This window comes from Culex quinquefasciatus, chromosome 2 (assembly GCF_015732765.1).
Source record: "Culex quinquefasciatus strain JHB chromosome 2, VPISU_Cqui_1.0_pri_paternal, whole genome shotgun sequence".
NCBI classification, from domain to species: Eukaryota; Metazoa; Arthropoda; class Insecta; order Diptera; family Culicidae; genus Culex; species Culex quinquefasciatus.
In genome coordinates, this window is record NC_051862.1 from 214,199,350 (window position 1) to 214,262,467 (window position 63,118).

The window sequence follows — 63,118 nt, forward strand, 5'->3', positions numbered from 1 at the left end:
ATTTAATAATCACCCCCACCCATCTCAACGTCGAACTTAAATGTCCTCACAGTACCCCTCAATAATGATCCCCGGAGCAATCTCCTGGTGGACGTAGTTGTTCCTGTTCTCGTCAAACGGTGACACCGAATGGCTACGCGATGGTCCAGCTCGAGCTCCATCTTCGTCGGTTGGCTCAGCCGACTCCTTGAACATCATCGCATCGTGGGACAGCGAATGTTTGCGTTGCAACGCGGTGGCTCCTGCCGCGGAATCGTTCGCCTGGATGCCCTGGCAAGACTTGGGTCTATTGCTCTGGTAGACCACGTTTCCTTCCGAGCGGTTGAACTTTTCAAACGAATTTCCGTTGTTGTTGTTGTTGTTGTTGTTGAAGTCGTCAAAGTCAAAGTTCGACACGGACATCCGGCTGTCGTTCGGAGTGCGCTTCATCGACGCCCGGTTGTAGTTGGTCTTGCGGAGCATCCCTTGGAAGTTGAACGGCGGTTCGTCGTCCGAATTGTCGTTCTGAAATTGAGGCTCGTCAAGGTCTCTGAATAATTCGTCAATTACACTAACCTCGTCCACGGTGTTCTTCTTGCCAATCATTTGCATCTCGCGAATGGGATTGATCTTGGTCGGGGTCACCTTGGTTTCGTAGCCATAGTCCGATCTGACGGCCGCCGGTTGCGGGGCTGGCCGCTTCTTGTAGCTCTTGTTGATTTCACGATCGCTGGGGGGAGACGGTTCCTTCTCCAATGAGTCTCCTGGAGCCCGTGGCGCTTGGCGTTTCTTGTACACGGCAACCTTTGGCAGCACTTCGTCCGACCCTGGGGCACTGAACTTGTTACGGATGTCGTCGATGCTTTGGCGAGCGTACGGAACCGGTGTATACACGGAGGACATTTTGACCGGGGAAGCGATCGGGGAGGAACGACGAGGTTGGTAGTCGACGGTTCTTCCTGGGGATAATCTGGAACAACGGATTGATTAGAAGAAGTAATTAACAAATCAACTTGGTCTCACCTCTTGATCGGAAGACTCGGATCCCGGTGGAACGGCTCGTTCGCGATCCCATTGTCTTCCGAGTTGCGCTGGACCGCTTTGGTAATCTCCGACGAGACGTTCTTCCTGCGGCGCAGCGGAGCGTCCCAGTCTTCGGTGTCGGAGTCGTTACCGGTATACATGTACGAAACAGACGACGGGTCGCACATGTAGGTCGTGTCGAAGAACGGAATCTCGTCCATTCGGAAGCGCAGCTTCCAAACCGAAGGCTTTACCGGACCCAGCAGGGCACGGTTCTTCTGCGACGCGTCAATCTTCTCCGTCATGATGCAGTTGCTGCAGGTGGTGGTGCCCGCCACGAAGCGTTGGTTGTAGATGTGGACCTGTAAGAGTTTGGTTAGTCGAATGATTGCAGTGAAGACTGCAATGAGTACCTGTTGGCTAAAGTTGACCAGATCCTGGTAGCGTGCCGCACGGTACATCAACAGAATCTGGTACATCGACTTCTTCCGCCAGCGGTACGCAAACGGCTTCATGAACTCGGCCGTTTCGTCGTCCAATTTTCCGGTGCGATCGTTGATCAGCGGCCGGTACTTCTTTCGAGCCATGTGGCCCCGGAATGCGGTCTGGATCTTGGTAGCGGCCTGTTCCGGATTGTCCTGGATTTGGCGCTTGCGAACTGAGAGAAGATGTGCAATTAACATCTGAGGATTCAGTATAAACCTACGATCTTACTAGACTCTCGATGGATGCTCTTCAGCTTGGACGCAATGACCCGCTTAGCCAGGAACGCTCGCATCATGGACTGCACCTTGATGATCTTCTTGACTTGCGTCTCGTACAGATGCGACAGATACTCCACGTTGTAATACTTCAAAAACACCTTGGTCTTCCCAATAACCCAACCCTCCAACTTTAAGCGAATCAACAGCAGTCGGCAGTTATCCCGCGTCAAGTCAACATTCTCGTCAAAGTCAAACGCCAAGAACTGGTACCGCCGAATGAACTCTTGGAACGGAATCCGGTGCGAGAAGCCCTTCTGGCGAGCCTTGGCCGTGTCCAAAACCGCCATCGCACGAACCTGCTGCCGTATCATCTCCTTGGACAGGCCGTTCGCTTGATACTCCAGATCGGACCGAATGCAGCGCACAAAGTGCGTTCCTCCGCTGTTCGGTCCGATCGCCAACGAGCGGATCAACTCCAGACTGGTCGCACGGTACACATTAGCGATCGTACGCATCTTGTGCACCTGCGAGTACTGACCTCGGGACAGCGTGTTCATCATCTTTTTGACCTTGCACTTTTCCGCAACGAGCGCCGCTCCCCAGCGCTTCTTCTTGTTCGACTTTTGCGTGTGAACTCCCAGCGTTTCTTCGGCGGCCATCGTCAAATTTCCCGTTTTCGAAAGAGGGTTCGAAAACAAGATCTTCACCATGTCCTCCGTGGAGTTTCTCAGCGTTTCGATCATCTCCGGTGGGATAAAGTCCCGATTCTTGTCGGCCATATCCCTGGCGTCGTAGGTTATCCGTCCAGTGTAATGAGCCACACTGAACTCACTGGCGCTGGCCCGCTTGATGAACGGACTGTTGTTGGTGTGAACGGAGTCGATGATGTAGTTTTGACCATGCCGACCTCGACTGGCGTCGTCAATGAAGCTGAAGATACCCTTAGGTTTGTTCATCAGATGATCTACAGCTAGTTTGTTATCGTAGAAATGCAGTTGGACAACTGGGATTTGTTCTTCTTCCTATTAGAATTTCAAAACATTGAGTTCAAGTCTGGAATCTCCGATTAGATTAGTTTCAAACCTGTTCGAGCATCTCATAAACGAAGTTACGTTGATTGTACAGATACTGCATCTGCTCGTTGAGCGAGTTCACCACCAGCTGATCAATGTGATTCCGGTGGAAGCACTCAAATCCAAAGTGATCAGTGATGGTGATGGAGTGGTTGTCACCGCTGAAAATGATAATTTTCAAGAACTTGGTCTCAAACATTTCAAACACCACTTACAATATAGCCCTTCCAAACGACATCTTATGATTAATGGTATTAACCAGCCAATCCACCAGCCGGGTGTAGATCGTAGCCGCCAGCACATCCCTCGCGTCACGTGCCTCGTCCGCCGAGTGGCGTCTCCTCTCCGCAGAACCTCTAATGATGACGCAATAGTTCAGCAGCGCCCACTGGAACTTTTTCTCGTCCAGCTTCAACAAGTTGGCCACCTTGCCAACCACTTCGTAATCCTCCAGCTCGGTAACCCCGTCGTTGTCCCGGAAGCGAACCTCTCCCAGCAGCAGAACGGACGCCAACGTCCTGTAGAACGTTTCGACCAGTTCGGGCGAGATTTCTAGTCCGAGCAGTAACTGCTCGAAATCGTGGAATGCCGTTACGTTGCCCTGGATGTCGTCCCGAACGTACTTGAGCTTGGTTCCCGCGGTAGACTCCGGGATACGCAGGTAACGGTAGTTACGGCCACGTTCCAGCGAGAAGTCACGCAGCCGTTGCTCGGCCTCCATCGCGTCGTAGAAGTAGTAGAATATATGAAAGTTGGATTGGTTCCTGTCCGGGGTGGGAGAGAGAAACGCTTGGTAACGGTTTGATCTAGTACGTTGGTAACGGTGTGGTTCGAGTCTTGACTTTTAGCTTCGAAAACTGCTCGACTAAGAGGAACTTACATGTTGGTGGATGAGATTCGAAGTTTTTCGAGCAGATAGACCCAGAAAATGGCACCGGATAGCTTCCCCGTTGATCCGAACGTCATCTGCGTCTGCACGATTGCCCGGGTAGAGTCCGAGTTCAGCGGAGTTCCGGCGTTTACCAACGCCGACAGAACCTTGTACCCGGACTGGATCTTCTGGGCTACTCCGGAGTTGCCCTCACCCAGATAAGCCAGGTGCTTCATGCACAGCTTGGCGTTCGTGGTCTTGCCGGAGTAGCTCTCACCGGACATGATGATGTGCTGCGGTTCTTCGTGGTGCAACATGTCCTGGTAGGCGCTATCGGCGATGGCGAAGATGTGCGGCGAGTTGTCCGACCGGGATTTGCAGTTGTACTTTGAGTGGAACTGTAGGAAGAATCAATCAATAAGGGGCTTCTAGAAATCATAGCTCAACTCACCCCTCTCGGCAAATCCGGCATCTCCGTGTTCGGGTTCATCGATAGCAGCACATCGCCCACGAACGTGTAGGTCGATCCACTCTTGTACCGCTGGATCAGCTCGTCCAAGATTGTCTCCTCAGAGAGGGTCTCGAGCGCGGCAAGATCTTCAACGTGCATCTTTTCCGTCTTGTTATCCGGTCCCTTAAGTGCCCCCTTCATGAACTTCATTTCGTCCTTGTGGATCAGCAGCACATCTTGAACCGATTCGGCGAGCATTCGCAGCTCTTGACCGATCTATAACGGAATTTGAGAGGTAGAACTCTCACTTTGAATCTTCAGATGTACCAACAACTTACATGGTAATCATTCTCGGGCAGTTCCGTCAGGAACGGATGCTCGATGATCTCCATCGAAAAGGGTCGATGGTCCGGATTCTTCTCCAGACACTCGTTGATAAAGTCGTTGTAGTTCTGGGTCCAGTTGGCCGGTCGATACAACGTCGGCGGTGGATTACGCACGATCTGGAACATGATCCGCGTTGGGTGCATCTCGTGAAACGGAGGCTTGCCATCGCCCAGTTCGATCGCCGTAATTCCCAGCGCCCACACGTCCGAACGGTTGTCGTAGACTTCGTTGTCTGGAGATGATAGACCAATTTCAATTCTGTGAAAAGTTGTTAAAAAAGATACCTACCATTCTTTCCGCTGGTGATGATCTCCGGGGCCATCCAGCACGGTGATCCGATGCAAGTGCCCCGCTTTCCCAGCGTTGACTTTATATCCCTCGAAAGACCAAAATCGCACAGCTTAACCTCACCGTCCCTGGTCAGCAGGATGTTGTGACCCCGAACATCGCGATGGATTATGTGGTTCTCGTGCAGGTAGATCAGCGCCTTAGCCGTTTCCCGCAAGATGTACGCGATCTGCTCCTCGCTAACTCGCCGATTGGTGACCTGTATCTTGCGGATCACGTCCACCACCGGACCATTTTCGCAGTACTGAGGGAAAATCGATATTTTCAACAGTTCCACCTAATTATACCACAAAGTCTTACCTCCAGCACAAACCAGATCTCGTCGGCCTCTCCGGGAACCTTCTTCCGGTAGACACCGTAAAACTCCAGCAGATTCGGATGCTTCGAGTAATCACGCAGAATCCGGAACTCTTCCTGGATCACCGACTTGAGATCCGCCTCGTACTTTTGAATCTTGATCGCCACCGTCTTGTTGCTGGCCTTGGTGTCCACCGCCTTGTACACCCTGGCGCACACTCCAGCCCCAAGCAGTTCGCCGAGCTCATAGCGATTCTCCGGATCGGGCAGCGAATCGATTCTAAAGTGGGACATCCTGGTATCGTCCTACGGTGTCACTCGCGTTCCATGCAACACTTGCCGCTACTAATTGGCTCCAGCGATGATATCTGCAACAAGACAAAAGACATGCTGCTGTAGCTTCCGGTGACTCAATTAAATTAATTATTTCGCCCAGATCAACCACAACCAAACAGATTTTCACGCTCCATCAGCGAGCATTTCCACGGAAAAGGTCGTGACTCGCGAGGGCTGTAATCGATGATGCCCTTTTTCCAACCCTTTACCCATGTAATGACACACTTTGGGACAAAGAATCTCCCCAGCTCAAATCCGTCCACTGGGATCGGATCGTGCGAATGCCATTTTCATCCCAGCTGAAGTTGTGGTCAATCAAAGCTAATTGCTCAACACCCAACTGGGGCTGCAAACATTCGTCACGTGTTTGCCTTGTACGAGCCGCGATGCGTAACTTGAGATGCCACTCTGCTGGCTGTGGGGACTGCGCGAGAAGGTATTCCGAGGTTAACCACGAACTGTTTAATCAATAATTGGATTGGCGCGAGCGCGCGCACAGGTCGAGGTGGAATTCTTGGGCTGTTTTTGCGGGGATATCTGTTGGGGATCGAAGTGGATTCGATCGATTGGTAGAGAAGTTTTTTAGTGGCGAAAATGGGTGTTTTGTCTGTGGTTTAGGTGTTTGCGAAGTATAGTGCATATCTTAACGGTATTTTTTTGCATGAATTGTTTATGATGTTGATAATGTCATTTTAGTTTATTTATTTTTAAGAAAACTTGTATTGAGAAAAAGATAACCAAAATCACAGATAAATCATTCAATATAAAAGTACGGATTGAATATTTTATAATTATCTAAATTACATAAGCATTAAACGTCAGTTAAAACTCAGTTCTTTTTTCAATTTGTTTATTACCATACAAAAAAAAAATCAAAAGCTTTAAATAAAATTACGAGAGAGGTTTTTGGTTCAGAAAAAAACAGGTTTTGGATTTGGATGACCTCTACTGAATTCTATGTTTTAAGTGTTCTTACGGATCATATTGTTAAAATAAGTGATTATCACTATTTAAAGCAAATTTGATTGCCGGTTACTAACTTCTAGAAATATGTCGACTCCATCTTCGAGTCCGGCTCTAGGTCTTCAAAAAGTGCCCTGATTTGATCATAAACGCCTCAATATTTTTTTGACATTTTTTTTAAAGTAGAGTGTGAGAATATTCCTGAAAAAGGTACTATAATGGTACCTTTCTGGAGTGCATCGGATTACATCGGTTGAATAAGAACAGCTGTTTATGTTTAGTTTTTGTACATTATTTTAATATTGTGTTTTGGTTTATTATTCTTTTATTATTGACAACACAATTGATGCTATGAAATGCTCTAAAAAGCACTGTAATAATTAAGACTATTGTCTCCAAATTCAGACTGTAGTTCCGATTCACTCTAGTTACTGGTACACATGATTTTCTCTATTTTTTTAAATAATTTTAATAGAATAAAAAACACTCATCTAAAATCATTTTTAAATATTATTTTTTTTATTTCCCAAAACACAGATTCCCAAAAAAGTGTCCACGTGGTTTAAGGATGGTCCCATTGGCGTAAAATGTGATTAATAATACTTGTTTTTAATGAAATGTTGAAATATAGTTTTTTAATTCAATTTTTATTAATTTCTCTTCTCTTATCCCGAAATTTTTGGCAAGCTTGCCTCACTGACAAAAATAATCAATTCACCGGTTATTTCGAAGAAACATAAATAAACAAACGATATTTTCACGAATATTATCTTTATTTGTGTTAGTTATTTTGAATAAAATTATTTTTGATTTTTTAAACATACATTTGTTACGGTTTTTTTTTAGAAAGTTTCGTTTTTTTAGAAAAAAAACTAGATTTTTTAAGCTTCAATTTAACCGATATTTGTAAATAACGAAAAAGTTGTTCATACTTTCGATTTCCAAGTAATTTTTCAATTGAAAAAAAGAAACTAAGGCAAATCCACCAAGTTAAAAATGTCCAGAATTGTATGGAACAATTTCAATATTTTTTTTTGCAAGTCCAATAAACCCAATTTTCTGTTTTTGCTTTTTGGGTGTTTTTTATACCCTTGACTCAAGGCGGTTTCAAAAACACCCAAAAAGCAAAAACTGGAAATTTGATTTATTGGTCCATTCCAAAAAAATCCAGAATTGCAGTCCAGACTCAAAGACTTCGCAAAAATTTTACTATAGAGAATCTTATGTTTTGTCGTTGAGTTCAAATATGGCCCAAACTCTAATCTAATCTAATCTAATCAGACCCTAGCGCAGCCAATCTTTCGAAGGGATCCTGGAGAGTGCCTTAGGTTAGATGACGCCTAGCACTCTTCTTGTCATTTATTAACATTTGTAGTGTGCCATTGCATCGGAATGCATTGAAACAACACAAGCGTTAAAGCGGCCAGGCCTACTGCGTAAAGCCGTATCGCAGAGATGACTCGTAATTGGGTTGAGTTTGAGCACTGAGTGTTCGAACAACAACACAATTCTGAATCGACAGGGGAGGAAGAAGCGTGGGGACACACCACCATACGCTCCGAGATTTCGGTTGTATTCGTTGGGAGCACCATGCTAAGAAGGTTTGGTACTCCGGGACCCTCTGGGATGGGACATTGTATTTCCATGAATGCCCTGGACACTATTTGCCGTGGTTATAGCGCCACAACTCGCTCTCTGTAACAGTATTCCTAATTCCAGTCCAAGTTCACCAAGTCGTCATGGCCTAGTGGTTAGCACTTTTGCTTACCAATCCAATGGACGGAGGATCGAACCCCGCCTCGAGCGACTTTGATTTTTCGTTCATATTCATCATTTCAAATTTATGTGTTCTTAACTTTCTCGTTGGGAGCAGATGGGCATCGAACCCAGAACCATTCGCATACAAAGCGAACACCGTAACCAGTCAGCCACGGCCGCTCCTTGAGTTCAAATATGGCCCAAACTCTGCATTTAATTTATAGTAGAATATGCAATCTCATAGTGCGGTGATGTATTGGGAACGGTGTGTTTTTTACCGTCAGTTAGCGTGACTATGGGTCCAAAAACGATGCACCACTCGTAATTTCATAATAACAAAAACTATTTAAATAACATCGAAAATCTTTTATCGTAGAATTGTTTTCAAATAGTTTACTAACATTTTTCCAAAATATGGTGTAATTTGATGGACTCTACCTTAAATGGCAATCGCTTGAAAATGGACCCAATCTCACCCCTTAGAGGGGGTGACATTGGGTCAAATAAAACTTAAATGCTGCTAAAATATAAAGATATGGTAAAAACAAGTCATCCAACAGTGTTTCTTGTTCGAGGGAATCGTATTGACGTGCTAAAACGTTTGAAGTAGAGATTTTCAAACATTTGTGTACTTTTGGATCAATTCCAATAAAAATTTTAAAAACTAGATTTTTCGACAGGTGATTTTTGACCAAAAACGAACTTCAACTTTTGACAGCTGCTAAAATGGCAGAATTTGTTCTAGGAACGAGATTTTTCAGCAAAGTCATCTTTAGGTGTCCCTTGCACAACCTTTTAACAGAATTTAGTTTCATTGAGAATTACCTGAGAAATGGTAAAATCCGTAAAAATACACTGATCCAATCTCACCCCCCAGACCCAATGTCACCCCCACTGACGGTATGTGTGTGTGTGTGTGTGTGTGTATGCAACCAACTAAACGGGACCACGCGGTCGCTTCTTACAAATTGAGTTGTTTCCATGTATTTTTAGATCTACATTCTATACATGCAAATAACTCGCATAGGCATTTGGAAGGTGTTAGCTCTGCCGAGCTTCGGTGACCCATTTCTACGCTGGCTTGGCGAGCGCGAGGTACTTCAGCATTATCGACAAGCCCCGCCCTGAAGAACGTTTGGACCAATCGGATTCAAACGTTATTTAGAACTTCCGAACCCTTGTCAAATGGACAAGGACCCAGCGCGTATATAGTTGATAGTAACAGTATTCCTAATTTCAGTCATAGCTCACCAAGTCGCGAAGGCATAGTGGTTAGCATTTTTGCTAACCAATCCAAAGGACGGGGGATCGAACCTCGACTCGAGCGACTTTGATTTTTTTCATTAATGTTCAGAGTTTCAAGATTTATATTTCCTATGCTTTCTCGTTGGGAGCAGATGGGAATCGAACCCAGGACCATTCGCTTACAAAGCGAACACCGTGACCAGTCAGCCACGGCCGCTCCTTATGTCACCCCCACTGACGGTATATAAAAAAAATCGGCGAGTATGATAGTTGGCATAATGAAAGAAGGGCTCATTCCCAACATTTTGAGGATCCAAGAGCAATCTTTGAAGATTTTTTTTTTTGCTTTTATAAGATGTTTCTTCAGAAAAGCCGATGAAAATCGATGTAAAATATTTTCTTTGCATAATTTGTTATGAAAATATAGCAGCAGATTAAAATGTAAGCATAAAACACTGCTAAACTTAGAGAATTTCATAAAAAAGCTATTTAATACCCAAAAGATTCTCAAAAAAAATTCAATCCTCTGCCATATAAAACTGTCATTTCATCGCCATCGTGCTAACTTGTCGAACGTGCATTTTGGACCAAATTGAGTTAAGAACGTCATTTTGTGCAGCTCACAATGCCTCATCTTTTGACCTTCACAGATCCCCAAAATTCGATATCAACGAAAATTTTTGTCACTTTACATATAAAAGAAGTTTCAATCCTGTCGTGCTATCTTGTCACTCCCAGAAAATTGATGTAAGTGCGACAAAGGGCAAAGGGATTTCAGGTCAGGATGCGTTTGACGCACGTACAAGTTAGAGTACCGTAAACATGTTTAATTGTAACTCGGGACTCCAGCAACCAACTTCAACAAAACTTCGGGACAATGCACAGAATGGTCGGCCAAACAAAACGTGTTTGTTATTGTTTACATTGCGTGCTTTCGTTTTTGTTTATAAAACGCGTTTTTCTCGGAACGTCAAAATGGCGGGTGCGACATGATAGCACGACGACGTCGATTTAAAAACGTTTTAGAATCAATCAAATTATAGAGAATAGTTTCCAGGACAAATTTCAAAAAAGAGGTATCACAATTTCATCCAAATAATGTTTAGTTTTCATTTTTCAATAATATATTATCATCGTAAGGGAATTAAATTCCGAAATTTTAGAGAAAGAAACTTTATATATATTTAACAAAATTTGGTAATCTCTGCTTATATTGATCCAAAATAGATACTTATAGGGAAATCGATCAGGAAGCTTTTCTCTACAATCTCATTGATTCTAAAATGCCTTTAAATTTCATAGTGTAATTTGTCGGAGGATTGCAAAAATAAATTTGGGAGCCTATTAGATGGTAAATAGAATTTGAAGGATTTGTTCGATTCGATTTGTTAAGTCAAAACAACCCAATATATGAAATGAAATGATTATCCGAAGCATTAATTAATACCTTCGTATCCTGATAATTTACAGTATTCTTAGAAAGTTGTTGGATGTAACATTTGCTTATACTTTCACTTACGGGTTTTATTTGTTTATTTATGGATAGTTTTTAAATTAATCCCACTGAAAATGAACTTCCCGAATTTCTCAACCAATTTACGCAATTCCACCGTGATAATCCTTCCGCGCGCTACATTTCAAGCATTTTCCACCACAAACCTCTTCCGTAGAACTTCCTTCTTCCGCGAAAAAGACAAACCCAATTTCACTTGGAGTTTTGCAGATCACGTAACGTTCCCCACCTTCCATCGGATGAGGAAGTAAAATGTCAGTCCCGGCCTTGGTTGTTAGGCCGTTAAGTCATTCCAGGTGTAGGAGTCGTCTCCATGCCATAAGTACAAACAACACACCAAACCAAGCCTACTCCGGTGGAATCGCTGGCGGCGGTTGGACTCGCAATCCAAAGGTCGTCAGTTCAAACACTGGGGTGGAAGGTTCCTTGGAGTAAAAAGAGGTTTGGGTGCTCTCCCCATTCAAGCCTTCGGACTCCTAGGTTCGAGCAGAAACTTGCAATAGAGACCACAAAAGACCCGGGGGTCGTTAATGTGGATGGTTTGATTTTTTGTAACGTTCCCCGTCTTCAGCTACCGACAGCCGACAGTCGATTTCTAGTTGAACATTAGTTGATTGGATTTCTGTAACTTGGCGGGTTCTAATCCTGTTACTGGTCGATCGATTTTTCGCACTTTGGAGGTTGGTTTGGACTCTTGCCAGACTGGCGCCACCTTCTTCCTAAGGGGATGAATACTTTGTTGTAATTTTTGACCGTTGGAATAACTTCAAATTACTTGAAGAGTCGGTTGCATTTCACAGGTCAACGTAATTGAATTTTTCACTTATTGAGTTTGTTTGGTTTAATTAAATTACTTCCGTCTGAATTAACTGAACTTTGCCAAAAAGCCCACTCACTTCTGCTCGTTTGCTAGATTTGTTCCGATGAGTTGCCGTAATCCAATCGATGCTTTGATGTGGTAATCTTCGTTTAAATTTTCCTCACATAATCTCGTCACATCACACGGGTGAAGCTGGAAAATTTAGCACAGCAAAATTTCCACTCTTTGGAAAAAAAAAACCTGTCCGCACACGCAAACACTTTCCCGCTATTCTTCCGATCCGAACCGCCCAACTAGAAAACCGCAACTGAAAGTTTTCCCCCGGCAGTGCTCGCCAGGAAAACTGAATTTTCCCGAACGGTGGAGGTGAAACCTTGCAAGTTTTTCCGTTAATTGAATTGTATCCCGAACAGGGCCGTCGGGCCGGTCGATGGCCGAACTTGTCTGGCTGACACACGATTGGGACCGAAATTTGAGTCGGATTGGTGTTGGATATCCATTGGAGGATATTGTTATTTGATAAACATTTTCTGTTAATTTTCCATGATCAACATTATAATTGATGATATTCAGCGCATATTCAGAGAAAAGTGACAATTTGCCACAAATAAAAATACACTCAACCCCGGGTGGTTGGTCACTTTTTCGTTTGACACTTTTTTAGTTTGTACCCCGTTGGTTGGTCAAAGTCAAACTAAAAAGTGACGAACTGTCACTTTTTACACGGCGCTCACGCACACTATCAAAACAAACGTTTAGTAGTGCGTGTGAACTCCGTGTAAGAAGGGTGTCAAACTAAAAAGTGACCCCGTTCGTTTGACAACAGTTGGTGTCAAACCAACGGGGTTTGAGTGTAAATGGAAATTTAAAAAAATACTTGAGGGTTAGTAACGAGCCTTGTCAGACATGTCATGAGGTAACAGGCAACTTTTAACGTAAGTTAGCACATGTGCTATTTCCAGTGGATGGCAAAACACGTGAAGCCAAGTGAAGTCACAGGCATTAGACCAGGTTTGCATAGGTGAAGGTCGCCCTTCTCGTAATAGGCTTAACTTAAGCTTAACACTACACAAATGCTGATTAAATTTTCCAAGGACAATCACCGTCCAGTTTGTCGGATCTATGGCTTTACAGTGTAATTCTAACCTTTTGAGAGCAAAATCGTTTCTAATCAACTTTCAACCTGGGAAAGTGACAAACAAACAGCTGTCCAGTCGTAGAGAGAGAAACAGTCTCGAAAAGTCAGTTACCGTAAAATTCCTTCCTGCTAAAACGAACGAAACGCTTCGGAACTCTCCACAGCACAGATAGTTGAAACATTATCTCTATCATCATAAAATTCTCACAAAAAAAACTAAAAAGGAAACGGCTCCTAAACGGCTCCAATCAGGCGAGTAATTCGATGATCAGATTATTGTCCATTTGCTTCTGGACTGTCTCCTTTTGGCACACAATTGCAGCACATGGGTATTGTTCACTTTTTTTTTGTTTGGTGCCACGATGTGATATTGTAATCCTATTTTCGCCTCGGTGTCGGCCTATTTGAAGGCCGGAGAATATAAACGGACGGCAATCATTCGGAACGGGTGCAGTAGTGTTTGGAGGGTCGGACAAGGATCGGGAGGAGATAGTTGACTTGATTGAAAAGAAAATGAATAGTTTTGTTGGTGATTCCTTTTTTGTGAAGAGATGAAGAGAACGACTTGTCCACGATATCATCTGTTTCGTTTAAAATATCGTTGGAAGAGTTAATAAAAACATAAAAGATCACAAAGATCGCACAATATCAAAGTTTCTAATGTTATGAAAAACAATAAAATTTACCGAAATGTAATTTCCTTTTTTTACATTCTTCATGCAAATTTTCCGTTTTTTCTCCCCCACTTCAAAATCTGGCCGAAAAATCAGGGGGCCATTTTTTTCGAAAAACTTCAAAATTTCAATGGATAATTAAATGCAATAATCTGAAATCTATTTAAATGCATTCTTAGTTGAATTATTTTTTAAGTTTATGATGTTTGGTATTTTTTTACGCTCAAATTTTTGTTTTCGCCAATTTTTACATTTTTTGAAAACTAATGATTGAAAAAAACTGAACCAGTGTAAAATACGTTTTAAAGCAATTTTTCATTCAAATGTTGAAACTATGGCTTGTTACAGTGGACTCTCTTGTTGTCATTATTGAAGAGACCTTGAGAGCGGGAGATATCAAATTATAGAACGAAAAATCAAAGCAATCTATTTAAAGGGACTAAAAAAATTTATTGACAGCTGGAGCAATAACTATTAAGTCCACTGTATTTCGATTTTTTTTTTAAATTCTTTATTCACAAGAAAGGTCATTTCAGAACCTTTCTAAAAATATATGATATGGCAGGTTTCCATGCAAAAAGCACCCTTTTTTGTAAATTGTTAAATGTATATGCAGCAGTTTTTTAAGCATAACATTTGATGTAATTTACAAAATCTTATAAATATCAATAGGACCCCAAGACGAATCGAATGAGGCCAAAACGGTCAAAATCGGCTCAGTTAGTGACGAGATATTTCAGTGACATTGATTCGGTACGCATGTCTACATACAGCCAAACGAACAGACATTTGCTCTGCTGGTGATTCTGAGTCAATATGTAAAAATGACGGTAGGTCTACACGGAGAAAAAAGAGTTCTCAAAATCGTGAACAAGCGTTCATGAAATTCGGAACCACGAACAAAGTGTTCAAATTTCATGGTACGTTTTTCAAAATCGTACCATGGAATTTGAACACTTTGTTCGTGGTTCCGAATTTCATGAACGCTTGTTCACGATTTTGGGAACTCTTTTTTCTCCGTGTAGGAGGTCTTATTAATTAGTTCAATTTTTGAACTTTTCTTAGTAAGGTGAGGAGAGCAAAACGATAAAAAATACTTCAGATATTTTTAATGACGATGGCATGACTGCTTTTTTTTTCAAAAAAAGCTTCTTAAATTTTCCCAGTTTATTGAACCAAATGTTTTATATTTAGAAACTTGAAGAAACTCAAAATCAGCACTACATTCCTGATATTTTAAAATGATGCATCATATTTCACAGTGTTATTTCTAAATTTCAAATTGAAAAACAATTTTAAAAAAGAGGAGTTTTAAAAATAATTAAACTGCAGGGTTTGTTTAAACATTTATAACAAATATTTTCATAAATTCATTAAAATTACGCAATTATTTGACTCTAACATATCTGCTGTATCGGTTAATAAATTTGAAAAGTATGTTTTAAAATATTTGAATTTGAATGTAATAATCAACCTTTGTATTTTTTTTTCATTTAAATGATACTTTGTCCGTTTATTTCCAAACAAAATATTCAAAAATCAGTATCTAGAGAAGAGATTTTCTGATCGATATGGTTTTTTTTTAATTTGTAGGTTATGATTAGAATTTTCCAGGAAAAAATAAATACACGAAAAAAAATTCCCTCCTTATTGCAAATACTTTAATTCCAAAAAATATTTTTTATTTTCATTTGGCATTTTCCAGGGACATCTTTTCAGGCATCTTTTGCACCAGAAATTAGTATGGTGCAAAATCTGGAACCTGAGGCATTAATGTTTGAAAAAGTAAGACCTTTGGAAAAAAAATCTAAAATATTGTCAAACAAAATTTTAAAAGCCATTTCTAATTGTATAATAAAATGAAAAAATGACTACACAAGTATTCTGAAAAACTTAATCGATTTCAAGTCATAAGTATTTTTAGATATTAAACAATTGTTTTCTTTTCATTTTAAAATAAATATTTCATGTAAGAAAAGGCACCCATATTTTTTGAATGCAGTGAAATTTCTTTAAACTTTTATTTTTTTAACTTTGTTTGTGAACTACTGGTTGCAGAAATATAGCTTCTAGTTTTCTAGTCGCAATTTCTCGGAAAGTATTGGTTCGATTTTCAATGTGAATTAAATAAAGTTGTGTGAAATTTGATATTTCTTGCTCTTTCCGAATAAACTAATTATAAAATTTCACTAATCAAGAGAAGAATTTTGAATAGACTAAAAATATTTATTTAATACATTTTTAATGTTGGGCTTGATTATTTTTTTATTTAATATAATTTTATTACAAAGAGGCAAAAAACACAATACTTTGATTTTTTAACTTTGATAACTACACCAAGAGTTGAAAAATGAAGGGTAATTAGATGCCATTGAGAAAACTCAGCTTTCCCAAAATTGAAACTTAAGTAGACTGTAGTCCAAAACAACATCGAATCAGATCAAAAAAAATTGTTAGATTTATTTCAGCATTACATTAATTTTTGTTTGCTGAGGTACTTTTCCTTCATAGTTTTTTTAAACAATAAAAAAAGCATCCATAAAGTATGTCACGCTCTAGGGGGAGAGAGGGGTCTGAGCAAGTGTGACATTGCATGTTATAAGTTTAGGAAAAGCGTGACAAATAGGGGGTTAATTTTGGCTGATTTTAGCGTGACGTATTTTATAAATGAAGCCTAAATTTAACTTGAAAACGGTGGAATTAATGAAATAAAGTAATTTTAAATTTCATTCTGCATCTTCATTCATTTTTTAACTTTGTTTGGAAATGTTCTAATTATGATCATTACAATTTTGGAGAAGACACCAAATTGATCTGAAAATTCGTGCTCAAGGTACAGATTTTAGATTGTTTACAAGCCCATATTGTATGTTCAGCCCTCAAATTTGATGATGTTTTGTATGGATGAACTCATGATGAAAAATGACTTTTTAACGTAAGTCAAGTTTGAAAAAAATCGTAACTAAGCATCCTAACAAAAAAAAATTAAGTGCTAGAGAATTACAAAAATGTTTATTACGAAAAATGCAAGATTTTTCATTTATTTTTTATAACATAATTCGATAAAGTTGGTTCATTATATCGAAAAAATGCAAAGCAACATTTATGTGGATAAATCAAATTGTTATCGTGTTATTGATGTTTGCAGATTTTAAAATCAAATTCTGACCGGAGCCATCAATGGTACCACGTGGACACCTTAGGGGGGTTTGCGGTTGTCCAAAAAAGATTTTTTTTTGTATGGATAATTGCCCACAAAGGGGGGAATTCTGAGATTTTCAAAAAAGTTTTCACTTGGTTAATTGATGGTCTCTTCATTAATAAAGCCGTTATTTATCCTTTTTGAATCTACATATTTTTAAAGCATTTCAAGGACGGTCCAAAGGTGTTCAAACATTCTTCTTTGTCCTATATTTAAGAATTTTCTCAAAAATAAAACAAACACGACCACATATTTTTTCATACTTGTCACAACTCGTCATTAATTTATTCAATCACTACATGAATCATTTTGTAATCTGCGCTCTCAATAACTTCCCCTCCAACGATAGAGAGCACACGTTCTTGCGCACCCCATGCGACAACCAATTATAATTTATGGTAATTTATTAAATTATTAGTTATCGTTTCATGTAAGTGTGTGTGCGTATAACTCAGCATGTACAGCAGGTTAGAATCGATCAATTTGTCATCATAACCATCGATGATGACAGTGATCAGCTTGGTTGGTCTCACTTAAAAACTAATCGCAAAAACGTTTCTTCTTCTTCTTTTTGTATATTTACAGGTACGCGGGCAGAACAAATAAATAAAAACTAATAAAACTAATTAACTTAAGTCACGGGGGGGTTCGAGGGGACTCCGCGATTGGAGTTTTTCTTCGTTCGCTAGTAAATGTACAGCAATTACGATTAGCTACACGATTAGTAGTCGGTCGGTGGATTCGAACTCGATCCCCACAAATACTCTATCAATGTTATATTATTTAAGTAATACTGCTGCGATAGAACACACGCCGTTGGTTTGTTGGCCAATATGGATGTTTGTTGTGAGATATTTTATCCAAACACTAATTAATGTCACTTGAACGCTTAAGAAGGGGTTTCTAACATGCACCTCTCGTATACAATCACTTCTTTTTCTGCCTTGGCAAGGTGCAAGTAAAGACTTGAGCATTCCAAGCACGCGGTTGCAATTAAATATTTTTTCTTTATCTCAGCCTAAGAGTTTTGCCATTTTGCCTTAGAGAAGCTGAATTTCGTAACCGTAACTTGCGATAAGCGTCGTCTTTTTCTTAAGGTCCTTCTAGTTGCACACGCTGATCCACTCCTCGACCTCGCAGTCGTCGCACTCGACGTAGCAGCACCAGTGGAATTTGCAGTTGCACCGGTCGACGCGCTTCTCCCGGACCAGGTTGTAGCCCCGGCCGCAGCACATCGAGGCGCAACCCTCGCTGCCGGTGCTGGTGCGGTTGCAGCGCCGTCCAACGGTTCCTGAAGGGGTGAAAGTATTCGTTAGAGTTAATCAAATACATCATGAAGACACTCTTTCTTACCCGGTATATCCGACACCTGGTCCCGCTCGCAAAAGTTGGGCGATCTTTGGTAGTAGAACAGTGCGTTCTCCATCCGCTTGTTGCCGGCGCGACCTCCCATCGGCACCACCAGCGACTGCTGTCCCATCATGAGCTGCTTGTCCCGCTTGCTGTCACCACCGCGGTTACTGCCGCCATTACTCTCCCCACCGGACGACGACCCCGACAAGCCCTGATGCTTGGTTCGCCTCGGCGGACGTGCATTTTTGACGTGCTTCCGTTTCTTTGGTTTGTGGTACACGATCATTGGCGGACCGTTGCCCAGGTTGGACTGATCTACGAGGACCGCCCTTCGGTACTGCTGCTTCAGCACCTTGCCGACCACCCGGAAGTCCGGCGCCGACTTCCAGCACGTCTTCAGCTGGCAACTGCCGGACATTCCGTGGCACTTGCAGCGGACCTGCATGTTGTTGGACACGGCCTGGAATGAGGAGTTGAAGTCAGTATACCTGAAAAAGGGTTCAAAGAAACCTCTTACCCTCCGCCCGGCATGGTTATTGTGCAGGTTGATCTGCGACTGGATGTCACCGCCCTTTTCCCGCGTGTCCAGGAACAGCTCGGAGAACTCCACCCCGAAGGCCATGTTGTGCGAACATCCGCCCCACTTCCACCGGCTGGCCTGTTTCGTCTTCAGCTTCTTCAGGCTGTCGTCCACCAGGATCGAGTTCTCGTTGATGGCGTCCAGAAAGCGCAGCTTTTCCTTCTCCAGGCTTTCCCGCAGCGACTTGGACATGCCCTTCCGGTTGACGGCCGGATCGCAGCCGCAGCTGATCAGGCGACCTTGGGCGCAAGCTCGGGCCACACTGTGCGTCACCCCGGCGGAGGCGATCGCGTACGCGAACGCACTCTCGCGGTATCCTGCAGAAGAGTGCAGGATTAGTAATATCGGTCACGTCACGGGGGTCTAGTTGGCAACCCGCGGAGTGATAGTTAATTAAACAATTTATTAACAGCATTATTTATTGGAAGTTTGTTTGCGGTCACGATCGCTACCGCTGCCGACCAAACGTACAATGATCATCACGGATCGAATAAAGTGTAGTTGATGATCGCCAAGTAGAAAGGAAAATCGATGAATATTATTTGCTTTTCCCCCCGTTGCCCTGAACCTCAGAGGAACAACCGGGGAGGACAGGTTGTGGTGATCTACGACCGATCAGATCCCACAACTCTGGCAGGAGTCTCGCAGAGTCGTCGTCGTCGCAGAGTGTCGTCAAACGGGGTCCCTGTCAGCGAATGGGAAATCTCGATCGTGCAGCTTCGATCCATCGACGACGGCCAGAACCGAAAACAATCAGCCAATAAATTTTGCAGCATTTGTATGGAAATTAAATTGAAAAGAAGAGGTTCTTTCTCTCGTTCGTCTGTGTAAAGGGCTGTGGTGATTTTTGAATTATTTATTATATTCGAGAGGAAGCTGATGCTGCCTCAGAAGTTGCTGTTATTGATAAGATTGTTGTTTGTGGCTGTCAGAATTGGACACACTTTAGAGGCAAGAACCGGGTTGAAGAAACTGGAACTGGGATAATCGCATAATTTGGTATGATGTTTGTCGTTGAGTTTTGAATACATTTTTTAACTTATATGTTAGAAAAAAATCGTTAGTTTCAGGTTTGTTTTGTATGCTTAAAAAAGTGCACTATTGAATATTAAAAATAATTAAACCATCTCAATATCATAAGCATTTTCAATAAAACATTATTCGGATGCATTTTGGACTTATTGAATGTATTTAGGAGCCATCGCTGTACCTATTTTGGACCCACAATCTGATTGGTTGAAATTTTGATAACTTGAACTGCGGCGTGTGGCGGCAGCACGCACACTTAAGAAAATTGTTAAACTAAAGGGCCTATCCAAGATTATAAATGAAGATATATTTATTTCAGATTAAAAAAAAAGATTTATGAAAAATATTTCAAAAGATTTCGAAATGTTCATTACCGAAATTTTGATAAAGTGTTTTGGAGTTATAGCCAATTTTTTTTTTAATATTTCACGAAAAAAAGCTACTCTAAATCAGTCATGCAATTTGAACGGAACCCGTTCTGCGTTCGTTCTCTTTCTTCAAAATGAACTGAACCCACAGCGCAGGAGCCATTGCTTTTCGTTCCAAAAACAGAACTTCACTTTTTCGTGCCGTTCTCTTCAAAGTTTGGAACGCGTTCTGTGAACCGCCTGTAGCCAAAGGCTCTCTATGGCAACTGTTGAACTTAAATAAACATTCAGTAGATTGATTTACACAGAGCTTAGTTAGCTCGGTGGTAACATGCAAGTACAGTATTCAAAGGAAGTGAGTTTGAATCTCAAGTATTTGAAATATTTTTTTTTGTGTGGTTGGGTACCAACTTTTTGACGACGATTGAAATTAAATTGTTTATACAAACCAAGGGAAACTCCAGCTGGGAGGCTAGGGAGACTAAATGAAACGGTTCAAATGCAAAAGGACCCCAACTAAAATGGAGACGAAATCTTATTGCCACCGTGATTTAAAAAAAATCCATGCTTTTCAAGTTAAGGAAAAAAGAGATTCGAACTCACTGCCTCTAATTACTAAACCGAATTGTTACCACTAAGCTAGCAGTACTGACATGTGAACGGATGATTAAAAGTCAATGAAGTTTAACTAGTCTACTGAGGTCTTATCAAAGGAAAATGTTGAAGTTCTGAACTGGGTTCTCAGTTCGTTTCAAAAAGGCCTACTGAACGAACGTTTCTTAGAGACGAGCGTTCGTTCTCAGAGCTGTTATTTTTCGTGTTGCTTTGTGAACTTGAACGAACGGAGAACCCGTTCAAAAGCATGACTGCTCTAAATATTGTTGAACGGCTGAGAAAATTTCTTACCATTTTCTTTCTGAGACTTTGAAAATTTGACAATTTGTATCATAGGTACAGCCTCACAAATAATTCGAATTGATCAGAATAAGCTTTTCTAAGTATCAGTTAATTAAGCCTGTAATTCTCAACTGATCTCGGAAACTATTTCTTCGATTTTCAATGTTTAAAATTTAAAAAATAATTTAATTTTTTTTTAATCAAGCATGATTTTGGAAAAACTCCGCAAAAAGATGATTTCCCCCTTTTCATATTTTAGACCAAATTTTCAAATAATGAAATTATTTTTTTAATACATTAATACATTCCACAGCAAGTTTCATGTTTTGAATATTTGAAGACTATACTAAAAAAAATGGTAATATTACTGCTTGGAATTGTGACAGATTTTGTGTTTAATTTAACATTAGAAAATGATGAAATTTTCGTCAGTTTCTGTTGAATTTCTCATTTTTACTCATTATTTCAAGGAAAATTGCAAAATAAAGATACCTATATATTCAACCAAACAAATTTTTAACCTTCCAAAATAATATTTTTTTCCTGTGGACAAAGGCATTGCAGTAAATCATGTAAAATTCAGAAATTTTCAAAAAATTTCCTATACAATTCCCAGCATTTTAATTTTGTACAGTCCAAACTCGATTATCCGAAGAACTCGGATAAAATTCACTTCGGATAATCGAATCTTACCGTTCGTTGTCATATTTTTGATGGTCAAGCTTAAGTACGGCACATAAACTACTCTTAAATGATTAAGAATTCTTAAATCCAGGATGGCGGCCAAAATGGCGGTAATAAAGTATTAAAAAAAGGCATTTTTTACTTTAAAGAGCAATTCCAGCCCAAAACAGGATTTTTCCGTCGTAAAACTACTTACTTTTCCCGTCATTCTTCAGCGACGAAATAGCCTATTTTTCTGTACCAAAAATAACAGAATCGAATAGCAACACTTTTCAAAATAAATACTGAAAAGTTCTACTTTTCAGCACTCAAATGGGTGCTGAAAAGTTGAACTTTTCAGCACTTGTTTCGAAAAGTAACACTTTTCAACATTTTTTTGATTTAAACGATTTATTGACAAAATACATGAAAATTTGACATAAAATTTTACTCAGTGTGTGTTTTTTGGAATTGCAAAAAATGTTGAATGGAACTCGTTGCAAAACTTGATTTTCTTCAGCACTCATCGTATTTATCCAACTCGGTGAACCTCGTTGGATAAATGTACGACTCGTGCTGAAAAAATCATCTTTTTGCAACCTTGTTGCATAAACTACTATTTTAGGTACTTTTTTCTCGACCCTCTCCGATTTCAATGAAACTTTGTAGACATGTTATCCTAGACATATAAAAGCCATTTTTGTGTATATGGAGCCAGTAAAACTCGATAATGACATTTGAGAAGGGCGTACGTGTTTTCAATATTTTTGTATTTCGTAATTTAAATATTGCTGTATCTCGAAGCCGTTGCATCGTATCAAAAAGTGGTCAAAGACAAACTTGTAGGAAATTTGACGGGCTTTCCGAAAAAAATATACTGAAAGAAAAAAACACTCCACTTGTATGAGATATTTTGATTTTTAAGCTTAAATATTAAATTTGAAGGTGAGCCCACGATTTTTTTTCGCTCAATTTTTTTGTAAAAATAGCCTAAAATGTTAAAAAAAGACTCACGAAAAATGCAGGATGGAGCAACTCACCTAAAAAAATACAAAAATCATTTACTGAAACTGTTTTTTTTGAAAAGTGCTCTAAACGTCAAAATTTTCAAAAGCCGAATACGGAAATCGATTCTCCAGACAATGTTACATAAAAGTCTCCATATTGACCATTGTCCTAAGTCCAATCCTTGTGAAGTTACAGCGGTTTTAAAAATAAAAATGATGAAAAAATAGATTTTTTGATGGTTTTTGGCAATTTCTATATGACGGACTTGATTTTTCAGTTTCGAAAATATTTTTAACGAAATGCTCGTCCAATTTCCCATAAGTTTGTCTTTGACCACATTTCAATTGGATGTATGGGCTTACAGATATAAGCTAATTACATTGCTCAAAATTCAAACATAACATGTTTTCAGTGTAGTAAAGTAACCTGGATAATAAATTAGCTTATATCTGTAAGCTCATACATCCAATTGAAATGTGGTCAAAGACAAACTTAAGGGAAATTGGACGAGCTTTTCGTTAAAAATATTTTCGAAACTGAAAAATCAAGTCCGTCATATAGAAATTGCCAAAAACCATCAAAAAATCTATTTTTTCATCATTTTTATTTTTAAAACCGCTGTAACTTCACAAGGATTGGACTTAGGACAATGGTCAATATGGAGACTTTTATGTAACATTGTCTGGAGAATTGATTTCCGTACTCGGCTTTTGAAAATTTTGACGTTTAGAGCACTTTTCAAAAAAACAGTTTCAGTAAATGATTTTTATATTTTTTCAAGGTGAGTTGCTCGATCTTGCATTTTTCGTGAGTCTTTTTGTAACATTTTAGGCTATTTTCACAAAAATTTTGAGCGAAAAAAAATCGTGGGCTCACCTTCAAATTAAATTTTTAAACTCAAAAATAAAAAAAATCTCATAAAAGTGGAGTGTTTTTTTCTTTCAGTGTATTTTTTTCGGAAAGCCCGTCAAATTTCCTACAAGTTTGTCTTTGACCACTTTTTGATACGATGCAACGGCTTTGAGATACAGCAATCTTTAAATTACGAAATACAAAAATATTGAAAACACGTACGCCTTTCTCAAATGTCATTATCGAGTGTTACTGGCTCCATATACACAAAAATGGCTTATATATGCCTAGGATAACATGTTTACAAAGTTTCATTGAAATCGGAGAGGGTCAGGTACAACCGATTCCCTATTTGACATGGAATTGCTCTAAAAGGATATCAAATATTTAAATTTGGCAAAAATGGGGTCACAAAACTCGAATTTGATGTTAAAAGTAAGAAAATAAAAAAAATACGAAAAAAAATGTTTTGGTCGAAATTTGATTATCCGAAGTTTCATACAAACCTTTAGATAATCGAAACTTCATATAATCGAGGCTTTGGAAAATCGAGTTTGGACTGTATAGAAATTTGTATGGGAAAACCAACTTTTTTGTTATTTCATTCCAGTAATTTTAATTTTTCTCAAAATTGGCCTAAAACGGGTTTTTTGCATTTTAGATCAGTTTTGAACATTTGGAAAAAAATAAAGGTGCCAATGATCAAATAACAAAATAAAATGAAATGCTTTGCGGAAAGCCGGATCTGCTCATATTGCTTCCAAATGTTAAGATGTTGTATTGGGGCCTGATTGTGACCGAGTCATTCCAATTGATTAAGTAATTGTCAAGTATCTCCTTGTTTCTCAGTGGTTAACTCTAGGAGAGTATCGGGGCCGGCACTTACAAAGCGGATTGAGTTAAATTTTTTTACTGAATTTATTACTGTTGATATGGTTTAAAGCGAATGTAAAGTGTAATGTAATTTTATGTAATTTTACCTCAATTAAGACTGAAAAAGTGACATTACAATTAAAAGGTGGTAAAATTACACATTTTTTTCTGACATTAAAAATTTACTACTTCCTACACAGAAAAAAAATCATCGAATATTACATCTAGGAAAGGGTACATCTTTTATGTCAGAAAAAAAGGTGTAATTTTACCTCTGGAAATGTGTAATTTTACCTCTATTCTGGTGTAATGTCACTTTTTCAGTCTGAATTGAGGTAAAATTAAATCATAAAAGAGGTAATATTCAACCTTCCAAAATTACAGCTTCCAAATTTACATTATTTTTTACTGTGTAGATGTAATATTACCATGATTTTTTTTTCTGTGTAGGGTGCTATAATATGGTCCAGCTTGTGATGATACACTACTTCCCTTTACTAAGTGATCGAATCCAGAAGGAAAAAGATCACTAGTTGGGCTGGTCCGAGTTGTTACCAAAATATAAATTAACCTAAACAAAACAATATCCTTCAGCTACTACTGAATCAATCTCGCCATGGCTCCACTTTCAGATCGTGTCATAATTTATTATCTCAATTTGGGTCCAGAAGCTGTTCGCAGAATTGCCCCCCTGCCTGTCGAACCTGTATAATTTGATGTAAATTCAATTCGGTTCGCATATGTAAATGCCGATCATGTCACTGAGTTGTGCAAAAAAAAGCCTCACAGAACGGGGAAAAATATACGCGCAGAAAACATAATTTGTCATGGCATATACATATGTCAGTCAGTCAGTCAAGTCAGGCTCTCCGTCGTCGATTACGAATTGCATCACACTAACTACCTCCTCCACCGACGACGACTGACTCGATTGATCGTTTCGAATCGCTTGAGTCAGCAAAACCATTCAGATTCCGTCACAGTCCGTCAGGTAGCAATCAATCGGTTTGGCTGGTTTATGCACTCCGACCCCACCCGGTCCTGCCCCCAAAGTGGTGACATTTTGTTGCCCCAAGTTCTTGCCGTCAGATCGCGACCTGTTTCGGAAGTCTCTCGTACACACATCTGAATAGCCAATATCTCAGTCCTGAGTCCGGGGATTGATGCATTTCCCGCACGCCCAGAGTGACTTTTCTCCTCTTTGCATTCAAGCCATCGATCAATTCGACCAACGTGAATCAAGCAGGAGCCTCGTCGACGACGTCATGGTTAAGTCATTCGTCCATCCATCAGAGATTGTGAACCGCACTGAGGGAAAGAGCGATGGATTCGTCGTCAGTGGTCGCGTGCTGAACCTGAAGCCAAGGAGTCGGTGCTACAGAAATTATTCACCCCTTTTTTCCGCCACAATCGAATGGTTTGTTCAAGATCATCGCTCGCAGACACGAAAGTGGGTCTTTCATTCAAATGAATTTGTTTGAATATGCCAACCAGCAGCAACAGCAGCAGCAGCCACTTCCTTTGATGTTTCGCTTCTTGTGGCTACTTGTGACGCAACTTGCACACAAATCACACACACGTGGTTGCATCATAATCTGGGAAACAAAGACTATGATGGAGGGGTAGGAGGGAAAGGGTCTGGAATCGATTGGCACGTGAACTTGGTCACGCCATGGGAAGTCAAGTGGAAATGTGGGCTAATCTGAGTCGGAAGTGGTTGTGCACTTTGATTTTAAGAGGAAGGAGGGTGTTTTTGTGAGTATTGATTTTTTTAAATAATGAGACAAGTATGAGAGCATAATTAAAACTGCCTGCTGAAAACATATCGTTTTTTAGGAGAATCTTTAAGACCAAATCATAAACCCATTTCTTAAGCAATTTTGGATTGTTCTTCAATTCAATAGGTGCTGCAAAAAGTTGGTTCTGGATTCCAATTAAATCAAATAAGTATTTAGAATTAATTTGAGTGCTGAAAATATTAACTTTTCAGCGCTTTTCATACTTTTCGATTTTTTTTATGATTTTGAAAGTAATCTTGACAGCATATTTTGAAAAGGATTTGAGATGCAGAAAATGTTAGACTCAACCCGTTGCAAAACATGTTTTTTTTTCAGCACTCGTCGAATTTTTACAACTCTGTAAACCATTTTGGCGTTAAAGCAGGAAACACGAGAAATAATACGATTGAAAAAAAATCTTGAATGGATTCAATGTAATAATGATGATTTTTCGAATATTTGTTTTTCTTTAATCCACATATCTTTTTTATTTATTTATTTATTTAGAGATTAGTAAATCTAATGAGTTTTGAAAACAAACAGTGGTTCAATCATTTGATATAAAGTTTAGTTTTAAAATGAAATATTAATTTGGAAAATCTGAAATAGAACTGAGATGAAAAAACAATTTTATTTGCTTGAATTACATTTATTCATTTATTCATTTATTCATTTAAGCTGGCCGATGGAGATTTGAAATTTATGTATTTTTTTAACTTACTATATTCCAGACTCGATCATCCGAAGCCTCGATTTTCAGGAGCTTCGATTAAACGAAGTTCAATTATCCGAAGGTTTGTATGGAACTTCGGATAATACCCAAAACAATTTTTTTCATATTTTTTTTTATTTTCTTACATTAAACATCAAATTTGAGTGCTAGTCAAACTTGAGAATGTTTGTTGCCTTTTAAATTAAATCATTTTTTTTAACATGTTATCATCATAATTTTGGTTGCCATCTTGGATTTAAAAATTCTAAATCATTTTAAAGTTTTTTATGGGTCATACTTAAAATCGGCCATCAAAAATAAGACAACAAAATTTTTTTTTTCGTGATTCGATTAACTGAAGTGAAATTTTTAATGATTCAAATGATGTTTTTTACGGGAAGGGACACCCACGTTGCATTTTTGAAAAAAAAAAAAAAAAAAAGAATCAGTGGGAATATTCATCGCGCTTAAGGTGAAACGGGACGCCATTTTTAAGACAACTTTTTTTCAACTTAAGTCAATTTTATCTATTTATCGTCTGCAAAAAATTACAAAATTTTAAGTTACTATATTTTTGATAGAACTACGCTTAAAAACACTAGTAATGGTGTCAAGATGGCGGAACCTTCCTGTTTCACCTTAGTCAAAAAAAAAAATATTTTGCTGGCAAATTAAATTTTGCTTGTTTAAAAGTTTTTTTTTTCCTGGGTACAGTTAGGTTGTTTTAAAAAATATGTATTTTTTTCAGAAAATTAAAAATGTTTCAAAAATGCAATTTTTTTAACCACCCTAATACCGCAAGAACCACCTTTATAGGGAAACTTCAAAGTAGGTCCGGGAAATGACAATTTTCGTCGATTTTTGCAAAAAACCACTTTTTTCCAAAAATCATATCTCCGCGAAAACTTGCGATAACTTCAAAATTTTAGCGATGACCTATACATGTCAGGGTACAAAAATTTTCGTAATTGAAATACGCAACTTTTGGAATCCTAACATCATCGGTCATCGTTTTTTCCGTTTTCGTCATTTTCCCATTTTTGCACGTGGCGCGTCGAAAAACCCAGTTTTTATTTTTATATCGTATCTCAGAGTATTGAAATAGTAGTTTATGCAACAAGTTGCAAAAAGAGAATTTTTTCAGCACGAGTCGTACATTTATCCAACGAGGTTCACCGAGTTGGATAAATACGACGAGTGCTGAAAAAATCAAGTTTTGCAACGAGTTCCATACAACATTTTTTGCAATTTCGAAAAACACCCATTGAGTGAAATTTTAAGTCGAATTTCCATGTATTTTGTCAATAAATCGTTTAAATCAAAAAAATGTTGAAAAGTGTTACTTTTCGAAACAAGTGCTGAAAAGTTCAACTTTTCAGCACCCATTTCAGTGCTGAAAAGTGTTACTTTTCAGCATTTATTTTGAAAAGTGTTGCTATTCGATTCTAATATTTTTGGTACAGAAAAGTAGGCTATTTCGTCGTTCAAGAATGACAGGAAAAGTAAGTAGTTTCACGACGGAATTGCAAAAACATAACTTCACAATTTTTTTGATATGTTATGTAAAATTTTCCGAGGAATCTGATAAAAATATTTTTAGACATAGCCTCTTTGGTCCCGAGACCTTCAAAACAGCATTTTAAGTTTTCATACGACCTTTTCAAATGTTAAGCTAGATTTTTGGAACTTCTTACTGTTTTCCCCAAATAGCCAAATTAATCACCTTTCTTTTGCGCCTAAGACAGCTAAAATCGGATGAAATGGCGCGGAGATATGATTTTTTTGAAAAAAGTGGTTTTTGCTAAAATCGCCGAAAATTGTCATTTTTCGGACCACCCTAACACGGCGTAGGTCACCCTAATGGCCAAACAAAAAAATACGGGTCTAATTTTTTCGGCCAAGGAACCCCCAGAAAAATTTTGAGCCCGATCGGAGAACTTTTTTTTCGAATCATGCTGTTTTCGTGGGGAATTGCTGACTTAATAAAAAAACAATTTAAATAACATCGGAAATATTTTAACGTAAAATTGTTCTTTAAAAGTTTACTAACATTTTCCCAAAATATGGTGGAATTGGATGAACTCAACCTTAAATGCCAATCGCTTCGTGTGATGTTTGCTTTATACAATGTATTCTGAATTAATTAACAATCGATTTTACTTTTTTTTTGTTTCAATGAAAATTCAAATGTTAACCCTCTACTGCCCAAATTTTTTTTCTCGAAAATTTGTATTTTTCCCGTGTTCAGGAGGTCATTTGTTTAACGAAATACTTTACTTATCTTGTTTTATGTTTTTCTTGTTTCATTTTAAGTATTTTAATTTGCATTTATCTTATTTAGTTTATGTTTGTTTTTGGTAGTATTTGGCCTATTCTACCACCTCCTATCATTACATTTTGCCTATCTTATTTTTACATATTTTTACAGTCACTTTTTCAATTTTTTGCTCATTTTTCACATTTTTTGCTATACAATGACACCATTATCATTTAAATTGTAAAAAAATGCGTAGAGGCATAGTCTGGGACACTAGAAAAATTACTGCATACTTCTTTTTACTAAAAATATAGGAAATGTTAGTAAAAAACACAGCCAAAGTTGACCCCTAAACAGATTACATTTTTAAAAACTTTGGCAAAGTCACATAAAACAAGTAAAACTTCAAACCTATAAATTTTCTAAAATTTTAAAAGTTGGTTGAAAAATGGATTTATGGCGGTTTTTTTAACCGAAGCCCGTCTAAATGCGGGGTTGGGTTGTAGAGGGTTAATGATTTTTTTTGTGATTTTATTTTCGCTCCTATATTTTTAGGAAAATTTTAAAGGGCGTGTTGGCAAAAAAAAATTAAATAAAATCTGTAATGGCCTAAACTTACAAAAACATCAAGCTGTAGAGGCTTAACTCTTTTTTAAAATAATAATAAAATTGGTAATTGGTCACCTGCGAGTGATTAATTTTTATTTTTTCAACGCATGAAAAACTAATTTTTAAATTTGAATTTAACATCAAAAATTTCAAACAATCCCAAATGGACATTTACAATCTCTTCCAATCATTTTAGCCAACTTTTCCAACCGGTAGCCACTTCCACAAAGTGCCAAAGCAGTAATCTGCGCGCCATTGCTAGCTTGCGCTTGCGCCCACTGCCACCAGCAGCATTAAATCATTAAACTCAATAATAATTTTCCATGATTGATTTCCCCCGCGCGTTCGATCGCAATTGATTGGCCACCCGGTCCAATCCGGTTGGTCCAATGGTCTATGGCGCAGATTGTGGGGGCTGAAACTATGTTCCATTTCAGCGCCGGGGCAAAGTTACGGCGTGTGCATGGGAATGGGTGCGCGATTTTCCACCTTTTTCCTCCTTCTTATGGGGTGGGGTGGCATGGTAGTGAAAGGGGTGGGTAGATTTAATCGATTATCTACATTTCTTCGGCAAAGAGGAAAAACCACTGCCCATTTGCGGATTATCTCGCTGGACGGCCGCGCCAGCCACTCCAACCGACGAGGCGCAATTTGAGTAATGTTTCAAATTAAATTCAATTTAATTTAATATTGCGCTTTATCCTTTACGCCTCGGCATCGATTCCCCCGAGATCGCTGGCCACTCTGACTGACTGACTGACTGGCTGCTGGTGCCCCGTGGATTGCGGAATGTGCGCCTTGCGCGATTTGATTAACTCGATTAACGATAATGATCTCGTTCACTTTAGTAAGTTATTAAATTAAAACAAATAATAGCAAGAAAGCGCCGCGAGCTTTGAATTGCGCGGATGGGAACCAGTTGGACGGACCGAGATGACGATGACAGTCCCGAGCCCGAGGAAAATGGAATTAAATTATCTCCTCTGGATACAATTTAATGATATTGATTGTCATCATGAGTCATACTGGTTTTCCAGGTCGACCGACCATTGATAACTGTTATTATTTTCTTGAGCAAGACACTTGGACCCGAAGAATTCTCCTTTCAAGTCCCAAATCACCCGGACATTCCGGATTTCACTTACATTTCGCTCAGCTTTCAACTTGCAAGTGATTGTAAATAAACGTCACTTTGTGTACGTGCGGCTTTGAATACGAAATGAGCCACCATAACTAACGTCCCTTTGGTGTGCTCCCAGGAGTTTCAAGTCGGACAATAACTGGACCCCAGCAACCGCCACCAGAAGTCCTCCGGAAGAATCGGAGACAGAAGCAAGAATGTTCACATATTACGACCTGACAGTTGCTGTCCTGAACAGAACACAGGGGGAAAAATTGCACGGGAATGTTTGTTCTTGTAATATATCTGACTTGATTTGATCTGATCGTTTCGGCAAACCTTCAGGAGGTCGTCGTGATCGGAGGACAATTTATTTGCTTTGTTACAAGTCTCCACCAACGGGGATTACTTGGTGGAATCACTGCGAGATGATCTCTTTGTATAGGTTCGTTAAAGGGAGGAGGACCAATTTACTCACTTCCAATTGATTTGACAGTGAGTAATGCAAGTTTGAGCAATCGTGAGCAGAAGTTGTTTGTGATACTGCTGGGGATGTTCTGAGAGATTCAGAATCGATGAAACAATCACAATCAAGTGATGAATTGACGGTTTATTAACAGTATTTCGTGGCACATTGTATCGAAGTCGGAGTCGGCAATATCTGAGAAGTCGAAGTCACAAAATCTTCAAAAGCTAGAGTCGGAGTCGGAATCGACGATTTCTCAAACAACTTTGTATGATAGCAGTTGTTGGAGTTGAAGCCGGAGCCAGTGGAGTCGGATATTTTTAAAGAACAGGAATCGAAGTCGTTTCAAAAGCCGCCCAACTCCACAGCCCTGGTATGAAGTTATTTTTTATACGATTCAAGTAGCACAAAGTTGCATTTATCTCGCTTTAAACACTGAGAAACAATTCGGGTCTGTTGTAAAAACAACTGGGTTTTGGTGACTCTTTCAGACGACTTGTCTGGACGGGGGCTGGGTGTAAAAGAGGTCGTTTTGTTGGTCTTAACTTAACACGTAACATTTCACAATATACAAACAACACTCTAACTATCACAGATCGAAAGGTAAATAATAAGAAAAACTCCAACGTTGTGTTCTAAATTGACGTCAGGTGACGTTTTTCTATATTCACCACAATGCTGTCGGGAGGCATTTGTTTACGCTAATTTACACCATGGAACACTAGAGATGTTAGGGTTCCAACAACATGTGTTCACATAATTCACTATTTCTGGAGTTTTTTTTTTTTTTTTTTTGAAAGGGATCAATAAACCAAATTTTCAGTTTTTGCTTTTTGGGTGTTTTTCAATACCCCTGACTCAAGGCGGTTCTAAAAACACCCAAAAAGCAAAAACTGGAAATTTGGTTTATTGGACCTTTTCAAAAAAAAAAACCAGATTTGAACAAATTGTTCGTGATTCCGTGATTAATAAATTGATTTCATTCAAAAGCAGTTAAGAACCTCAGGACACCCACAAAGTTCCCTCGATTGTCCAAAATTTAAAGGTTCCTGCCTTTAAATATCCCATTTGGCCACGCTTCATCAACCAGCTGTTGTTCCGGCTTCGCTCCCGTAGCTGCCTCTCCCAAAATTCCTCATTTAAATGCCCTGGACCTAATAATTTCCGAAATGTCATCCCATTCTCTCCGAACAACATTTCTCGACGTCATAATTCAGCTTTGGTGTGAAACTTGCCGCTGCAGGATATCCACCTTTGAAGGTCTACAAATTATAGACCCCACGAATTGGTCACGCGTACTTAGGGTCTGTCCCAAATAAGTCATCATCATCGTCGTCATCGGCACTGGGATATGGGTTTCGGTAAGGTGAGAAATAAAAATCACTTCGTCGTCGTCATGATCGTTCGTTCGGTGTGTGGTCCAGATTCCAGAGCGGTGGTCCCACCCACCGGAGCCTGTCTAATTTGTAATAATCCCATCCCGGAGGAAGGTGATTGCTTCGTTTAGAACAATGAGATTTAACACCTCAGCTGAACCTCCACCAAACTCACCTCTCTTGAGCATGCTGGACGTGTGCGGATTGCGGCTTTTCGTGCTCAGCGACGAGCAGTTCCAGCGGTGCCACTGGAACTGGTGCTGACACTCGCGCACCCCCAACTCCAACCCCTCGATGGCGGCCGCCGTGACGTCACTCGCCCGGTAGCACAGCTCGAGCTGTTCCCGCGTGAGGCCCGGCACCGTGCGGCATGTGGCGCGGACATCCGGCAGGCACAGAATCCTGAAGAGAGACAGAGACAGACAGAACAAAAGTGCTTAAATCAGAACTTGTTCGATTTTTTTTTTTTTTTTTTGTGGTTCGTTATCGCTTTATCCAGTGCTGCTAATTTCCCATCATTAACCTAATGAGATGTAATTAATCTGTTCAGAATAAATTACCAGATGCAGCAGGGAACTGCAGCAAAAAAAAAGCCCACTAAAGTCGGATCCATGTGAAATCGAGATGAGAATGCAGAATGTCAGAATTAACGTGGATTCGGTTTTCGCGGTTTAACACTCTCCGGGCAGCTAATTAATAATCGGTGAAATATGCATGCACGCGAACAAGGCAGCAGGACGAAACGGCGACGACCTGGTCCAGTTTAAATTGGAGCAAATTAAAGTCAAGAGCTGCATAAATCACCGACGTCATCGGTCGTTGTTGTCCGTGCTAATTGGGGGCTGTGTGACCTTAACATTTGGAAGCGCTGAAAACACTTATCGAAATAATTCTTGATATTTTTGATGTTTGCGTTAAGGCCGATGCAAATATTAAAAAAAGTTTTTGTCCCTCAGCCCTGGCCGAGGTCAAGGGGGGGGGGGGGCGAAAAAATAAAAAAATATAAAAATTTAAATAGCAAGCCATAGTCTTCACATTTAAATGAAAAAAGTGTTTTAAAATGCATTTTACACTAGTTCAGTTGTTTTGCAATCATTAGTTTTCAAAAAATCTAAGATCTAACAAAAACAAAAATTGTATCGAAAAAAAAGGTTTTGCATCGAAAATTTTCAAAAGATCTTAAGATTTTTTAATAAACCCAAACATGCTAAAAATGATTTTAAACGCAGAAGAATGTATTTTAATTTGATTTCAGCTGGTTGCACTTGAATTTTCATTGAAAGTTTGAAGTTTATTGTAAAAATATTTTTTTTGCCTCCTGATTTTTCGGGCCAATTTTGAAGGGGGTGACAAAAACTTTTAAAAATATTTGTACCAGCCTAATCTAAACTTTATGTAAATTTATTCTTTCTACTGAATTTGTTTTTTATTTTAATATTTGTTCGATTGCACTGAATAGTAGCTCTCTGCGATTTCGCAAGTCGACTTTTCTTTGATTTTTGTTTTTTTTTTTGTTTGGATGAAACTTTGTCCGTACATTCCCCGAGTTAAAAGAAGCAACTTCGCACCATTCGTATTTCAATACAAATCTTCATATATTTTTTTCATTTGAAAAGAGCATAAACCGAAAAAAAGTTCTACGATCGGACTCAAACTTTGTCTGGAGGTTCCTTGGTCAAAATAGTCAGACCTGTATTTTTGTTTGGCCATAAGGGTGGCCTACGCAATGGTCTCAAAAATGTTAATTTTCCTCATTTTTTGCAAATTTATACTACTTTGAAAAAAACTCATAATTTTGCGCCATTTAAACCTACCTAAAAAAATTAAAAAAGATGTTTCGAGTCTCAAAAATCAAACCTAATATTTGTAAAAGTCGTATGAAAACTTGAAATGGTGTTTTGAGCATGCCTGGACCATAGAGCCTAAATTTCACACAACATATCAAAAAAATTGAGGTATCGACGCGTTTCGCGCCAGAACGGCCAGAAAAGAAAAGTGGTCATCACCCGATTGGAGAACTTTTTTTTGGTATACACTGAAAAAAAAAATAAAAGTACCAAATTCCTAAATTCTAGGAATTTTGGCTCCTTTATTTATTAAGTAATCCAAAAAACCCGATTACTAAATAAGGAAAAGGGGCAAAATTCCTAGAATAAAGGAATTTGGTACTATTTTTTATTTCAGTGTATGCTCTTTTCAAATAGAATTGTTGAATATATGAATACCTGTACCTTGGGATGGATTTTTTAGATAGATTTGGTGTCTTCGGGGAAATTGTAGATTAAAAGTTGTAATCAGTATTATTTGAAATTATTTTTAATGATTTTTTTTTTCTTTTGACTTTGGGAAAACATGGTCAATAAAAAAAAAGATAAAGATGTAAAGATGATTCAAAGGTATGAAGATTAAGTATTTGACAGATTTGAAGTTTTAAAGATTTGAAGATTTGAAGATTTGAAGATTTGAAGATTTGAAGATTTGAAGATTTGAAGATTTGAAGATTTGAAGATTTGAAGATTTGAAGATTTGAAGATTTGAAGATTTGAAGATTTGAAGATTTGAAGATTTGAAGATTTGAAGATTTGAAGATTTAAAGATTTGAAGATTTGAAGATTTGAAGATTTGAAGATTTGAAGATTTGAAGATTTGAAGATTTGAAGATTTGAAGATTTGAAGATTTGAAGATTTGAAGATTTGAAGATTTGAAGATTTGAAGATTTGAAGATTTGAAGATTTGAAGATTTGAAGATTTGAAGATTTGAAGATTTGAAGATTTGAAGATTTGAAGATTTGAAGATTTGAAGATTTGAAGATTTGAAGATTTGAAGATTTGAAGATTTGAAGATTTGAAGATTTGAAGATTTGAAGATTTGAAGATTTGAAGATTTGAAGATTTGAAGATTTGAAGATTTGAAGATTTGAAGATTTGAAGATTTGAAGATTTGAAGATTTGAAGATTTGAAGATTTGAAGATTTGAAGATTTGAAGATTTGAAGATTTGAAGATTTGAAGATTTAAAGATTTTAAAATTTGAAAATTTGATGCTACTAAAAAAAAAATTATTCAATCATTTTTTAAAATTTCCTATAGTCCTTCCGATGCTCAATCTAAAAACGATACAAATACAACTAAAAGCTAATGGTTATGCCAAATAGGTGCAAATGAACTAAATAAAAAATTTAAATAGTAATGTTTGAATTTGGCTGTCGGAACAAGTTTGTTATAAAATATTAATCTGGATTAAAGAATAAAATGTTCTAAATAATTTATAAAGATTGTTGAACGTTTCATTTTTGTACCTTTTACAACATCTGGCCATTTTTTTTTTCAATTCAAATGCTGTTTAATATTCAGAAATGATTTATAAATAGTAGTTTATGCAACAAGTTGCAAAAAGAGAATTTTTTCAGCACGAGTCGTACATTTATCCAACGAGGTTCACCGAGTTGGATAAATACGAAGAGTGCTGAATAAATCAAGTTTTGCAACGAGTTCCATACAACATTTTTTGCAATTCCAAAAAACACACACTGAGTGAAATTTTAAGTAAAATTTTCATGTATTTTGTCAATAAATCGTTTAAATCAAAAAAATGTTGAAAAGTGTTATTTTCCGAAACAAGTACTGAAAAGTTCAACTTTTCAGCACCCATTAGAACTTTTCAGCATTTATTTTGGAAAGTGTTGCTATTCGATTCTGTTATTTTTGGTACATAAAAGTAGGCTATTTCATCGTTCAAGAATGACAGGAAAAGTAAGTAGTTTCACGACGGAATTGCAAAAATATATTTTTACAATTCTTTATACAGCCAACTCTTCCTTTGTCGATGTTTTCTGGCGTGATATTCCTCATTGCTTCGATAAATTTTCTATTAATTTCAAATAGCGCTTCGCTGATTCGCTTATGTTTTAATCCTTCATTTCTCTATTTGAAATGTTACTAAAATTCTTACTTAAAATCGTTAATTTAAAATTTGAAATAGAAGAAATGAATTTTCCATTTGAATGTCACTATAAACTCATCAATTGCGAAATCCGGTCGACCTTGCCAAAAATAACTTCATTTTCGCAGGTTGTTTGTTTGCAAATTCAGCGAAATCCTTGCATATGTTGCCCAACCCTCAGGGCAGAAAATTGTTTTAATTGTTGAACAAATTTGTTGTCGCCATCGCGTCGTCGTCCTCGACATTTCGGACAAGTTGTACTTTGCATACTCCTGCAAACTCTCGAAAAACTTTTGACCGGGGGCGAGTGTGAGAACGTCGATTATCCGCCAGTCACTCTCTGGTGCACCCCAGGCCAGATATTCCGCCGCGGCCTTGGAATCCTTGGAATTTGTTTCATTAGAGCCCTTCAGGGCTCACTCCGTACTGCTCTCCAAAGTGCGCGACCAAAGGGAATATCATAAAAATAACTCTGCCAAGTTCTCACGACCGAGCTTTTGCGCTGGAAGGAAGGAGAATGACCTGGATGCCATCGCCGTCGAAGGGGACAACGACGGTCCGTTGCAGTTTCAGGAGTTTTGCGAGATTTTCTGTGAAAATACAGGACGTTCCGCGGTGACGAGTGAATAAGTGAAAGAAATTTGGTTGGAATCTAGTGCAAGGTTTTGCCAGCTCGGCGGCAATTATGATGAATGGAAATGCTTCCCTGGAATGAGATGGATTGGAAACCGCCTTTGACGAGGCTTTCCTGGAATCCTGGCAAATGTCTTGTTGTGGAGTGTCGTCTCGTGCGGTAGCGTGGGAACATTTTAAGCTGAGAATTGCAGCAATTTTCCTAGTACTGATTTGTTTTTTATGCGTTTTCAGTTAAAGCCTTAGTCATAGCTGAAACGCTAATCATAAAGCCATTTTAAATTTCATGCTACTAGGTTTAAATTACAAGCTTGTCAAGTTATTGATGTGTAGTAAAATATAATTTTAATTTTTATTCTCAATTTTATCTGAAATACGATGTCGCATTATTTCGCATTACACGTTTTGCAAAACGCAATACGCGGTCAATCCAATTTTCGCGTCCAGATGTGAACTTTTCCCTCAGCCTCAGTTTATGAATGTATAATCCCTTAGAAATCGCTTCTGTCCAGTACTCCTGTGAGGCATTAATGGACGCTGGATTCAATGTCTCGCTTATCTTGATCTACTTCGACAAAGAGCCGGAGATCCATCGACGATATCGACGACCATCAGGGGACACAGGATGCGACATTTTCACGGGTGTTCTCCCGATCTCTAGCCGTAAAAATCTAAACTTGGCCACTTGGGAAGGGTGCCACCGGGCAAGAAGAAGTGAGCCTGAGGAGGGTGATGCAAAACTTTTTTGAATGGGATATTTTTCATGTGTGTGATGCAAGCTCGGAAAAGTGGAGTAGTTTATAAGGCTCTTAGCTGCAGCTCTCAAAACTCGAGAAGTGGATAAATGCAACGTTCAGTCTGGCGTTATCGCGGGCCGTCGATCTGCTGGGAAACTGACAGTGAGTCGCATACACAACAACAACAAGATAGATAGCAGTTTGCTGGCTGGGAGGACGACTGACTCAACTTTCGTCAGAGTTTGCCAGCAGAGTGGAGATTAATGTGATTCCCTCCCGTGTCCCGGGCTCTTCTGCGCTCTTGGCTGCTGCATCCGTCCGTCAAGCTCAATGAGAACACCGAACTGAACACTGACCGGGATTTTAATTCACAAATTTGTATTCATTACATGAGCTTGCAGAGTTTGAATCGTGGCCAACATCCACGCATGAGATAAGCTAAAGTTTTTAAGTTCTGCCCCGGCGACGGAAGATTCTCGGAGCGAGGCAAAGATTTTTGTTTTATAGATTTAATAAATTTGATTTATGCCAAGACGCACGGAGGCCACTTTTTGGCAACGCAACCCGTGAAATGCCAATAAATCACATAATCATGGACATAAAACTTCTACGGTAGCGCCACGCCACAGAGAGACGGTGGTGGCCAACAACCCGGGAGATTCCGGGATCGAGATTCGAGATGTGGGGACAGCATATTTGCGTTGAATCATTCCGCGTTCGCTGTGGACCTTAAAATTCCGTAAATACCGTCATAAAGGTAGCTAACCCCGGAGGCTCCGGAGGTTCGAATTTTAGTAGTTTTGTAATGAAGAAGCAAAACTTGCCTAGACAAATGGGTAATAATTTTGTCTGGGAATTTTGAGAGGGTATTTATTGGGGGAATTAGCAATCTTCGTGGTAGGTTACCAGCTATTTAAAATCGGAAATTTTATTTGGTTTCCGAAGTTGATTTCAGAAAAACAAAATAACGTTTGTACGAAAATGTGTATTTGACAAGAGATCTTCTTATAAGAATAAAATGTTTGCAGTTATCAGTGGCATTTTATTTCAAAATAATTAGTCTTCTAAGTATCCCACATCAGGTTATTTTTGCATTTTTGTTTCCTTCTCTGTCCAATTCGTTCTCGTTAGTACCAGTAAACTCTCTCCCCATTTCGAACAAATCAGCTGTTGAAAGGTAGTCCATATCTCAGCTCAGTATAACAACTGCACCAATGTAATTGTTAGAGCAACCTAAATAATGAAATGAAATGAAAATAATAAACAATATTTTTTAAGCATAAAAATATGTATTTTATCCTTTTTTTCAACGAAGTCGGGTCTATTGAGTACCCCGAGTCTTTATTGCTGAAATTCCCTGCAATATGCAATAACATTTCAATAGGACTTGATCGTTTTGTTTTTCCTTTAGAAATGTTATTCTCGATATTTTGAACATATTTTGACATATTGCAAAATTTACTGAAGTTTTTTATAGTTTTCATTGAAAATCGGTCCAATAGTTGCGGAGGTGTCGTCAGTTAAAAAATTAATACTGCTTTGAAAATATTAGGAAATTTTCATATTTTTTCCAAATTTGATTCTCTTAAATGCTCTTTCTCGGGAACTCCGAAATTAGTTTTTGCTGATTTTTTTAATCTTATTTTGTCACTATAAATCAAATTGTAGTAACAAAATAAGGTTACAAATATTTTTTAATTCATTTTAAACATGTTTTAAGAGACATAAAATGCCACTTCTTTGGACAATTTCAGAATGGACAAAAAATCTATAATAGAGATATTTTTTTGAAAAAAATAGTTACCAAAAAAAATCAAATTTGCAATAAAAAAAAATTCGTGAAGTTTTCATATAGTAGGGGAAATATACCCATTTTAATCACACTAAGCCGTTCGACCAATTCTCATCACTTTTGCCGTTTCTGCTATTAAATCAACATTTTCAGATGTTTCAGTAATGGAGAGTTGCTTGCTTACTTTTATTTGAGCTATTTATTACTATTTATTACAACACTTTATATAAGCTGTAATTCATGATCAAAGTGCTGATAGGCCGATAATAGAAATAGGCTGAGAAAGGGTGTAGTTCCTCTACATCAAGTTATATTCATTTTCAGGTGTTTTAGAATTTTTTTAAAATAATGCCCACGTTTGCAAATTTAAAAAAATATTTCGAAAAGCTGAGGAAAAAAAGGATATGACCATGAGATGATATTTTCTCAGTGCCCTCATTTAGATCACAGATATCTCAGGAACTAATGGTTCGATCCCATGATTTTTTTTTTTTTGCTTTTTTGAATAAAAAATATGTTTCGAAATTTTAAAATCCAGCGCTACACTTGAAGATGTCAAAATTAAGTGTCAGAGCTATTTAAAAATGTTATTCTTCTTCTAGAGTAGAATTCATTCATACCTAAAACATTGCCCAAGACACCATATCGATCAAAACATTCTTTCAAATGATACTTATTTTTGAATTTTAATATGAACCAGGCAAAATGTATTTTTAAAGAATGAGGAAAGCATTTAAACGAAACTGTTAAAAAAAAAATATAAAAATGGATTAAAACGTTAATTTTACTTAGAACTTCTCTTTTGACAGATTTTTCGAGAAAAAAAAAACAATTAGTATGCTTTTATTTATTTTTTATATCGAAAGGGCAGAAATTCTACAAATATGACACCTTAATTAAAAATAAGCTCTGTACCATGATTTCTAAAACAAGGCCAATGCAAATTTTATTTCCAGATTTTCTCCCAAATTACGTCAAATGAGGCAACAACAAAAATGTGCTAAAAGTGTAAATTTTCATAGAATTTGTATTTTTTTTAATAGATTGTTTATTTTAGCAATTTCAAGCGAAAAAGGCTTTCTGATCTTTTATCAAATTATGAATTCTGGGATAACAAATCAGGCAAGGATTTTTTTCATATTTGTAGCATAACTGTCATGGTTGTTGTGAATGAATTTTGCTAAAACTTCGAGTAATTCTTAGAAACTATGTTAAAACACTTACCCAAATATTTTAGAGATCGTTGGTCAAAATCGTATTTTTTACGAAATGGACAATAACTTTGAAACGATTATAAGTAGCTAAATTTTTCAAAAAGCATCTGAATGTAGAAATTCTGGAATACTTATTAGCAATTCTCTCAGATTTCGGTCATCAGATTTTTTTTTGTATTTTTTAATCCGACTGAAACTTTTTTAAGTGCCTTCGGTATGCCCAAAGAAGCAATTTTGCATCATTAGTTTATCCTTATAATTTTCCATACAAATTTGACAGCTGGCCATACAAAAATGATGCATAAAAATTCAAAAATCTGTATCTTTTGAAGGAATTTTTTGATCGATTTGTTGTCTTCGGCAAAGTTGTAGGTATGGATATGGACTACACTATTAAAGTGATGCACGGTAAAAAATTTTTTGGTGATTTTTTATTTAACTTTTTGTCACTAAAACTTGATTTGCAAAAAAACACTATTTTTATTTTTTTTTTTTTTTGATATGTTTTAGAGGACATCAAATGCCAACACGGAGAGACTGTGCCCAGAAATTTTAACAATTAAAATTTTTGATTTTACTTTCGTAAATTTCACAAAAACGTACTTGTTACGGCCAATTTTCAGTTGAATCAACCAAAATTCAGTAATAATTTAATAACCTGTTTGTTGAAAATGCTAAAGGCAAAAAGCTGACAGATTTCCCGAACTCGAATGAACGTGCTCGACTGTTAGCTTTGGTTTTAGAAAAATCAAGATTTTTTTTGGTTAAATGTAAATATCAATTGGTTGATTATTTAAAAGATGAACTTGGGTTTGTTTACGTTTGTCATTTGAAGTCAGGATTCGAACAAGAGCGGTCGATTTGTTGAGTTTGTGTTGTTAATTGTGAAGTGAGAGAATGTGAAAGGTGAAAATCACACTATTTGGCTAATGTTGAAGTGCAAATCGAAGTGAACACTGTTGCAACTGTGGAGGTGCAATTGGTGAGTAAGTTTGTTGATGATTTCTTTGCAGGTGATAAACTATGAAGAACAAGACGAGGACATTCGCAATGAGGACCTCTGATGCGAGGGGACTTCATGACAATGTTTTAAGGAAAGGAAAGGGCAGTGAAAGGAAGAGGCGGGCGAACTCTTGCACGACAATACTTGCACGGGCAAATTTAACAAAAGGTTGGTTAATCTAAGTAAGTATGGATTTATTTTTACATAACAATTTATCTGTTGTGATTTTAATTAGAAAACTGAATAATCAAAAACCTTCGTGCTTACGATGGATACAATTTTAATGAACCATTTTTTTCAGAATCATCAACCATAAAATATATGGAAATGAGTACACATAATATCAAAATAAAAATGAGATGATGGGAAATGTCTAAAAATAAAATTTATAAAAGATATACAAAAGAAGATAGAAATATTTTAAAAATGCTGTTAATAGAAGACTGCTAAATAAACTGGTAAGTAAAACTCAAAATATTGTTTTCAGGAAACGGAGCATTATTGATATTTCTTCTTTCCTCATTATAATTACATTTATTTACGATCCTTTTTCAGTTTATAGACAAAATTAAGGATTTTGTATCAAATTACTAATAAATTTTATATGTCTATTTCCAGCAAATGGTTCGTTTTGGTGTAAATTCTGTGTGAAAAATAACTAAACCTGAGACCGTTGTAGATGATGATGACTTATCGGATGATTGCACAGTGATGGTAAGTGAATACAACACTTAATTTTATACAACATAATAACTTACTTGGTGAAATATCTTCAAGGAATTCACGAGAAATTAAACATCTTTTATAAATATGTTTAACAAAATTTGTAATATGTTTTATTATTATTTTTTTAGATTTATGCAACGTATTTTTTTCAAACTTTACATGTTTTATAATAACAGATAATAAAAAGTTTTGTTTTGATGCTTTTTAACAGTAATTTAATAACTTCATGCAAAAAAAAAACAAATTAGTACAAAAAGTTAAAATTTTAGGCAGAATAAATGCGAATATAAAAACACCCAGCATTAATTTGTGAGGCATTATTATAGAATTTACTGCAAATTCAATAAAAATATTGCTAACAATAGCTAATTATTGATTACATGCACGAATGTTTTTCTGTATTTAAGTAAGACATTAGTTAAAATTATAGCTAGAAATTCAGCCCGGCCTGTATCGTTAGATAATTAAAGAAAATATATATCGACACTAACATAAATTATGTTTAATTAAGAAATGTTTTGTTATAATTCACTAATAATTTGCAGCATGCAAAAATATTTCAGTTAATAAAACGAAAAAATTGTTGAAAAATAGTTGAAAAGTATGACCCAGCCTGTTTTTACAGAATATTCCACAATATTTCAGCTTAAAACAAAAAAATTAGTTAATTTTCTGAAAAAATATTCTAGCAGTCGACTGCTAGAATTTTTTTCGGCCATTTAACCAACGAAAATGGCCATTCCAACTATTTTTTTAGTTAATTTTAGTTACTGGTGGTCAGCAATTTTGGGTTAACAAAATCAACAATCGATTGTTGAAAAAAAGCTGTGTAAAAAATTAACCCATACTTTTAGTTAAATTAACCAAGATTTTCTTAGATTTGCCCTGGCCGGTCTCTCCGTGAACTTTTCCTAAATTTCCAGGTTGTGCAAAAAATCTTTGAGCGAGTTATAAATTTTCGAATCGATAAAGATTTAAAAAAAAAAAAACGAAATAATGGTCGCAAAAAAATTTCAACTTCATTTTTCGATGTAAAATCAAATATGCAATCAAAAAGTACTTTAGTAAAATTTTAATAAGGCCGATGCAAATATTTAAAAAAGTTTTTGTCCCTCGGCCCTGGCCGATGTCAAGGGGGGGGGGGCAAAAAAATATAAAAATTTAGAGATCGGAAAATTTCACGAATGTTTCATATTTGAACATTGAAAATCGGACCATCAGTTGCTGAGATATCGACATGGGAAAATGGTGTGTTGTTTGGGTGGGACGCAGAAAACATCAATTTTCCTGTTTTTAAACCTTTGCATGGCAATATCTCAGCAACTAAGGGTCGTATCAACAAAATTAAAAAATGCAAAATATAGAGAATTTCCTCAGCTTTTCAAAAATATTTTTTTCAAAAGTGGGCAAACATGTGCACTAATTTAAAAAAAATTAAAAACTGCGACTATTTTCAAAAAAGTCACCTAAAAATGGATTTAACTTGAAAACGGAGCACTTTATTAAAATTTTACTAAAGTACTTTTTGATTGCAAATTTGATTTTACATCGAAAAATGAAGTTGAAAAATTTTTGCGACCAATTTTTCGATTTTTTGAAAAAATCAGTATTGATTCAAAAATTCATAACTCGGACAATGATTTTTTGCACAGCCTGGAAATTTCTGAAAAGTTGGCATTTAATGTCCTCTAAAACATATCAAAAAATAAAATAAATAAAAATAGTGTTTTTTTGCAAATCAAGTTTTATTGGCAAAAAGTTAAATAAAAAATCACCAAAAAAAATTTTACCGTGCATCATTTTAATAGTGTAGTCCATATCCATACCTACAACTTTGCCCAAGGCACCAAATCGATCAAAAAATTCCTTCAAAAGATACAGATTTTTGAATTTTCATGCATCATTTTTGTATGGCCAGCTGCCGAATCTGTATGGAAAATTATATGGACAAACTAATGATGCAAAATGGCTTCTTTGGGCATACCGAAGGCACCAAAAAAGTTTCAGCCGGATTAAAAAATACAAAAATTAAAATTGAAGAAAAAAGACCGATTTCGTAGAGAATTGCTCTTATGCCAAAAATTTCATTCGGTTTTGTTGAAACACGAGCAAATACCAGCTAATTGAATTGCGAGTTAGGTTTGACAAATCGTCCAATATCATATACTTTTGATTGGTACTGTATCAAGCGTTTTGTGCTACTTTTTACTTACCATTTTAGGATTGTAATTTTATTTCTTTGTGTTTGCCTACCTCTTACCGGGCAAATATTTACTGATAATTTCCCATCTCAAGAATACAAAATGATGAATTCGGCAGTTTTTTTTTTTTTTTTTTTATCAAAAGAAATCAAATTTACTCATATCTTTTGGAGACAAAGTTTTACATTAATTCTAGGTTTTGGCTTATTACGTTCAATTTGGTTTCTTTTTGTCAAGAAATATAAATGTATTCATTGGAATCTCAAGCAACAAAAATAATTTCAGGAGTTCTACAAGAGCTCTTCAAGAAAACTACAGTTTGACAATTTGGACCGCGAATGGATAAAACTCTCTTCAAATACTCTTCCAAACTCTTAAAAAAGGATTGAAAGGAATTAAATCCATCCGCGTTCCAAATTGTCATGCTGTAGCTGTCTTGAAGAGTCCTTGTAGACCTCTTGAATCTTTTTGTAACTTGCCAAATGTTTCAATTTACTTTTGATGACATTATGTTACAATTCATAAAACTCAACTCACCTTCCAATAACTCCCACCAAGGTCCAAACGATAAAAACCTGGGGCAACCTGCTCGTACTACAACCATCGCTCCATCTGCTCCATGTCTTACTCCTCCCCCTACTACTCATCGCTCAGAAGAGACCCCCACTCCTGCTTCTTCCTCTTTTCAATCCACTATTGATTCAAACACACAAGTCCCACTTTTTCTGCTGTCCTGTATCCTGCCGGACATTACTCCATGGTATCACCGAGCTAACTTTCAATGTTTTTCCTAGCGATAACTGTTTCGTTTGTTGAATTCGCATTGCAAAGAACTTATTTTTCTGTTCACTGGAAATTTAAAAATTTCCCTCGTAATTTTCACTCCACCGCTGTCACCTCACCTTCCACTTCCGGATCCGCTAGCAATGTAATTACTACTAGACACTGCGTTGCAGGGAGCGTCGCTCGGCCTGTGTGATTGGAAATAACTGATTTTTTGCCCCCTTGTCGATATGTGTTTCTCTTTTTCCACCCCACGTCGTCGGCACACACATACACACGCACACACACACAAAGATTCACACGTTTTCGTGTCTTGCAGCGGCTTGTTTCGAAAAATTTGTTGTTTTCCTTCGATTTCTCCACTCTCGATTATCTCCGTTTTTGGACTGTTCTCTACACTTCTTCGACCTCCGCCTCGCTCCTACTCCAGAACACCTCCTTGCTGCTGGTCAGCAGTTCACCACCACCACTTACTCTTCAGCAGCACCGACACGAGGGTAGCGCAACTCAAGGTGTGATCATTTTGGACCCCATTAGAGAGAGTGCTGAGAGACTTGAACGCGCGCGCGCGCGCGAAAACAAGCGATGAACCTCGCATTCGTTGACGCTCGGGTGGAGGACACTCACTGCGAGGTCATCGGGACGGGGGCTTTGGGATCGAAACTTTTCGGAACCAAGAAGACGCGCGCTCACGAGTTATAGTTGTTGATTTTTGACGAACTGCCGCGCGGCCGCGGAGAAGAGCTCGATATTTCAAAAGCGTTGTTGGCAGCCGCGACTCTCGATGGTCACTAGCGGCCGGGCGGCGCCCTGGCCAAAGGGAGCGCACAGACTTCCAAAGATCATCATCATCTCGCGGGGTTGGCGCGCTGCGCCCGAAGAAAACGATAAAACCCTTGACCGGTGATGATGGCGAAGAGAGGGACCCCTCTAACAATGTGAAAAAGAGATAAAGTACGAACCCCATCAATTATATTCAAATTGAAGGGAGCAGCAGCAGCTTGCGCGAATAGAGGTCTTAAGGTTGGGCATTTCACGTTCCCAAATAGACTCGTACCAGTAAACGGTTTTCTGCTATTTGGGGTCATAAAAGCGCCATGTTGATTTTCTTCATTTCATTTCATTTCTTTTTTAGGGGGGTAGGAAAAACTGGAACCTCTTACGCACACAGAAACGCAAACGCCAAAACGATCGATATAATTGTGTTGGTGTGTGGCTGTGGTTAAATCTCTGAATGGTGGTGGGTGGTCGATCGTCGTTTCAGGCGGATTATGGGTTGTTCGATTGGAATGTTGCCTTTGCTGCGGAGGAATCCCGTTTGAAAGTGATACGCGTTGAGAGCAAGGCTTTTCAGCGGTTTTGATTGGGGTTGACACGGCGTCAATGAGCGTGGTGTTGGTGGTGGTTTGAGGTTGCGAAATAGAGCTTGTAAGAGATTGGCTGATTGAGGCGATAATTGGTTAGGATGTTGTGGAGGTTCAGTAACGGTAAATAAATTTATTATATCCATTGATTTTATTTAACAACTTTCATCAATTTAAAAACAACTCAATGTTTTAAAATCTTAAAATTCTCTTTTCGATTCTATTACATTGTAATAGTGTGCGAAAATTCACGGGAAGTTGTAAATTTTTGAGCCTTTCGATTCTCAGGAAATTCTGTCGAAATTTCCAGGAATAATGATATTTTTATACATTGTTGCAAATTAAGGAAATAAACTAACTAGATAAGATATTTTTCATAGCTAGGAAAAAAAAGTTCAGCATTTTTTAGTCTTGATGCTACTTAGAAAAATTGAAAATATCTAAGTAAAGTAATCCTGATTAGGATTTTCTGTCGACTAGCGTTGTACTGGATTTCCAATCCAGAGGTCGTTAGTACGATTCTCGTAACGGGATAATGAAGTTTTTTTGTGATAAATAAAGACTAAATTCAGTTGTGAAACGTATCATATGAGTATGATTATAACTGCACTTTTAAAATAACTTCTTAAAATGAAATTTTAGGTTAGTTATTAATTCATTGTTCCTTATTTAAATCAAAAATCAATCTTGTTTTGATCGAGAAGTTGGAAGGGGGGGAGGGGAGTGTGCAAACAAAAAAATAATAATTTCAAATTTCAAGCCTATTTATTATTAAGGGGTTACATACATGTATATCGGCGAAAATGTCAGAGGTTGGTTCAAGCAACTAATCTGTTTTCAGGACATTAAAATATTAATTTTCTACTATAAACAAAATAACTTTGAAGACATTTGGTTGTATCATTGCCGAGATACAGCTATATGAAGTTTTCAACAAAAACGGGTGCCACAATATCTCAACACTGCTTTGACCAAATCGGCTCAAAATATTGATGAAGACTCGTTAAACTGGTCCTGTCTGCATGACGAAAGCCAATTTAAAAAAAAATATTTTTAAAAAATATAAAAATATTTTTATGATTGTCATATAAAAATCGAAAGTTTTTGATTTATGTATTTAAAAAAATGCAAAATTTCAAAATTGATCTTCGTTGTGCACACGAGATATGTCTTGCGAGTCTTCACCCCATATTTCAGCCAATTTGGTCCACCCCATCTTGAGATATCGTGGCACTCGTAAATCAACTCGGTGTTCAGAGAAAAACTAACTTAATCCACCTATGTGGTTGGAGCCTTTCTCACTTATTACCAACAATGGCTGATATGATGGAATTGTACAAAAATTTCATCTATTTTTATGATCCGGAATAAAAAAGTACATAAATATCACTTAAGTGGCCATATCTCGAGACAGGGTTGCCAGATCTTCAATGTTTTGGACTCGTTGGAAAGGTCTTTTGATAACCCAACCAACGTCGGGTCGGATAGTGGAGCCGGACATAGTTTACATACATTCAAGTGAGATCCGGCATCCAAAAAGTACATCAATATCACTTAAGTGGGCATATCTCGTGACAGGGTTGCCAGATCTTCAATGTTTTAGGCTCTATGGAAAGATCTTCTGATAACCTAACCAACGATGGGTTGGATGGTGGATCCGGACATTGTTTACATACATTTAAGTGAGATCCGGCTTCAAAAAAGTACATCAATATCACTTAAGTGGGGATATCTCGAGACAGGGTTGCCAGATCTTCAATGTTTTAGGCTCGTTGGAAAGGTCTTCTGATAACCTAGCCAACGATGGGTCGGATGATGGACCCGGACATAGTTTACATACATTTAAGTGAGATCCGGATATATGTGAAAACACATTTTTATACATAACTTTTGAACTACTTATCGAAACTTCAATCTGTATAAAAGTCGATCTATGGGACCCTAAACCAAGTATAATGCAACAGGTTCGGGTCAAATTGGTTCAGCCAGTGCCGAGAAACATGAGCTAGTTTGTTGGTCACATACATACATACACACACACATACACACACACATACACACACACATACACACAGACATTTGTTCAGTTTTCGATTCTGAGTCGATATGTATACATGAAGGTGGGTCTACGACGTTTTTATGCAAAGTTCATTTTTAGAGCAGGATTATAGCCTTACCTCAGTGAGGAAGGCAAAAAATTCGTTAAGTTTGACAGTTCGCTTTGGGCATGGCAAAATATTCAGCTTAAATCGTCTGTAACTTACACAGCAAAAAATCCGATGGTAAAATCGCATACAAAAGCATGCACATCACCTTCGTCAAAAAAGACACTTAAAATTACACGCTGCATGTACAGTTTTTGTAAACACAAAAAAAAGTTGCAACCGACGGGACTCAAACCCAACACCTATAGTAAGGACTGGCGCCTTAGCCCGCTCGGCCATCAGACCGATGAAAAATGGAACTTTCATGTATGCATATTTTTTTCGTATTTTCAGATTTGGTTACATCAACCATCAAATTTAAACTCTGCGACCCTATTTTAGTCAAGTTTGAATGTTGATTACCCTTAAAATAAAAAAATGCATTTTTTTCAATATTTCATCACCGCCATTTCGGCCGCCATCTTGGAATTAAAAATTAGAAATTACTCTGGAAAAGCTTAGGGATTAAATAAAAACTAAACAATAAAAACTGAGACGAAAAAAAAAAATTTGTGGTGACTCGAAAATTCGATCATCCGAAAAAAAATTTTTCAGAGGCCTTCGGATGATTAAGTCTGGACAAAATATCGAAAAAAGACGAGAGAAAACAATCCTAAATTTGATCTAACCGATCGTGTCCCTAAATTTAAAAAAAGCTTAGAAAGTCCTTGTTTGATTAATAAGTTTTTGACCTCTGATTTTTCAATAAAAGTTTGAAGGGGGAAGGAGGAACTTGAAATAATTCATTAGCCTAATCAGTAAACATCAAATCTACCTTTCAATGTTCTCAAAAAACTCCAGTTTCAAAATCAATAATTTAAAAAAAGCTTTGGCCAATAAATCCCAATATGTTTACATCAATTACAAACACGCTAAAGAAAATTTACTATCACATCTTTTAAATTTCCTTTATGTAATTAAATTGAATATTTCAGAGCGATGAAAAATATATTCAAAGCATTTGAAATTTATGATAGAAAATAGAATCAAAATGAAAACGAAACTATTGGCACTACGCCCCCCGGGGCATGGCCTTCCTCTTACGTGGGATTTCTGCTCCAGCGCCTCTGACGAGACAGGAGAAACCGGGACCGACGTTTTACTTCACCATCCGATAGAAGCTCAGTGGATAAGGCGGGAATCGAACCCGCGTCTCATAGCATCATCGGGATTGGCAGCCGAAGCCGCTACCCCTGCGCCACGAGACCCACTAGAATCAAAATAATTGATTGGAATCGAAAAAAAAAGTATTAAAAAAATTGAAAACCTTTCAATGATTTTTAACAACTTAAAAAAAAATTTTTTTTTTTTTCAATTTCGATAGTTTAGTCAACTTTTTTTCTAAGAGAAATAGAGTAATAGTTCAAAAAATAAGACTTTCCATCCAAACCGTTGAGTCATTCCGTTCTCAAGGATTGTTTTGAAAAGACCATTTTTGTGTGAAAATCATTTGTTCATCACTTCATCATTTTAACCTCGAGTATCAACCACTTCTCTCATTTAGAACAAAACTTTACCACTTGTAGAGCAGGGGAGACCTTTTGAAAAATTACCATAAACTTAAGTGGGTTCCCCTAAAATAAATGTTTCGAAAAAAAAAAATCAACTTTGCACCCAGCTGTGAAAAGAATCAATTTGAAAACCCTTAATTTTTAGGCAAATGAATAGCGATTTCATCAATTACTGCCCTTTTTTAAATTTTAAACGATGAATACGAAAAAATATACTTGAACAATGAATTGAAATTTGGATGATTGTTTTATTTTATATCTTCAATAAGTCTAGCATCTGACATTCCCTCTCATATTTATTCATACACCTCATTCACACTTTATTATCACTTGATGTATCCGAAATAGTCTTAAACTCACACAAACATTTAAAATGTCAATCCCGCCAAAAAACAAACCGGAACAGCCACCTTTCCTTTCGTCTCACCTCGTCAAACGCACGACACCAACTAACGGAAAAACAAAACAAAAAACAAGAACAAAACATTCCACACAACTGACAACTCGTCACAGCGAAAATCCCTCACAAAACTCACGCTCACACGACTGATTGGCAACTGCCAATCTCAAACTAGACCCGAACCATGTCCCTTTTTTGTTTTGCTGCCTTATCCTGCCTACCAATAGAGAGGGCCAACCCAACCCGGCCCAACTCCAGTCCAACAATCAAATCTCGCACACACGCGCGCGCAATCGATCTCACTTCTCCCACGACGAACGGAGCGAAAATGCGAAATTGCTTGCAACGAGAACCCGACGACAGGGTGCTCTTGTCGTCATCGTTGTGGTCGTCGTCGTCGTCGGTGATGCTGTCATCAATCGTGGCTGGAAAACAACCGCGCGCGCATTCCTTTTTCCGGAGCACTGCGAAACCTGCGAGTCCTAAATGTAATGCCGAGGATTATACGAACGCGGAGTCGTGTCGTGTGGTGGTCGGGAAATAAGGACGAAGATGGAAGGGAATTTCCGGTGGGGCAATCGTAGAAATTTTAAACATTATGTACTTTTTATGGTTTTATGCGTTTTATCGCAAATGATTAAAAAAACACCATAGCCAAAATATTTTCTTTAAATAAAATTGTCCTTTTATAATATTCAAAAGTACAACTACTTTAAGGTCAAATATACGAAATTCAAAATTGTCTTGTTTAAGAACTAAATTTTATACATAATTCATCTTCGGATGAAATGTAATTATTGACTAATGATATTCATTTTAAACACTCGAATTTTTTTCAATTTATTATCAAACGAACAATTCCCGTAAGTTTGCTTCACATACCACCAGAAAATCCCTAAAAAAAATTAAATGAAATCCAAATTGTTCGCTCTACAGCGTTACCTTAGCGTTCTCGATTGCGAGATTCCTACTCGAAACTAGAACCAATCCAAACCATTTTTACACCCATCCACCCCAGGATTCAAACAGACGACCTTTGGATTGTGAGTTCAACTGTCGGCCAGCGACTCCACCTCGACAGGACCCAGGGAGACTACTTAGGATAGTTCTCATACATCTTTTTCTATCAATTAAGAATAAGTGAACTCTTATGAATAGGATTCTTTAAATATCATTCCAAAATTAAGACAATTTGTGTTTTTTAAGAGGAGAAAAGTAAATTTTTGATTTCCAAAATAAGACATATCGTTTTAAAATCATATATACATCACTTATAATTTGGATAAATTTGCCGAATGAGAAGATAATTTAGCTAACACATTGAAAACCCCATCAACAATTAAACTGTGCAAAAAACTACTAGGGGAACAGCATCTAATTCCAGCGTGCCTCTAATGTTGGCAGGTCAGAACATAAACAATCAATTAAAGCTAATTAAAAGCGTTTTTAACTGAAATCGAGTGATAAATAGCTCAATAAGAAGTGAGCAAGCAAGTTTCCATCAAAACTTTTGCAAAATTAGTTGTTTAAATAGTGAAAATTTGCAAATTGGATGGAGTTAGGAGCGAGTGCTTAACCTGCCAAACATACGAGAATTTCCCCTATCTTCATTATAATTCACACTTTTTTTTTAGGTTATCCCCAAGCAGTTAATACAACTGAGCAATTCTATCAGATTTCGGTCAATTGATTTTTTTTGTATTTTTTTGACCAGGCTGAAACTTTTTGGTGCCTTCGATATGCCCAAAGAAGCCATTTTGTATCATTTGTTTGTCCATATAATTTTCCATACAAATTTGGCAGCTGTCCATACAAAAATGATGTTAAAAATTCAAAAATCTGTACCTTTTGAAGGAGTTTTTTGATCGATTTTGTGTCTTCGGCAATGTTGTAGGCATGGATAAAGACTACTATGATATACGTTAAACATTTCTTTTGGTTGATTTTTTATTCCTAGTGACTTTTTGTCACTAAAACTTGATTTGCAAAAAAACACTGTTTTTATTTTTTATATATACCGTAAACTGGGGTGACTTTGATAGCCCAGGGTGACTTTGATAGGTTTTTCAAATGCCCGTCAAATTAATATCTAAACATTTTTGAGAATTTTGAGTATGTAAGCATTAAGGGATAGCTTCTTATCGAACATATATGCAAAAATGTGACTGTTATGTTGGCGCGTATCAAAATTAGTGGCCAAATCAAATTTCTATCAATGTCACCCCGGGCTATCAAAGTCACCCCAGTTTACGGTATATATATGTTTTATGGGGCATCAAATGCCAACTTTTCAGAAATTTCCAGGTTGTGCAAAAAATCATTGAGCGAGTTATGAATATTTGAATCAATACAGATTTTTTCCAAAAAATCGAAATATTGATCACAAAAACTTTTCAACTTAATTTTTCGATGTAAAATCCAATTTGAAATCAAAAAATATTCTTGTGAAATTTTGATTGAATGTTCAAATAACAAGTTCAAAAAAGCAAACGAATTTTCTCAGCTTTTCAAAAATAGTTTTTTTCAAAAGTGGGCAAACATATGCACTAATTTAAAAAAAAAATAAAAACTGAAACTGTTTTCAAAAAAGTTACCTAAAAATAGCTATAACTTGAAAACGGTGCTCTTTATCCAAATTTTACTAGGGTACTTTTTTATTGCAAATTTGATTTTACATCGAAAAATGAAGTTAAAAAATTTTGGCGACCAAATCTGAATTGATTCAAAAATTCATAACTCGTTCAAAGATTTTTTTTGCACAACCTGGAAATTTCTGAAAAGTTGGCATTTGATGTTAGTGTATCATCATACCGAAAGCACCATTAAAGTTCAGTCGAATTAAAAAATACAAAAATTAAAAATAAGATCGATTTCGTAGAGAACTGCTCAACTATTTTAAAATAAGGTACATACAGATCAATTCTCTGGGAATTCAGTAAATGATGAACATTTCAAGTGGTTCAAACTATTTAGACACGTTTCATATGACCAAAATAGCAATTTTCATCATCCGCTCATACAAATTTGAGAGGCAATCATACAAAATTGCTTTATTTATACTAATTTTCGCTTAAAATAACCCAAAGTAACCGTTTTTCGTTCATGAAGCAGAGATTCATTTTTTTTCTGGGCACCCTAGTGTGCATTTGTTTGGACAAGCACATGTGTAATGGATTAACAAAACCGGAGCATAATTGCTGTCCTCGCGGATCCTGGGGTGCGCATCCTGCTGGGAACCGCCCGACAAAACGGGTTTCGTTCCCTTCACCGCACAGCCAACATGTAAACGATTTGCACAGAACAATCCTCGTTACGTTCTAGGTGGGTACGGGTAAAGGGGTGTCCTTCTGGCATGTTTCGAATTATTGCAGACCTTTTCGGAAAGATCCGAAAAAGGGTTTCGCTACCCTACCACCGATTTACGATTCATTGCTCGCGGTATGAATTACAGAGCACGTTCGTACTGAGGTTTTTTTTTGGCGTGTTGCTGGTGAACAATTGTAGACAAAACAACTTTTACCCTATTAAGGGATTCAACCAAACAGAGAAGAGGAAGTGGGACGGGAGAAACAATTATTATTAGCAGGAGTACGCGAAGGATAACCCCTTGTCAACGCGCGCTGCTCATGAGGATCATGACGGGATGATGATGTCCGGAAATCAATTCATGAGCAACCATACGAATAGGACACGCTATTATTATGCAAGAAGGACCCCGAACGGACATGACATTACTCATGTGCGCTGATGGGCTTCCTGGTGAAGGGTGATGCTCTCGCGGGAGGATTCACTCATTTCGGTAATGGATCCGCGAATGTGTATTTGAACAAACTATTAGGGACAATTGCAGTAATTTCCCATGAATGGTGTGTCCCTCCGAGAATGTCAACGAAAGCCGGATGTCGCGGAAAGGGATTAATCCGATATTTAGGGCATTGTGGAAAACAATTGAACCTTGACGACACAACAGAGTTCGAGAGTTCATTTCGAGCAGGGATTACACCGGGGCGAAGAAGGTTGGCATGGCATTGTGACGCGGATTCTGGAGGTCGGACCAGGAGCGGGATAAATAAATAAATACATGTGCAGGTTGGTTGACGGCATCGGCCAGATTTACGCGCTCATTCAGTCGTCGACGAGCGGTTGGCCAAGGGGTTTGATTGCGTAGCTAGAGGACAGTGAATTCAGTACAAGGTATGGAAGAACATTCAACGATGTTGGTACATGTTGGCAGAGTGATGCGATTACGAAGGCCATGTGAATAAGCTCAATGCATGTTGGTTATCTGGGAAAGAATTCAGTGATACACGGTGTGTCTAATCATTGATGAAAATTGAATAAAGTATGTGTCCCACAAATATAATAATCGAAATCCTGGAATGATTTTACATACAATATTGAAATATATATATAAAATTGTTACATGTTCTAGGGAACAATAATATAAATCTATTGCTCAAAAGCACAATCTGTTACGGTTGTTAATTACTTTAAACATTGTTAAGAGAATATCGAAGTGTTATAAAAAAACATTTTATTCGTTATCATATCTATAGTTTCACGACTTAACAATTTCACCGTTTAGTTAAGTGTTTTTGACGTTTTTAAATACTGTGTGTGTTTAGAGAAAAACATATAATTTATCGAAATTTTTACATCAATCGACTCAATACTTTCAGAGAAATCGTCAGAAGAAATAATGAGGTTCCTTAGATGGCACATGTGGAATCCCGAGCAGACGGTAATAACTTTGGAATCCAATTTTTGATATTTGAAAATACTAGGCCAATAACATTTTTGGTTTTTTATAACATGTTTTGATATTCGCCGCTGTGATTTTTTTTTTTGTTATTGGACTGTTATTGTTATAACAGACTAATAACATTTTTAGTTATTCTTCGAACACATCTTTGTTATTAATTTTTGTTATTTTAACAACTAATCCGATTATCCCAATAACATTTGGAGTTATTCTTCCAATACAAAAAAAAACCTTTGCATGGCAATATCTCAGCATATAAGGGTCGTATCAACAAAGTTCAAAAAAGCATAATATAGAGAATTTTCTCAGCTTTTCAAATATATTTTTTCAAAAGCGTGCACTAATTTAAAAAAAATAAAACTGCGACTATTTTAAAAAAAAAGTCACCTAAAAATGGATTAAACATGAAAACGATGCACTTTATCAAAATTTCATTGAAGTACTTTTTGACTGCAAATTTGATTTTACATCGAAAAATGAAGTTGAAAAAAATTGCCACTAATATTTCGATAAAAAATTCATAACTCGGTCAAAAATTCTGGATTCTGGATTTCCATTCTGGAAATTTCTAAAATGTTGGCATTTGATGTCCTCTAAAACATATCAAAAAATAAAATAAAATAAAAATATTTTTTTTCTGCAAATCAAGTTTTAGTGACAAAAATTTTAATAAAAAATAATTGAAAAAATTTTACTCTGTATCATTTTTTTCAGTCCGTATCCATACCTACAACTTTGCCCAAGACACCAAATCGATCAAAAAATTTCTTCAAAAGCTACAGATTTTAGAATTTTCGTACATCATTTTTGTATGAACAGCTGCCAAATTTGTATGGAAAATTATATGAACGAACTAATGATGCAAAATGGCTTGTTTGGGCATACCGAAACCACCAAAAAAGTTTCAGCCGGAATAAAAAATACAAAAATTAAAATTAAAGAAAAAAGACCGATTCCGTAGAAAACTGCTCCCTAGCAACAAATTTATTAATCGAAATAGTTTTAAAAAAAAATTGAAGTTTGTTTAAGTTTATCGAAAATAAAAGTTTAAGAAATACTCAACCGTTGTGAAGTGTTTTGAAGTAGCAAAAACAAACACATTCCGACACTTTCAACATTAATCCTTTTCAATACAACTTCACCTCTTACCGTGCTCTGATTTAAGAGTTCGTCATAAATCTATGTTAAGCTAGTTTTGAATCAATAAAAAAACAGATTTAAAAAAATAATGAAGACAACGTGCCTCCCCCTCACCAGTTTTTATGTTCAATTTTAGCAAGAGCATTAGCAGGATTATTTTTAAATTTTGAGTTCAATCTAGAAAATATTATATTTTACAGGTTGTGTTTGATTTTTTTATTTTGTTGAATGTTGTAGTGACAGAAATCTTCATCATTTTTTTTTATTCTAGCGATTAAGACATATGAAAACTATCATGAAAACCTCTGTTTTTCAAAGCCCTAAATCGAGTTTTATTTATGAGTAAAGTTTATCAAGCATCAAAGCTATATTTTAAGACTATTTTTTCAGTATTCAAAAATAGTCTAGCGTGACGTCACATTTTCACGTACTCCCCTTTCCCCCTCGTCACATTTTATCACAATTGCGAACCCCCTCTCTCTCGAGCGTGACGTTTTTATGGATGACGCATTAGCTTCCAAAATATCGAAGTATTGACGATAATTTTAATTTTTGCGAAAAAAAAAAGTTTCGCGGTACCGTAAAACGGGGTGACTTTAATAAGTTGTCGATTTTGCCGCAAAATGAAGGAGTACCATTAAAATACGTATGGAAGTTCAAAATACCACAAAAAAAACTTTTCATAAAATTGTAAAAAGTTTAAAAAATTAGATAACTAACGTTAAGAATATGTTGATGAAAGTCATTACACAGGAAAAAAAAAAATCATGGTAATATTACATCTGGGAAGAGGTACATCTTTTATGTCAGAAAAAAGGTGTAATTTTACCTCTGGAAATGTGTAATTTTACCACTTTTCTGGTGTAATGTCACTTTTTCAGTCTAAATTGAGGTAAAATTACATCATAAAAGAGGAAATATTCAACCTTCCAAAATTACAGCTTCCAATTTTACATTTTTTTTTCTGTGTATTTTAAACTGTATCATGATTTTCTTAATGAACATGATTTTGAATTTGTAAACGGAATGCCTTTTCGAATTCATTGGATAATTTTCCACTAGGAGAAGGTTAAATAAGTTTGTAAATAAAAAATATTTGTATTTTTGAAACACAATTTAAAAAAAATCTCCAAATTTATAGACAATTTCAGTTGAACAAATTTCGTGTAAAATTTGAAAACTTGTGATTCAGCATAAAATGCAACATTAATCGAAAATTTTATAAACAAAACGAGTTTCAAGAAGTTTCTGGAAAATTCCAACTTATTAACAATTTTGCCTAAAATTTAAATGTATTTACTAAATATAAACATTGATTGTTTTTCTTCAAAACTACATTAGCTACTTTAGTGATGATACAAATAAAGTTTGAACATCCTAAATATGTTTTTCACAAGAAAAACTATGACTATCAAAATCACCCCGGAATTTAAACTAAGATTTTTAACGTAACTATTTTTATAAACACTATTAAAAACACTTATTCCCAAAATAGTGCATGGACTTTGTGTGGCCTACCCCAGTACATGTTTAAAAAATAAAAATGTTGAGAAAAACCTTACCTATTGAAAAATATTCCAAAAACAAATTGAAATCCTATCAAAGTCACCCCGGTTTACGGTACTGTAATTGGATTTTTTTAAATTCAAAACGTTTTAAAATGAACCCAATCATGTTAAAAATTATTATCAATGCAGAAAAATGCATTTTAGATTGTTTTCAGTTAATATTAAACTTCTATTTTTATGGAAATTTTGTAGTTTTTTGAAGAAATATTTGTTTTGCCCCCTGATTATTAGGAATAACTTGGAATGGGGGGAGGGGGAGGGGCGAAATAAACTTTCAAAAATAATACAGAGATTTGTCTGGAGCATTCAGGTTTATTTAATCCAAGGAAATTAAATTCAAATCCTTCACCAATCACCTCCTGCGCTCAATTATCCTCGACGAGCTGCTCCAAATAAGGCCACGTTTACGAGGCGTGAGCAAAATCACTCTTTTTCGCGCTTTTCATCATCCTAGTCTGTCCGTTCATCACACACCACCGTGGCATTGTTGAATGATTAACCCCGTCTCGAACACGACAGACCAAGATCCACGACCGCCGTCGCCACTGGCCGGAACCTGCCACGGAATAAATCCACTTTTAATCGCTCTCGACGCGACCGACATCAAAGGAATTTCAAATTTTTCCCCACGACCACTTGTTCAGGCACCAGGGTTGGCCCCACGAAGGTCCTTGAAACAGGAGTGCTTATCGCGGCAGAGTGACTGATGATGTCGGCGCGGCAGGAGTTATTACGTGTGTGATGTACGAGCTCGATGACTCGTGATATGGTTTATTTATACGATTATTGAGCCTTTTGTGCAGTGTCTCTATGGCTAATAAGCGCGGCATCAGTTTTTAACTGCTGCAGCCCGTCGATGTTTTGCAGAGTTGGAAGTACTTGAGAGTTGTTCGTGATGAAAATAACAACTGATGACTTCTGATTCTAGCAAGGTATGAAGGTCTAGTGAGATTTTTGAAGAATGGTGTTGTTGAAATTTACTTGGATGTCATGGACGAAAAGAGCAAATTGATTTGAATTTCTTTCAAACTTATAGTCAGTCAGAATTTAAAATAAAGAAAGACATTTTTTAAATGCTTATGCACGCAACCAATTCGAGACTTTATGGTTGATTTCAAGGCTTAATTGTTTTCTCCTTTTATTTGCTTCCACCCCGGTCCTCCTTCCATCAAATTTCTTTCCGTTCCGTTTGAAATTTCCCATAGATCCAATCCCTCACAAGCAAAGGGGTGTTTGAATAACCCATTAAAGGTGGCAAACATTCTTGAGCTATTAACACCACTTCGAAAGGGAACGAAGCGGACCGACTTAGAAAGAGAGAGAGTGACTTGACTTAGTCATGCGCGCCTTCGTTGAGGATCACCTCGGTGGAAAATTGATGACCAAGCACTGGGTGTAATTTGTTTACGTTTCTCATTAAACCGGTGACGACGCAACGTCAAAAGCCAACGGCAGACGCAGTTCCGGCCGGAGTTTTGGGCCGGGCTCTTTGTTTGATCCCGTCGAAAATAAAGATATCGCGGTGTCGAGCGGAACCAACCGCACCAACTGCGGGTTAGAAATTGGTGCCGTTTTTCTGTCTATTTCTGGTGTTAGTTGGTTCTCTCTGTTTACGTGTTAATTGGAATGGGCGTGTAATTGCTTTCGAAGTTGGGGAATTGTTTGCACTTGAAATTGAACCGTGTGTGCACGCGCACAAACGCACCTTGCTAAGTAATTGTTCTGAAATGGTTTTGAATTAAGTTCATTTCGTAATTTTTCGGTAAAGATATCTGATCTACTTCACAAATACTCAAAAAAAATCATAATTAATCGAAAACCTGTGCCACATAATATCATGTAATTTGAATTTTAATATATATGAATTTATTAAAATCATTTATTCTTAAAAAGTTCCACGTCTTTTCCTATCTATGGCCACTATCTCACAGTAATTTCATTTAATTACAAATAGAATAAAAAAATTAGGAAGAGAAAACCAACAGTCGATTTTTTTAAGTAAATAATTAACATGGTACACAGCATTTAAAGTTTTGACCCTAGGTCCAAAAAGGGAAATTTACGTCACGTCTGTTCCTGATCTGTGGTAAAAATATTTAAAATTAGTTAAAAGCCTAAAAGCGCCCTATACAATTGAAATCAACAGAATATATCTAATAAAATTGATAAAAAAATGTATAAATTTTTGCTCATCACAATTTTTTGAGAATTTTAAGGGAAATTTTCATTTGATAAAGTTTGAGAAATCATTGAAAACATCTCTCGTATTTCACCATTTAATAATACAGTCATGCCCCGGTTTTGAACACCTCGGTATTGCACTGCCCCGGTTTTGATTCATTCAGCCGCCTCGGTTAAGCACGACCCAGTGTTTAACTGAAATTCAGAGCTTATGGGAATTTGGCTATATGGGAGATATTGGCTATAATCGTATAAAAAATCATACTAAAATCAAAAAAATATAGTGTTTTGTAATCGGGATGATGTCAGCTATCGAGTACACATTGGATTTTTTCACAAAACTACTTATTTTTGAAAAAATCAAGATTTTAGTTTCTAACAATATGGGTATCAACCGATCAGTATTTTTTCATACATTTCGAAAGTTATAACACAAATTTTTGAAAATTATAAAAATTTTCACATCACTACGTATTTTTAATAAAAATATTCAAAATTTTATTTTTTCACAATATGGGTATCAAATGATCGGATTTTTTCATATACATTTCGAATTTAATAACAGCATTTCATAAACAGAACAACGTTTTTTTTTTTTTTAAAAAAATACTCAAGGTTTCAGTTCTTTTCTATATGGGTATCAAATGATCGGGATTTTTCATACATTTCGAATATTTTTTTTAAATACTAAAAATTTCACAAAATTACATATTTTGAAAAAAAAAATTCACAATTTAAGTTGTTAACAATATGAATATCAAACGATCAGGATTTTTCCATACATTTCGAAAGTTGAAACACAATTTATTTAAAAAAAAATCACTAAAAATGTTTATACAACTACGTATTTAGAAAAAAAATGCTCCAAATTTCAGTTTTTTACAAAATGGGTACCAAATGATCGAGTTATAGATTTCAAAAGCTGTAACATTTTTTTTGAAAATACTAAAAATTTTCACAAAACTACGTTTATTTCTTTAAAATACTCTAAATTTCAAAGTTTTAAAATTTATTACATTTGAAATGTTTGAAAATATTCCAATCATTTGTTACCCAGCTGAAATTTTTAGCGTTTTTTTTTTTCAAAAAGTTTTGTGATGGCGACGAAGTCCTTGTAGTTAAAAAGAAGACACTAGTGGTTGGTACTAGCAATGGTGGCCGACAGCTATAAAGTCAACTTTGTTTTTTTTGTGCCAATTTTGAATATTTTCAAAAAATGTTGTTATTACATTTTAAATATATGAAAAAATCCCAATCATTTTATACCAATATTGCAAAAAACTGATTTTTGAGAATTTTCCAAAAAAAAATGTGACTTCCTTTTACATTTTTTAACGGCTCAGACAACCCCCGGGTCATGAGCTGTCTCCAGATGTGGTGTCATTTTGTTATTGCATTCCAAATGTATGAAAAAGTCGTGATCATTTGATATCCATTTTGCATAAAACTGAAATTTTGAGTATTTTTTCGAAAATACCTAGTTTTGTGAAATAATTGACGTTTTGTCAAGATAAGAAAAGTTTTCTGTCAAATTTCATGTCAATTCCAAATTAAATTTTGAAATAATCGATTGTAGAGAACTGTAATCAAGTTTATCGATGCAAAAATTAGGAACTATTTTGCAAACTGATTGTTTAAAGTATTTTTTGAGGGAGGAAAGAACTTGATTAAATATTTATAAAACCTTTATGATCACATTCTAACCAATGTATTTATTGAATTGGATAACTATTGTTAACATGGAAATAAGACAGATTTTCGAGTCATGTCTTAAAAAATAAGTCTGATCTAATTTTGTCCGTACATTGATTGTTTGTTGTTCCTTTTTCCAATAAAATGAGATAAAACTCAACTACTTAAGTTTGTCAAACATAAAGCTATCCAACTCAATTCTGAAAACAATCATCACCCTCGCCATCAATTGGATTAACATAAATCCTCCACTCCACACCCCCATCCAGTAAAACCTCACATCACGATCGCCCCATAAATTCCACCTCGGTCAATGCTCGCGAGTGTGTCCAACTCTCTGGCTTGTAAACCACCCTTAGGACGGTCAACACGGGACGTGGTCTTGAGCGCGTTGTGAATTATTAGCAGAACCAATAATTTTGCACCTCCCTCGATCCTTTCCAGCCTCACTCTCTGTCTCTCGAACCAACGCCAACATCAACAATCGAGACCTTTATTCCGGCGAAAAATCTCGCGCCTTTCGCGACTGACTGACCGACTA

General features: G+C 36.9%; 2 protein-coding genes across 13 annotated transcripts in view; both read right to left on the reverse strand.

Annotated features, from left to right (window-relative positions):
• The window catches only part of LOC6038014 (neither inactivation nor afterpotential protein C), a 12,158-nt gene extending 89 nt beyond the window's left edge, over positions 1 to 12,069 (reverse strand). Inside the window, exons 1-13 of the mRNA XM_038254718.1 lie at positions 11,845 to 12,069; positions 5,137 to 5,501; positions 4,777 to 5,080; positions 4,440 to 4,720; positions 4,102 to 4,377; positions 3,660 to 4,048; positions 2,995 to 3,543; positions 2,790 to 2,940; positions 1,717 to 2,728; positions 1,416 to 1,660; positions 1,003 to 1,364; positions 556 to 949; positions 1 to 504 (exon numbers count right to left, since the gene is read on the reverse strand). The exon at positions 1 to 504 is cut by the window's left edge and continues 89 nt beyond it. Coding sequence (XP_038110646.1) covers positions 37 to 504; positions 556 to 949; positions 1,003 to 1,364; positions 1,416 to 1,660; positions 1,717 to 2,728; positions 2,790 to 2,940; positions 2,995 to 3,543; positions 3,660 to 4,048; positions 4,102 to 4,377; positions 4,440 to 4,720; positions 4,777 to 5,080; positions 5,137 to 5,427 — 4,722 coding nt within the window. The 5' untranslated portion in view covers positions 5,428 to 5,501; positions 11,845 to 12,069 and the 3' untranslated portion in view covers positions 1 to 36. The remainder of the gene's footprint in view (positions 505 to 555; positions 950 to 1,002; positions 1,365 to 1,415; positions 1,661 to 1,716; positions 2,729 to 2,789; positions 2,941 to 2,994; positions 3,544 to 3,659; positions 4,049 to 4,101; positions 4,378 to 4,439; positions 4,721 to 4,776; positions 5,081 to 5,136; positions 5,502 to 11,844) is intronic.
• Positions 12,070 to 17,053: 4,984 nt separating this feature from the next.
• On the reverse strand, positions 17,054 to 51,546 carry LOC6038013 (protein Wnt-10b). Of its 12 annotated transcripts, none has more exons than XM_038257451.1 (6): positions 51,195 to 51,411; positions 45,510 to 45,943; positions 32,899 to 33,125; positions 18,653 to 19,032; positions 18,136 to 18,595; positions 17,054 to 18,073 (listed from the first exon to the last, which is right to left on the reverse strand). In XM_038257451.1, exons 2-6 carry the CDS (start codon positions 45,617 to 45,619, stop codon positions 17,886 to 17,888), a joined length of 1,365 nt encoding a protein of 454 aa, XP_038113379.1. In that variant the 5' UTR covers positions 45,620 to 45,943; positions 51,195 to 51,411; the 3' UTR covers positions 17,054 to 17,885. The 12 variants fall into 12 exon arrangements, with proteins under 12 accessions (XP_038113379.1, XP_038113387.1, XP_038113386.1 ...); XM_038257459.1 differs by lacking the exon at positions 51,195 to 51,411 and adding an exon at positions 51,456 to 51,546 and having other exon boundaries at positions 17,886 to 18,073; XM_038257458.1 differs by lacking the exon at positions 51,195 to 51,411 and adding an exon at positions 51,418 to 51,536 and having other exon boundaries at positions 17,886 to 18,073.
• Between the last annotated feature and the right edge of the window lie 11,572 nt (positions 51,547 to 63,118).

What these genes read in the sequence shown, in the direction of transcription:
- LOC6038013 (XM_038257451.1), bottom strand. Translation starts at nt 45,619, where the DNA reads ATGAGTAGTAGGGGGAGGAGTAAGACATGGAGCAGATGGAGCGATGGT. An exon ending in GTCCAGCATGCTCAAGAGAG is followed by an intron (nt 19,033 to 32,898) that starts GTGAGTTTGGTG and finishes ACTCTTCTGCAG; the next exon opens with GATACCGCGAGAGTGCGTTC. An exon ending in CCAGGTGTCGGATATACCGG is followed by an intron (nt 18,074 to 18,135) that starts GTAAGAAAGAGT and finishes TCACCCCTTCAG; the next exon opens with GAACCGTTGGACGGCGCTGC.